We start from the raw sequence: 63,513 nt of genomic DNA on the forward strand, positions 1-63,513 counted from the left end.
TTGCACAAAACGACATTTTTATTAGCACTTTTTAATGCGATATTAAAGAAGTCTAGACCAAATTGTTTTAAGACTTCTTGAAAGTAGTGGTATTAGTGAGAATTCCTAGAGGTTTAAAAGTTTGAGGGTCACTCATAAACTCAGTGGTATTATTTCTCGGGTGGGGAAATAATATACTAAAATATGTCATGGAGGCATAGGATGATGGGTGTGAAACTTGAGAAATTGAATATTTTATCACTAATGAAATCCCTCTCCTTGGTTTAGAAGAGTAAAAAAAAAGGCAATATGAATATTTTTTATGTGAAAGTTCCTATACATGCACACTAAGGACTTCGATAATAAAAATATTGTTTCATCATATAAATACGATTCCAAATTTTTTAAGGAAAATATTTTTTTAAAAATCGCGATCGTATGAGTTATATGATGAGAACAATTATCTCGCAGTTTATTGACTTGCTGAGAATGGTGTTATAAACGAATTATGGCACAAAGCAGTTGTTACATCACACTTGAGTTGTGTAATATCGAGTTCATTCGCTTTTGTGAAAGGCTGAGTGACTATTTTGTGCAAACGTGAATTCTATTAAAAATCGAGAGGATCTAAGCTTAATCATTTTTTGGTTGAGTCAAGAAAATTATTCGTATTTTCGATGAGGGTGGGGAATTGTGAATTTTTGTAACAATGGAAAGAACGTTTTCATTGCATTTCATTCCATATTAACTTAACCTTAATATTTTCAAAACTTTTTTTTTATAAAAGATTGCCGAAAATAGTGGGAGTAATTCAACAACTAGTGGGAGTATACCTTTGAGTTAAGGTGTATCATTAGTGATAGTGACTCCTAAAAGTTATAGAATATAAGAATCCTAATAAATAGTGTGATAGTTTTATATCAATATTCTCTTATCGTTTAGAGACTAGAAGAGAATATTTATAATATGGCTCCTCTAAATGTATTGAATTCACATAGTAAGAACCTCATCATAGAATTTTAGATTCGTTTCACTTATATGATCCAATCTGAGATTGTTGATCTAATTAACAAAGGAAAAGTGGAGTTGATAGAGGTATAGATCCATCTTTTGGTACTAATTGAGTTGAATTTAGATAGCTATTCAACGCATATTTATTGAAATTTTTCATAAAAGTGTTAAATAGCTGATTCTCATAGGAAAATTAGATGGTTAGCTTTTGTGATATTTAGGCATGAAGTACCTTGAGCGCATGATTGTTGATAGTATTATTTTGATACAAAAAGCGAATGAATGTTGCTGGTGCTGTTTACATGCGGCTTAAACAAACCATCTATTCAAAGATACCCAATGTACCTAATCGTTATTTTTTATTAAACGACTTATTGAATAAAATGAGGTTATTTGAACGCTGTTGATAATAGCATAAAAGTGTCATCTTAAGAAATATTGCAAACTGGTTGTCTTAGATAATTAATTGTCGTCTTGTGAGACTGTGTATAAGAAAAACAGTGTCTAGAAGCTTTTGTTCAAAATTCATAGACAATTAATAAGATTGACAATACAAAAGAATCTAATTTTGCCTATATTATTTGGTGTTTCCATTATGGTTTGCACATGGGAATTAGAGGTTAAGATTTTGTTAAAGGGTAAATATGGCTTACTTGATTAAGTGAGTTTGTGATGCGATTGTCGTTAAAAGTAATTTCTAGACTATTATGATTGTATTTGAGGGCAAAGGCCCTAATCTCTTTACCCTTAATGAAAAATAAATTATGATTATCTCACATGTTTTTGTTGAGTACAAGATTTATATGAAACCTTGAAGTTGCAAATTAAATTTGCTGAATGAAATTTGTGATCACCTTGTAGATTCCTAAAAAATCGCAGTTGGACTTGCTGACTAGAATCTAAGGTTTATATTGTGAGTTTGAGCTAAATGAGATTCGCGATGAATCGTCGCTGACTTCATGGTTATGTAATTGACTTTTATATGTAAATGCAAAATCTCTTGGTAGGAGCATAATTTGGAAAGTTATTACACATTAGAATGCGCATGGAGAGAAATGGTCATTAAACACCACTTGAGAGTTGTGGTTTAATAATTTGTTGTTGACCATGTGATTTCTTTGTACCTCATGATATTGCTCATCGTGCACATAATACTGATAGGTTCTATGATCACGTGGCATGATTGGAAGTATTCTTTGGTAAGCACACACATTCACCATAAATTTAGGAGTTATGGTGAAAAATGTATATTGATAGGCTTAAATCGACTCACTCACACGAGCGATCACCTTTGGCGCTACAAAGAGGTAGTGAGCAAAGATGAGATAATGTGTTACTCGGTACTTGTCTGGATAGGGATAAGTTATAAAACACAAAAGATATGTCACCTTAGTGAGAGCTAAGATGACATCTAAGGACAGTGCATGGTTACCCACAATTCATGTAGCATGTGGTTTAGCTAGATGCGAGACCCTCTTTGACGCTTTTGATAGCAAGCAAATGGAGTGACTCGAGTTAGGCGTTGAGATAGCGATTAAACTAATATCTGTACGATGAATTAAGTTTAGATATATGCTTTTTTTTTGAAAAGAGAACTCCATCGTAACATGTATTTCATACTATATGTGCTTTTGCGACCAACAGTAAAGGTGAGTGAATGGTTCACTGCTTCCTCACCATGTGAGTCCTGTAGGTTATAATTGATGACCTTAATTTATTTATACCCTTAGGAGACCTTTGACTATGTCACGAGGTTGATGTTTTAGTATTTACTATTTTGACATGTTATCTATGACCATGAATGATGTGGTCTAAAGAGACATTGTTGGGAAAGCGACTGGGCTGAAACTAAATTACATGAGCGCGAAGGGAAGACTATTTGATAGCACATCGATAATGGTGTATACTCATTGCCGACAAGTTATGTTGCTTATTGGGAGTTGCAATATAGCTGTGAGTACATCATGTTTTATGGAGAGTGAGCATTACTCTGAGTCATTTGGACTCAATAGGGATTAGAGATGCTTAGTTTGATGTGACCAAATGAGTCGGGGCATAACGAGACACTTTTAGGGATGTGCTATGCTGGTTTTCTCTCGGAGAGATTTGGTATAGTGCTCCCATTTTTCTTTTACAACTGTGCTCGATGGTCGCACGACCTATTTGCCAGTATGAATAAAATTGAGAACATATTGAGGGTTGTAGATCTGGAGTCTTGCCCATTATGTGTGAATGGAAGATGTAAGAAATGAGCACTCATTCACCTTCTCTTGGGGGTTATGAAGTGGCTTTTTACTCATTTCATGAGGATTGATGGCTGGCACTTAATGGTTAGCCAGTGGGTTACACTAGAAAGGCTATTTATATAGTCTCTCCCATTCTTTGGATGATATTCTTGGATAAACAAGCTCTCTCTCTCAAATGGTTCTCTCTAGTCACGTCATCTAGGCTGTAGAACGTGTGAGTGTTGCTCTGGTATTACCATGTAGCACACTCCATCATCGATGTGAAGATTGTGGACGAACGACGACACTGAAGAATCCATGGAACATCTGCACTAAATCTGAGATATTTCCTATGAGGTAATATCACTTCTGCTGTTCATCTGATCTAGTATTTCTAACAGTTTGAATATTAAGATGAATTTAAAAGTATTTATAAAAAGTTAAAAATTATTATATGGCTTGTGTGTAAAAAGTTGTTGAGTTAAAAAATATTAATGTAGGTCCTACGTATAAAGAGATTGAATTGAGATGAATTTAATTTGAGAATTGAATGTTTAAATATTAGATTCAACTTAAAATTAAATTGAATTAAATTGATCACAGTTCTTTTAAATAATTCCTTCCCTGAATCACAAGACAACTGATCTCCCCAAAACTGATAAAAAAAAATTGTGTGATCAAGATTGCGAAATTAGTTGCATGCGCGCATTCCTCAGCACAGACCAATACACAAGTAAGTAGCTAGCTAGTTAGATTTAGCTAATTTAAACATTTAAATAGCAAGACTAATGTATTTCGACAAATTCATGTATTTTCGCATAATTTTCAATTTCCATGTACTAATATTTTCAGGAGCGACGAAAATACTGCATGTACGTGTGGCGGTCTTATGAGGAAGAACCTATTAAATATTGACGTGGGCTTGTGTGTTGTCTCAGCTCACCATTAATGAGTTAGATGGAGTGTCCTTTCACCTTAGCTATTAAACATTTAAACCAACTTGGGTTGCCCCCACCACCACCATTGACGAATCTCTATAATCTTTACACAAGTTCAATAGTACCTGCCATTTTTTAATTTCTCTGTTCAAGGCGCTTTTCATTGCAGAGTGTGTATTAGGATTAGGGTTCCTGTGTGTCAGTTACGTACCTCAGGAAACGGACGGTTTGGGTCCAACTCTATCCGATTACGACGCAAGAAAAAACCGAAAGCTGTATATATTTCCTTATTATATACAAGAAAAGCCAAGCCCAATGACGTCTCTCAGAGTTGCCATATTCTTTTGCCACGATTTCTTATAGATTACGATCCGAACCATCAATTTATTCACTGATCTGTATCATAATCATCATGTCATTCTCAGTTTTTGTTTGCATCCAGAAGAACATTTTTCTATCAACTATATATACATATATAATATTCTTTTATAGTCTGGTTAACAGTAAAGCAATAGTTTGTGTCCCGGCCGGGCTTCAGAAGGCATGCAATTGAGTTAAAGTACTGCTGTCAAAATATTTAATGAAATTTGGCAAATTTATTGCATGCTAGCTAGTTCGGGTGGTTCAACAGCTTCAGCCCTCTAACACCAGGTGACTGTCACTAATTCCTGACGCTACTTCCCTGATGGTGGTAGGTGCATGTGCCGGAGTTAAACAATCCCTGATGGGTTTCAATTGCACGGCAGCTAGCTGCCTCTCCCATCGACGGTGTATAGGTACGTGTCAATATTTTCTTTTAATAAAAAAATATTTAATTAAATGAGAGACTGTTGTTCCCACTTAAAACCTGTTTTAGATAAACCCCAAATCCTAAACCTCGACACATAAAGCAAGGATTAATCATTCATTTTCGTGCGATTGGTTTGTCGATGCATAGATAGATGATAAGCTGAAAAGTGAGAATTCAGTGCTCTTTGGCGGCCATGCATGCTAAATTAATTATCATATGGAAACTGAAGCTGATGTCTACCAAAAGGGAATATAATTGAATGGCTTGTGGCTTCGGCGGCTCAAGCCACGTCTGAGATCAAGATGGGGCTCATGCAACTTGATCGGGGAACCCCTTGATCAATACAACTATTTTTTTGGACTGAAATCAAAGTCCAAACAACACTAGGGTTGTCCCAGTCTGAGATGCTTCTAGGGATCTGAACCTTATAAGAGATGTGGGCAGAGAGTCAAACATGGGTGACGAGAGAGAGAGAAGCAAAAGTGGAGGAGTGTGGACCGGAGACGGAGACTTTAAATGGGTCCCACAAGTTCTGAAAGCAGAGAAAGACGACGCCGGAAATGGGTCCCATTCATCCCTCCCTCTCTCTCTCTCTCCTCTGTCACAACCTTTTTGTCCAATCTTTCTTCTTCATTTTTTTACCTTTCTTTCTCTCTCTTTTTAATTTCCAAAGATAAAGAAGGGAAAGAAAAAGAAAACGACACGTACACCGGGGTGTCGGGGGGAAAGAGAGAGGTATGGAAAGCGATGATACGGGTTTCCGAGTCCAAACGAGTGTATGTGCGTGCGACTGTGAGAGAGAGAGAGAGAGAGAGAGAGAGATGCAAAAGCTCATATGGGTGGATCCAGAAAAAACACCCCATTGTTTCGATGTGACATGATACGTGGGGGAGGGTGGATGTGGGGTCTACTTCCCACCAACTACGTGAGCCTCACTGGGACCCCCTCCCCTCCCCTCCCACCTCTTCTACATATATTCCTCTTTCTTATCCATCTTCCTACGCTTTGGATTGGATTCATGTTTGCTTTTTCTAGCAAAAATATATTTCTTGTTTAAATCCACGCAATGATTTAACCCAGCTCCGTCCCATCTCTCTAGTATCTTCCTAGCTTTGCTTCATTGGCTCGTTTCGTTTCAATTTCTGTAGCATGAATTGGAGTGTGAGATCATGGGCCGGTCTCCCTAGCTAGAGCCTAGGGCATCGTTTGATGGTGAAATGTTGTCACTTTGATCGATCGAGCTCAAATGGAATCATTTTTTTTTTAACATCAAGGGTAATGTTGTTTATCCTATCGTGTTGCAATTTTTATCTCTGAAATAATATCGGTTGGTGTTTTTTCAAACCTCCTGTCCAACAATTGGTCTTATATCTAACACGTACGCAACAACAGTATTTACAGCAGTGATATCAAGGATAAAGATATAAAGATTAAACGTTACGTGATTCCAGATGATTTATAAATATAGTAAATAAATAATAAATAATTTGTAAATAATCTCACTAACCAAACATTTAGCGTGGATGGGTATATTGATTTAAAATTTACACCTGTAAGGCCTATGGGAGAAACTGCATGCTCTCAAATCCCTGTCGACTTGATTATTCTCTTTTTCAAGAAGAAGGGGCTCAAAAGAGAGGAAGCCCTTGTCCAGCTAAAGAAGAAAAAGAGGAGGAGAAAGACGACTAGAAAAAAATGAAGAAGAAGAAGATAAAGAATAAAGAAAGAGTCGAGTGTCTTCATCCAGCTTCCCTTTCTTAGCGTTTCCATCCTTTTCTAACTCGACTTCCTTGAGTTTTGTGTCTGTCTAACTTATGTGGTTCTAGCTATCAGGTTTGCTATGTCATGAGTTACCAAACCTCATGGAAACACCCTTTTTTTATTGTATTTTATAGCACCCATTTCTTCTGCATTTTAGATCTTAATTGGCTCGTGAAAAAACAAGACAAAAAACTCCTCTTCTCCTCTCTCTATTCCCACCAACAACTACTGCATTTCCTCCTCATCTTTCTCCATCCTTATCATGAACATTATAATTTCTTAAATTGTATGCACCAAACTGATTAAAAAAAAAAAAAAAGATCAGAGAGAGAGAGAGAATGAATTAATACCCATCATCTTAACTTAAAGTACCAAGCTTTGCAAAAAGATAGATATTATTATGTAGTTTTCAATTGGAAAAGCACTTGATATATAGGTGGTAACATGGGGGCAAGGGGCGCGGTTGAAGTGGATTGAGATGACTCCATCTTATGCATGTCGTGAATGACGCTGACAGAGTTGAAGTCATTGGCATGTACAAGTATACTCTTCCCCTTTACCCTGGGCTCAGTGGATATGGCATACTAATCTTCCCAAGAAGATTTCTATCATGATGTGGAAGGCTACTAATAACTGCCTCAGTGTTGACGAGAATATTAGTATGGTGGGTGTTTCAATGGCCTCTAAATGTAATTGTTGTCAAAAGGGTCATACTGAGGACCTGAACCATGTGCTCTGCACGGGAGATTTCGCTAGACACATTTGGCGTCTAGCGGCCACTCATCTAGGGGTTCATATGGCCCCTTTCTACACTTGGAAGGATCAAACTAATTTTTGGTTTCGTCGTGCGGGTAAGTCTTCACAGGTTAGAATCATCTTTAGCCTTCTGCCCTCTATTATTTCCTGGAAACTTTGGGAGAGGCGCTGTAAAGCCCGGTATGAAGATAAGGCTCACTCAAAAGAGTCGGTTTGGCACGCTATTAAACTTTGGCTCCGGCGCATCATGGACCAGATCATGAAAGTGAGTTCTCTTTCCGCCCAGGACATGGATATTTTGCATAGACTGGAAATTCCAGTCTTGTTCCCTAAGCCCAAGAGGGTCCGGGTGGTAAAATGACACCGGCCCCCTCAGGGCTGGGTAAAACTCAATACCGATGGAAGTAGTTTCGGGAACCCTGGAACCTCTGGCGCTGGGGGTGTTATTCGGGATGAGGAAGGGAGATTACTTCTGGCTTACTCTGTTCCCTTGGGTTTAGGTACCAATAATTTTGCAGAACTCAGCAGCTTATTGGAAGGTGTTCGCAGATGTCACGCGCTTGGATTTTATCGTGTTCAAATAGAGACTGACTCTCAACTGGTGGTCAATTGGATTGTTAAGAATAAGTGCCCCATTTGGTATTTAGAAGACTTTTGGGAAGATTTACAAGGACATCTTAATAGCCTGGAGTATACAGTAACTCACATTTTTCGTGAAGGCAATGTTGTGGCTAACTTTCTAACTAAGTGTGGGGCTGAAGGTTTGAACTCTGATTGGTCTGATATTCACATGTTGCCTAGCCTGTTAAGGGGTCTTCTCCGCATGGACAAATTGGGTATGCCCTACCTGAGGATATCATAAGCCTCTTGCCAGGTTTGTTTTGTGTTTTTTGCTTGTCTAATTTTGATATCTTGGTATTTGCGTCTCTTTGTTCTTGTGTACTTGGTTTTTTGCAGTTTTCCCTCTTTGGCTTTCTCGGAAGTAGGTTATATATATTTCTTTAGGCTTGTACTCTATATAGTTACACTTGTTTTGATGTATGGGTGCTCTTTTTCTAGATTTAGGTTTTTGTACCTCCCAGGTGTCGTGATTGTAACCACGGTTTTCCTCCTCCAAAAGTGAGGGCAATCAATAAAATTGAGGTTCCGTCCTCTTTTAAAAAAAAAAAAAAAATTTCTCTCACAATTGGGTCATGAATATCGTAATATTAAGGGTGCGATGATGTAAATCTTGCCGCTCTTGAAGGTGTTAAATTTAGTTAAAATAATTTTATAATTTAATGTATTATATTAAATTAGATTAATTTATAAATTTATTTTTGTAAAATTATTTTCTGACCAAAATATATATATTTTTTATATATATCCACTTTCATCGTAATTTTGTTATACATACTATAATAAATGCTGGATCGCGCATGATGTTGCGTTTAACTAGCTAGTTCAATGTGATTGTGCTGTGTTGCGTTCTGTCCTTTCACCTGCTTGTGTCACTCATGACTCACGTGGCTTAATCTGAACCATAGGCATTGTATTTTCCCTGGCAACAGTCCTTTTAGTCTATTTTTAGTTAAGATCTTAGAGACTTTAAAAAAAAAAAAAAAAAATTAAGCTCTTAGAGAGAGAGAGGGGGTATTTTTATAAGAAAAATTATATTCCTAAGTCTCATACACTACACACCATCATTTTTATGATTTTTTTAATTTTATTCTCTTATTAAATGTGTGGTATATGAATTATGAGTAAAATAATTCAATTATTTTAAGAATAATAAAACTAAAAAAAACTTTAAAAAATATAAAAAAAAATTATAGTGTGTGGTGTATGAATTTATGAATAGTAATGCTCTTTTTATAAAATATTTTATAAAAATATTCTTTATTTAAAATATAGTTATATAAAATATTGTGTGTAAATGATTTTTTAAAATAAAATCTGAAGTGACCTTTGGGGATTGGTGGGGGTGTAAGCGGAGGACGAAATAAGACCACGCGCTTCTTAATGAGAGTAAATGAGGAAGCGGGTAGCATCTCTCCTGGCCCAAGAAGACTTGCTACCAGTTCCTTTCATCGGGCCCATTTGTCCGTTTTCCTTGGGCGTGGGGCCCATGTAAGGGCTCCACCCATTGAAAGCTCCTACTTTGTAGGCCCCACTGTGTTCTTAAGTTTAGAGCCTTGTCCGGCACTGAACCAAGGCCTGGCCCAACCTCAGGAATCTAATGGCGTCTTTGTCATCCTGATCCAAACCATCGTGTCAATATTATCCGATCAAAATATCTAGTACTTTACTTCAATCCATCTATAAATGTAGGAAAAAAAAAAAAAAAACTATTTATACTTGTAATTTTACACACATAACAAATACACGCTGAGTGTTAACTATTAAAATTTTGAAATTCAAATTAAAAAAGATAAAAGAGATAAAATAGGACGAGTATTCTACTCCAATAAGTCTCGTTTGGATATATAAATACTCTCAACACATCTCATCTCATCTTATCTCATCATTACAATTTTCTCAAATTCTCATACAAAATATAAGAAATAATTTAATTTTTTCAAATCTCAAAATAATAATAATATTAAATCTTACACAGCATTTTGGACTCCATTTTCATTCCTCATCTACCTTCACTTTATTTACTTTCTCTGATATTGATTGAGCCGGTTACTCAGATAACTGTAAATCCAATGATAGATTTTGCATTTAGTTTGGCACTCATCTTATCTCTTGGGGCTTAAAGAAACAGTCCACTATTACTCGGTCTTGTACTAAAATGGAGTACAAGGTAGTTGCTAACACTGCTTGTGAGCTCCTTTGACTACAATTTCTTTTAAAAGAGCTCAACATTTTTCTTAGAGATCCTCCAACCTTGTAGTGTGATAATTTGGGTGCTACTTGCCTTACTGTTAATCTCATTTTACATTTCCGTACTAAACATATTGAGTTGGATTATCATTTCGTTAGAAATCGTGTAGCTGTAAAATCTCTTCAAGTTTCTTTTGTATCTAGCAAGGATCAACTTGTAGATATCTTTACCAAGCCATTATCTTTAGCACGGTTTGCTCAACTACGATCAAGCGTCACACTTTGCCATGTGGTGCTTGAATTAGGTACTGCAAGTCTGCACCACCAGATCAGAAGAACGAGATGAAGGAGCTAGAAGACTCTGGACTGATTTGATGATAACAGAATTCCTCATGATGGTCCTAGGTCTGTTTGTAAATGCTAAATGAAATGCTTATTAAATGTAAATTTATTTATCTTGCAACAGTTTGTATAAATAGGACCAAAGGTTCCCTACATGGCACACGATGGAAAACCGATACTTGTAAATTTCTCTTTTCAATAAAATCCTCACAGAAGCCTTTCTTCGAAGACCTCACCTACATCTCGTTTACTTTCTTCATCAAAGATCGAGGCAAACAAAATCATGTTTTGATTCTTGCATTAATTAATGAATCCTTTTACTTGTTAAATTATATGACCACTGAACTAAGCCAGCTGTTGAATGCAATGAATATGTTTTTCAGATTTTTTAAAAAACAAATTCACAATATTTATATATGTGACAATATTAGTTTATGGACAAGAATAAAAAAAACCTAGGATCGGCTGCTATGGAACATCCAGATGGATTTGTCCGACCGGAATAATTGATTTAACAAATCTCTTAGAAACCTTCGTATGGGGAAAAGGAGATGAACGGTTACTCTGGACATGAGTTTAATATTAAGTGCATTACAAAACACAGGATTTTATGCTTCCTGAATAGATTTGCGCCGCATAATATGCTGTGTACCATGTACAAAATAATATTTTATTACATTTTTATCTTAAAAATATTCTATTATAATATGTATTTTGCTCAGAAAATATGTACGAAATAATAATTTAAGCTTTGGTGTTGTGTATTTTTTTTTCTTGGACGACACTCTAACGTTTTGTGTACTAATATGTAAATCATTCATCACCAAACGTCGTGCCCTCTTTTTTATTTGTTTTTTAATATCCAAGATAAAATATGGAAAATGTCGGAAAATCCATCGACAAGTTAGACACTCTTCACATGCTTAGTTTCCGAAAATGAAAAAATCTTAAGGCCGGTCAAGTATGAAGATTAATTTCACACCGGCCAATCAACAAATGCCATGTAGACATCCCAAAAAGAATTGATACGGACCCGCATACACCGAAACCTCTCCCTCTCCATTCCCCATCTACACTCAAGATTCGAAACCTCTCCATCTCCTTCTCTCTCTCTCCGTCTCCCATCTACACTCAAGATGCAGATAAAAGCCCTAAGAACAACGTGATCCATCGAGGGATACTTCAACTTTGACTCTGTGTGTTATAGAGGCAAAGAAGAATAACAGGAACCCGATTGATTTCCTCTGCAATGTAACAACAAACATATGAATAAACTGTTAGTGTATCTATTCCTGAACAACCTCAAGATACTGCACGATTCGTATCTATTCCTGAACAACCTCAAGATACTGCACGATTCTATCAACTGCAACATGAAGAATATCTCACTCAACAAATAGCTAAAAACACTCAACAACATTGACAATTTCAGTTTTGTATATCTATATTAAAAAATATACGATATCTCTTTTAAAGTGTATATTACATATTCAGCTCCTTGCTTTTCTCCTTGTATTTCTCTCAGTTGTTTACAATGTATGACTATTTATTCAAATCAAATACAACAGACCAGATTACGTTGGCAAAACTTTTTCTTTTACTTATCTTACTTGGTATCAGCTGGGAAATAGCTCACGCTACACTTCCTGATCACACTTCCGCATCATGTCAACCTCATTCTCTTCCACTGATGTCAATAGTATCAATCCACTCAACCGTTCTCATTCTTCCCCACCAGCATCTTTTAAGCTTGATGGCCCCAATTACTTGGGCTGGCAATCTCAATTTCTACCTTTTTCTTAACAGCAATGATCTCTTAGGGTTCGTGGACGGATCTGTACCAGTCCCTCAGAGACTCAATGCTGATAATACTCCTACTCCTTCTTATATAGCCTAGTATAAGAAAGATCAAGCTTTGCTGGCTATTATCTTGTCCTCCATCAGTCCAAATCTTGTGGCTTCTATGTATGGTTTAAACACTTCCAAACAAGTGTGGACTGCTCTTAAAACGAGATTTTCCAGTCAATCTTGTTCTCGCATTGCTCACATGAAGCACCAATTACAAACCATTACTCAGGGGTCTCGTAATTGTTCTACCTATCTGGAGAATGCCAAATCTATTGATGATCAATTGGCTGCCGCAGGAAACCCTATTGATGATCAAGATTTGATATCTTACCTTCTTGGTGGTCTAAACTAGGATTTTAACCCCTTTATTACATCTTATAATTTTGCTTCCAGGGACAAAGACTTCACCATTGAAGACTTCAATGCTGAGCTTTATGTCATGAAGCTCTTCTTGAAAGTCAGCGTAGCACAGTAGTCTCTAATACCATTTTTGCCTTTGCTGCCAACAAGAAGCCTTCATTTGGACCAAAGAAAAGGCCTTCAAATCCTAATGATGCTCAATCATCAGCTTCTTCACCAACTGTTGGTCCTTTCAATGGTCTTGCTCCTGGTTCTTCATCTGTTCAACCAACTTCAACTCAGAACTCCAATGGCAATCGACCTGTGTGTCAAATATGTGAGAGAGTAGGACATACTGCTATAGACTGCTACCAGAGATTTGACTTCTCATATCAAGGTCGTCATCCGCCAACTGAGCTTCCAGCAATGGTAGTTGAGGCTAATGCACAATTTGAACACCAAGTGTGGTATGCAGACAGTGGAGCCAATGCTCATATTACCTCCAATGATCAAAATCTCACTCATACATTGCCCTTCAATGGAAGAGAGACTGTCACTGTAGGAAATGGTACAGGTTTGTTAATTAAAAGTACTGGATCCACTTCTTTGCAAATTGGCCAATCTAAATTTCAACATTCCAATATTTTGCACTGTCCATATGCCTCCACAAATTTACTATCTATCAATAAATTTTGTTTAGACAATAATTAACTGGCTCTGATTTGACTGTGAAGGAGAATCAGACTGATCGAATACTACTCCACGGGCGGGTTGAGAATGGTCTTTATCCTATTGCTGGCATGCCAAGCCTTCCTCACAAATTACATGGTCTTGCAGCAACTATTGGTGAGAAAGCATCTGTCGAGCAATGGCATAGTCGGCTTGGACATCCTTCACAAGCTATTCTTCAGTCCCTTTTATGTGCAAATTCTATTTCCCTTTCGTCAAAAACAGATAAATCAACCTTTTGTTCTGTTTGTCCTTTTGGCAAAAGCAAACAACTGTCTTTTAGTGATTCCACTCGATAGTCCACCAATCCTTTGGCTTTGGTACACTCTGACGTGTGGACTTCACCTGTAGCTTCTGTTAGTGGTTGCCGATATTATGTCTTGTTTGTCAATGATTTTTCAAGATTTTCATGGTTGTATCCCTTACATAATAAATCAGAAGTCTTTGCTAATTTTCTGAAATTTAAAGCTCATTCTGAAAATTTGTTTTCATGCTCCATCAAACAATTTCAGACTGATAATGGAGGTGAATTTTTATCTAAACAATTCAATGAATTCCTTTCAAAATCTGGGATATATCATCGATTAACTTGTCCGCATACCTCACAACAAAATGGTATCACTGAACGAAAATATCATCACATTCAAGAACTTGGCTTAACCTTATTAGCGCAATCACGTCTTAGACCATGTTATTGGGTGGACGCTTTCCTTATGGCAGTGTACCGAATCAATAGATTACAAACAAAAGTACTTCAAAATCGTAGTCCGTTTAAAGTACTAACTGGTAATGTTCCAAATTATTCTGAATTAAGGATTTTTGGTTGCTCATGCTACCCTTTACTTCGACCATATCAGCCACATAAATTAGCCTATAGAAGTAAACGTTGCATTTTTCTTAGCTATTCCAATAACCAAAAAGGGTATCGCTATCTGGACATAGAAACTCAGAATGTTTATATTTCACGACATGTTCTTTTTTATGAAACCACATTTCTAGCAGGGGATAACAATCGATTCTCTCAAGCTCCAAGTAGTACTCCATCTACTGGTAATTTCTACACCTTATCCGATTCAGTTTTATCAAGTAATTTATTGCCTAATGTTCTGTCTACAGAGTCCAATTCTGAACCAGTTTGCATGACTACACCTACAACTTATGATCACATTCAAAATCTAGAAAATCAGCAGCCTGCCCTCTCAAATATTCAGTTTTTTCAGGAGCCTCGTTGTCCAAATGCATTATCATCTCCTATAACTGAACAACTTGCTGCCTTAAGTCCTAATCTGATTCCATCTCCTTTAGACCACACTGACCAACCTGAAACCATAGTCCCTTCCGCACCACCACCTCATTCAGGTATGCTTACACGATCAAAAACAGGACATTCCAAGCCAAAAAAATTTCCTGACTACTAAGTATTGTACACTACACAGCATCCTTTGAAAGAGCCTTCTTCCTATAGTGCAGCAGTTTCCAATCCGAATTAGAGAGCAGCAATGGGCAGAGAATTTGATGCATTAATGGCTAATGGCACTTGGTCTCTTTGTCCTAGACCATCACACAATCACATTGTCAGAAACAAGCGGGTGTTTAAAATAAAGCGGACCCCCAATGGCAAGATTGATTGTTACAAGGCAAGGTTGGTGGCAAAAGGCTTCGATCAACGCTATGGTTTGGACTATCATGAAACTTTCTAGCCAGTTATCAAACCATCAACTATTCATATTGTTCTCTCATTGGCTGTGACATTTAATTGGGATATTAAAAAATTAGATATTTCTAACGCCTTTTTGCATGGTTTATTGGATGAGGAAGTCTTCATGGAGCAACCACGAGGCTATGTTGATGAATCTAAACCAAACTATGTGCGCCGACTGCATAAGTCCTTGTATGAACTAAAACAAGCACCAAGGGCGTGGTTTAGAAGATTATCACAGCACTTACTTGATGTTGGTTTTAAAGAATCCACTGTTGATTACAGTCTCTTCACGTTACAGACTGATAAATTCAAATTATTTGTCTTAATCTATGTGGATGACATCGTAGTCACAGGCTCTAGCACTTCTGTCATTGAGGAGTTTATCTTTGGATTGAAAAGCTCTTTCCACATTAAAGACCTTGGACAGCTTTCTTATTTTCTAGGCATTCAAGCTGCAAGAGATCATACTGGTTTACATCTCAAACAATCAAAATATATTTTTGACTTGCTTGAGAAAACCCGTATGACAGGTGCTCGACCTCTGGCTTCTCCTACAATTTCAGGCACCAAACTTTCTGCATATGAGGGTGAGTTGCTGACAGATGCCACTGAATATCAACAAACAGTAGGTGCCTTGCAGTATTGCACCCTTTCCCAACCAGATATCAGCTATGTCGTCAACCAACTCTGTCAGTTTATGCATAGCCCACGTGAACCACATTGGGTTGCAGTCAAAAGAGTTCTAAGTTACTTGAAAGGTTCTATTGACTATGGTTTGCTCTACACTCCATCTTCTATTGCTTTAAATGCATTTTGTGATTCCGAATGGGCAGGAAACCTGGATGATCGCAAATCTACTAGTGGCTATGGAGTTTTTATTGGCCAAAATCTTGTGTCCTGGAGTGCGAAGAAGCAGAATGTGGTGTCCAAATCCAGTACCAAAGCGGAATATTGGTCTATGGCACTAACTACAGTAGAATTGTACTGGATAAGGATGTTATTTAGAGACCTTGGTGTTTCTATTCCTTCTCCTCCTGTTTTATGGTGTGATAACGTTGGTGCGATTGCTCTTGCTTCAAATCCAATTTTTCATACCCGCACTAAGCATGTTGAGGTTGATTACCATTTTATTAGAGAAAAGGTAGTCAATAAAGACATTTTGGTTCACCACATTTCCACACAAGACTAGCTAGCTGATGTGTTTACAAAGGGACAGACATCTTTGCGTTTTACGTTCTTGAGATCCAAGTTAATGGTGCTCGATCTCCCCATTAATTTGCGGGGGGGTGTTAGTGTATCTATTTCTGAACAACCTCAAGATACTGCACGATTCTCTCAGCTGCAACATGAAGAATATCTCACTCAACAAATAGCTAAAAACACTCAACAGCATTGACAGTTTTAGTTTTGTATATCTATATTCAAAAATATACGATGGCTCTTAAAGTTTATATTCTATATTCAGCTCCTTGCTTTTCTCCTTATATTTCTCTCAATTGTTACATGTATGACTATTTATTCAGATCAAATACAACAAACCAGATTACGTTGGCAAAACTTTTTCTTTTACTTATCTTACTTAAACCATACCATAACAGAAACTTGATCAATTTCCTCTACCACGGTGCAGTGCCGGGAACTTGGACGCATACAAACATCGCCTTGATCAGACTTTCAGCCGCCTCTACCCCTTCTTCTTCTTTTGTTTTTTGATGGTGGTGAAGTTTGATTGTGAGGTTTTGTGTTATGGGGCTCTTGGGATGGTGGACCTTTACCATTTTGGGCAGTTTTGTTGGTGGGTGCCTTTTGCATTTGGTTCATGAAGTTCTACAAGTGGGTTTTGATCACAAGGTGTTGCTTTGAGCTCTCTTTCATCTGCCTTACAGGCTTGTTGGATTCACTAATTTTACAGACTGAAACTAATACACAAAAGCACAATTACTCGTTGAAAAGAGAGAAGCTTCACCAAATGGCACACAAATGCACTGCCTTCTTTTTATTCTTTCATATTTCTCTCACACAAATGGCACACAAATTGCTTTGGTCTTGGCACAAATTGCTTGAGTGCAGATGGGAAAGGGAGAGGGAGAGAAAGAAGGTTGGGAGAGAGATTATGGTGTATGCGGGTCTAGATCAATTCTTTTTGGGATGCCTACGTGGCATTTGTTAATGCTTGGCCAGTTTGAAATTAATCTTCACACCCGACCAGCCTAGATTGCTTCTCTTTGTATATATGTATATATATATTCAGTACATGGCCTTTTTTTTAATTTATTAATTCGATATTGCATTTCAGAATAAGGTGGATGCTTATGTATCTGGCGGCTCCTAATCGATTGTATATGAAAGAAAATAAGAAGAAAAGAAAAAGAGATTTGATAAGGAAACACGCACATCCTAATCCGTTTTCAACCTGTACCAACATCAACAGAAACCGATCATATTAATGCCACAAACAACACAGTTAATCAGGCAGAATTCATAGCCTTCCACTCATACTCCCTCTTTGGGGCATCAAGAACAAAAAGACAATTATAATTAAAAAAGTAGAAACAAAACCATATATATATAAGATGGTCTCTTATGTTCCAGCCGCTGGTTTTCAGAAATTGATTAAATCAATTATATAGGTACAAATTATTACCTATGTTAATTAATTTTAGTGACAAAATACAGGACCCGGTTAATTAATTATTCCACATAACTGTCAACTTAATCAATAAGTCCAATATTCTTTTTAATTAATTGACTTGGCAATTACCAAATCCAATTGCTGAATATACAAACATTTCACTAATTTTTACAAGCAGCTAGCAATGGGATTTCCACTTATGTATTTAGCGTGACAAGTTTAGAAAAAAAAGGAGAAAACAAATTTAATTACTCTTGAGATTATATATAAGAATAGATCTCACAAAATAAAGTTTACAAATTGATGTGACTAGATGTAATACGTTAAAGAATCTTTTTATAATAAAAATAATTTTATAATTTGATGTACCGTATCTAGTCATAATTATGAATTTAATTTTGGAAAATCTTTTTATAAATTAAACATTTCTCTAGTTTTTAAAGTATGAGTACATCTTATTTTAAAAAATTTTAATTATAATTATTATAAAATAGATCTAACATATTATATTAAATTACGTAATATTCTTAATTTTTAACATGTCATACTATTAATGGAAGTTAACATCTCCGATTTTTTGAGGGAAATTAATTAGGCGAAGCCTAATCACAGCCGTTTAGCCGATGGCTGATTAAGTTGATGTTCGACAGCATGAATAGAAACAAGTCATGATTCTTTATTTCTTTAATCTTTATCAATCAAATTTTTTATTTTTTATTTTTTATTTTTTATTTTATTTATTTTTGCAATGTAGCTTGATTGAATTAGTTTTTGTTTGAATAGCTTTTCAATGTCAAGGCTCAAGACCCCACTATGGATATAGGAACCATACCAAATTTAATTTTTCAAAAAGTTGAAAGGGAAAGGCCTCGAATCCCACATATTTTAATTAATTAATAGCAAGCTAGCTAGCCTAGGTACCTACATCAACAAATACTGCCTCCACTGGTTTGGTTTTGGAAGGGCTTAAATAATCCCAAAACAGCTCAATCGCATGAGTAATGCTATCTATAAATTTTAAGATTTCGTTTGGAATATGTACTCATATCAACGAGTAATACTATATATAATTGTAAAATATATAAATATTGTATAGTCGTTTTAAAAAAAAATGATATCTATTATTAAAATTTTTTTTCATATGTGTATCATATTTATTCATTTTTTTCAAAACGACTACACGATACTTGCATATTCATAATTGTAAATATTATTTTTCTATTCATAAAAAATTCAATTCATCTTAACATTCAAACGAGGCATAATTATAACTTAGTATATTTTTTTTATAAAAATCTGCACGGAATCTTATGTATTTAGGACCTTTACGGATCATTTATCAAATCATATAACCACCATTATCTCTTCCATTCATAAATAAATAATTATAGCTTGACCTTCTATTTCTCTCAAACCCCTCTCTCAAACCCCTCTTCTTCTTCATTTGACTTCTGGTTAGTTTCCACTAACCACAAGTTTAATCAATCTGACCTCATATTAAATTTTTAAAAATTTTCTGGGGGCATGGTTTCAAAGTTAACGATCAATTAATGTTAATTATTTTAGTAATCTCTACGTCAAATTAAAAAAAAAAAAGGGCAAAACAAACAATTAGCATATAATATTTCTACATTAATTATTGTTAAAATTCTTTCAAGTCATGTGAATATAAAGAAATAGTAAAATATATCAAAAGACTAAAAAATAATCGAGTGTGAAAAGGAGTTTGCATCTCTTGATCATATAAGTCATACAAATGAGATTTAAACATGATATAATTTCTATATTTAATAATAATAATGTAAACCAGCCATTCTACTTGGGTAACGACTGAAAATATTAAAAAAAAAAACACATCAAATCCATCTCAAATCAAAAGGATTTGTGGAATAAAGAAATCGTGCACATATATAATATGATATTATGATCGTGCTCAAATCAAAAGTATAAAATCTCCAATAAGAAAAAAAAAAGTAAAAAATAAATAAATTATCTCTCTCTCTCTCTCTTTACGAAAGAAGAAATACAGAGTTAGGCTGTGCACCTCTATAAGTAGGATGATGGTGACATTAGTTAAATTAGAACATGATTTTCAGTGTTGCTTCCTTTTTCACTTTTAGTTCATTAAAAACAATAAATATTGTGGGTATTTTAGCATTGGCAAGTGCCAACAAACAGAGGGCAGGGCGCAAAATACGAAAACAATAATAAAGAAGAGAAGATGGTCAGGTCCACCCAACGTAAGCAGCAAGCAGGTTGCTTTACTAGATACGCTAATGTTCGTTAATTTTCCATCTTCCTCTTTATCTTTCCCACTTTTGTAGTTTTGTGCTTGGTTTATTATTGTATTATTTGTTTTTAATGATAATTTAAAGCCCTTTTTTTTTAACATCAATAGTCTCATTTACCGTTAAATTATAAATTCTTAATTTACCGTTAAATTATTCTATACATGTCGCAAACTTAATATAAAATAGTAATTTTACTCATAATTTTCTCTTCTCTTCGTCTATATTAATAAAGTAATAATTCTAGTTTCTCTTATAACTTTTATTTCTTCAACCAATTAAAATGTATTTTTTTATTCTTAATATGTTATATCGCATTTATGCGGGAACTACATTACTGATTTAGTTGATATAAAGAAATAAGAATAGAAAAATAAATAATAAAAAATATTGTTTTTTTCAGAAGTGAGTATAGAATATAATATGATAGGGTAATGCTACATGGTAATGATAGAATTACAACTTTTTTACCACCACTTTATTATTTTTAGTGTGTTTTTTTAAATTTTTTTAAATATTTTTTCAATATCTTTAATCATTAATAAAAGAATTTTAAAAATATAAAATTTCATTACCGTTCATTTTCTTAATTATTAAGTAAAATAAAATTAAAAAATTAAAATTAAAAATTAAAAAAAATAGTAGAAATTTAATAAAAGAGCAATAACATTGAATAACAATAGCATTATCATTATTCAATATTGTATATAGTCATGAAGTGTGCAATTTTTACGTACTATTTTTCTAAAAAAGTATGAACCAATGTTAAAAAAAGATATTTTGAGTTTTACTATTCATTATCCTCACACACCACACATTACATTTATTTTTATACATTTAGTTTTTTTTTTTTTAAATTAATTTTTTATTTTATTCTTCTTAAATTAATTTAATTTTTCTACTTATCATTTATACATCATATATTTAGTAAGAAAAAATAAAAAATTATATATATTGTGTGGTGTGAGAATGACGAATATAATTTTTTTTCCTTATAATTATGGGTAGTGCTACAAGGACCGATAATCAATCGATGAATTCAAACCGATTAGTGCAAATATACTTTTATAGTTTTGTCTTCTTTTTTTTTAATCATTTTTTTTATATATCTTTAAATATTTTCAAAAAAAAAAAAATGATGATATTGGGTAACTATCTCGATTTTATATTTCATATATAAATTTCTATAGAATCTTTGAAAAAAACTTCCTTTCATAAGAAAGAAAAGATTTACTATTTTTGGGATATGATTCTATACCGCTGCTCAATAACTTAAGGGATCGACTCTATTACATAAGTTGATTATTAACTTTTATCTTATATCATGGCATAAGTAAGCAGTTCTTATTGTATCGACCCAAAACCTCACTAATTGATCTTTACTATGCATATTCTATCAATTTAAATCTTTTATTTATCCATCAATAATCAATTAAAAGATTCAGGTATATTTATTTTTTTATATTTCGACTTCATATAATTGTCACTATAAATAAGACCCATAATTTAAACAGTAATAATTAAGATTAAAAATATTAATTCATTAATATTTACTTTCTTAATTATTAAATTAAAAAAAATCAATTCATCACTTTTATAAATTCAATCAACATTTTTCAAGAATTATATACCTTGTCTTCTAGAGACTGAGGCTTCGTTTGGAATCACAACTCCTCTCAACTCATCATTACAATTTTTTCAAATCCCAACATAAAATATAATAAACAATTCAACTTTTTCAAATCCTAAAATAATAATAATAATAATAAATAATATTCTAATAATATTTTATTATCTCAACTCAACTTAACTTAACTCACTTCAACATCCAAACGCAACCTAAAAGAAGATTTTAGGATCGTGCAAAACGAAGGAACACTATAACAATCGAAAAGCTGAGACGTGCACAAGTGTCCAAGGATGAATGGTCCCGAGAGGACATAGCTGTCAAAAGTCATCGGAAGTTGGGTCCCACGAAAAGATCCTTGCTGATGCCTGCATAATGCATACAGCTTCAGGTCAAAAGAAATTGACACTGATCCTTTGCGTAACCTAATATGCACACGACACCAGTGGAAACTATTTTAAAATAAGAAAATTAAATCAATTTGATTTTTTTTTTAAATAAACAACGGTGTCAGTCACTGTCATTTTAATTTTTGTCGTGAAGTGCTGGGGTGACGTCCCATTCAACTTTTCCCTATTACATTTACATCGACCATATTTGATAGGATATATGAATTGCTGTCGCTAGCGAACGTTGTACGCTCCGACACGCACTCTGGAGTGAGAAAATTGACCATTTTTGTTTCTTTGGTCTCGATCTGTACGTAGTCCGGGATTCCGGAGTCTGTGACTCTGTACACCCACACCCCTCCCACGTGGTCCGAGACAGTACAACCAGAATCTACCGGTCCATAAAAAACTTGGGATCAGGGATAAGAGTAAAAATTTGAAAATTCTAGTAATAGGATTTTGACACTGATTATTCGAATCCGGGTTAAATCGGACCCGATTCTATACTCCTATTGCCCTCTTACTACAAATCCAACTTTGATATTGTGTATATGTTATAAAAATTATATAGTTATATACCTAGGATTTATATATAATTATTATAAAATAATTTATTTATACTATTATATAAATAGGCTAATGATAGTCTAGCATATTTAAACATCATAGTATTACTATCATACATAATCAAGTATAGAAATAAGTTAGATATTAATATTTAAATAACTCTAATATAATAAGTTAATAATACATATATTAATTTACTAAAATATAATAACATATAATCAGACACTAAAAAGTCTAATATATAATTAAGTTAAAAATAAGTTAGATGTCAGTATAATAACATGAAATATTAATGTAAATAACATGTAATTAGACACGATAATATGAGTCTTGTATAGAAATAAATTAGACACTAGTATAGAATAACTAATAAGTCTAGTATAATAACTCAATAACATAATACTAATTTATTAAAGTATAATAACATGTAATTAGACACTATAAATAAGTCTAGTGTATAAATAAGTTATAAATAAGTTAGACACTCGTATAATATAATAACATGTAATACTATAGTATAATAACATGCAATTAAATACTAAAAAAATATGTAATACTATAGTATGATAGCATGTAATTAGATACTATAGTATAAGTATAGTACAAAAATAAGTTAGATATTAGTATAAAAGTAAATTAACAGTGAATGATTTAGTTTTAATTTTTATTTTTTTGAAAATTTTGAAATTTGAAAGTCCACAAAAAATTCTTTTTTAAAATAGGTTAAATATGAAGCTAAAAATAAAAAAGCTCAAAGAAAGCCCAGATTCGACGCCGCTCAGCCAGTCAGAGTCTGATCGGAGTCTACATAAGTCAGAGTTAGAGTTCGAATTTGAATTCTGACAAAGTCAAAGTTGGTACTCATCCCTACTTGAGGCTAGTTTACTGCATGGACTCTGTAAGACTCTGTTTGGATGCTAATAATATCTCATATTATTTTTAAATAGTAATAAAATAATTTGTAAATAGTATTGAATTATCTAGAAATAATAGTTAAATAATATGAAAATATTTTAAAATAATTGTATTATCAAGTAGGCCTTAATTCTATAATTTTTTTTTCTCCAATGTCACAGTGAATTCATCAATCTCTCCCCATAATTTATCATGAAATTTGGATTTTAAAAAAATTGAGAAGGTACTTGTGTACGAGGGAAAACTTGTCGCCTCAACGCTCGATGGCCAATTTATCATTTCTCGTTTTCTTTTTCTTCTTTTGTCCTCTCAATAGTGTTTTAAGAAAATGTGTTGAGGGTGTTAATTTTATGATTTATCCCTTCTGGGAAAGGCCATCAGCACTCTTATTAGATTAGTTAAAAATTAAATTTATTGAATATTTAGTTATTAGAGAACAAAATATGCTCACAATAGATTAGCTAAATTTCAAATATTTAGAATTTAGCTACAGTGACTTTTAAAATTTTTTTCAAATTTAAAGGTTACTGTACGTACATCAAATACATATTTTATTAATTATTTCTCTCTCACTTTCTTTTTATCACATATTTTATCATAATTGGTATATTAATTTGAGTTAGTGATATATTAATTGAATAATAATATGATTATTAATTAATATATAATAGGTAGAATAATAAAATATGATAAAATAAAATAAATTAATAATTAAAAAAAATTAAATATTTTTAAAATTATTAGTTATTCATTACTATATAATGAATAAATGTATAATCTAATGTGGAGATTTGGTGAATAACTAAAACCAAATTCATCTTATATTATTTTATTGTTATATAATGAAAAAATAGCCAGTCCAATGTAGAGATTTATGTGAATGGAATAGTCAAAAGTCAAATTTTTCTTACATTCATAAAAAATGTTATTTAATTTTGATTAATCCAATGAGAGTGCTCTAAGAGTCATAAGACTGATCATAACTTTGGTGTGTGGAGAATCATCTCGTTTGTTTTAACAATTTCTTTCAATTCATCTAATCATTATAAATTTTTCAAATTTTTATATAAAATAAAATAAATAATTTAACTTTTTTAAATTCTAAAAAGAAAATAATATTTAAAAAATATTTTATAATAATATTTTATTCAACTTTTAATTTTAATCTCAACTCATCTTATCTCTAATTTGCAAAAACAAACGAGGCGTATGTATGGATGTTTTGAGTTTAAAATTAAGCACAGATGATAAGAACTTACTAATCATGATATAAGAAATTGGTGAAGTTTAATACTTGATCCTCGTGCATGTAAAAAGAAAAAAAAAAGGAATTAAGAGCTGTGCTTAATTATAATATGAGCTCGCAGAAGCCTAACGTCGATGCATGCATGCATAAGTACAAGCATTATTTCATGTATATACATGCACTATTTGGCATACACAACATATAAAAATATGTACTACTTATAACGATGCATGCTGCATGCATGCACTATAGCCAAAAATTAAAATTAAAATTAAAATTAAAAGGAGTTTAAAAGCAATACCAATACCAAAAGCATAAGACCAACGTTGGTAGATCGAGCAAAGTGGAGTACGTGTACCATGCTAGCTACCATGTAATTATAAGCTGCCCGGAAATGGCACTTATTTTTATTAGAAAGTGATACCATTATTAATATTGTTGGGTATAATTAATTATTAAGGGAAAAAGTTGGGCTTAATTAGCAAAAGGAGATCTTAATTTTTTAAATATTTGTAGTACTATATATAGAGTGGGCCAAATTAAGCTGGGAAGTAATTTAAAATAAGACAACGTGAAGCATCTGAAGTTGGATAAAGAGGCAACAATTAGAGATTCCCTGTCTTAATTTATTCAGAAAATTTCAACTTTTTTTGTAATATATATATATATAACCACTAAGCCCTCGAAATATCACTCTTCTTTCAATTCATCATTTCTTTAAGACCCCACCATTAAGATCACGATCCTAATTAAATGCAGGTGGATTATAATTAATTTATATATTACATTATTGGGACTGAATGATATAAATTTCAGTAATCTAGTGGTTAAATTGTAAAAGGAATAAAAATTAGGATGTAAAATATAAGTTTCCTTTATTTATATATATATATATATATATATATATATATATATATAGCTTGATCAAGGGTCGTAATGAATGGCTTCTCATAGCGAATCAATTCTCCTATGAGTCATTTAGATCAGGTGAATTTAAAAAGAGAATTATTTATCGAGTCTTTATAATAATAATAATAATTATTATTATGCTCAAAAGAGATTGCAAAACTAGTTTTTGGTATATAAAGAGGTTAATTAAGATTGAAGATGCTCAAAATTAATGTTTCAAAATATGAAAAATGTTACCGTAAAAAATAAATTATATTGATATGATTTTATATAATACGTTAGATTTATTTTATAATAAAAATAATTTAATAATTTAAAATATTAAGTCAAATTACATAAATTTATATTTCTTTCAAAACATTCATGGTGGACGTATCTCCAAAGAAACAAGAGCTGTCACTCATGGAACTGTACTGTGCTCCCAACATAAATTACGGGATCCCATCATCGTAGAAAATAGAGGGAGAGTGAGGAACACCTACGCGGCACAATCACAAAAGCGAAGGCAGAAATATCAGAGGAAAGGAGGGAATGGTGGGTGTCCGACATCCGTGTGCCGTGTGGGGTTTTCAGTATGTCCAATCGCCCACCCCACTTCGTTTGAATTTGAAGATAATTAAAATGAATTAAAATGAATTATAAATAATAATGAAATAAATTATAAATAATAATAAGATTTAAAAATTAAAGTTATTGAATAATAATAAATAATAATAAAATGAATTAAGATGAATTGAAATAGATTGTAAATACATATTCTATTTATTTAGAGTAATAATATATACAATATATTTTATAATATTATTATAAAATAAGAATATTTTTATAAAAATAAATTTTATTTAAAATATAATTATATAAAATATTATAAAGAATATTTTGTATAAATTATTTTTCTTTTATTTATCCTCGGGAGGCAAACCCGGTTTTCCGCTCCTTCTTCCCAAATTACCGTACACGGAATTCTGATGGCTGAAAAAAATAAAATATTTGCTTTTATCTATCCAGAAGGGACTGAAAAAAAAAAAAAAAAAAAAACTGCGGATCCCAATACACAGCAATCAATCATGTGGCACATCTTTTTAGGTTCCCACTTTAATCATCTTTCGTCTTATTTTCTTTGATTTGGCCAAACAATTCCCCCCGCTTCCTTTTATGGCCAAAAATTAAAATTAAAAAAAAAAAAAATTTGGATGGAGATGGACTAGTAGATCTACTCAATAAATACTCCAAATAATAGTTTAAATATCATAAATACATGCAAATAATTAATAAAAAAATAAATAATTAGCTAAATATTAGGACTGATACCCGCATGGTGCGGGACAGGAGTGCCCTCCCCCGCACCATGTGGAGGTTGGAGATTTTGCCTTCACACCGATGCCGGGGGGCGGGGGAAAAAATTCAATCTACCCCGCCCTCTGTTTAGGTATCATATTGTGTTTAAAAAAAAATTAGTCTAAAAATATTTTTTTAGACCTAAATTATAATAATTTAAATAATAAATTAAAATTATAAATATAAGAAAAACTTAAACTCATTAGAATTAGATTTTGTATTGATTTGGCCTCCTAGACCAACCTTTATATATGATGACAAGGCAATACAATAGTAATTTTATCCTAGCTCTTTGCTCAAGGATGACTATTGTATTGCCTTGGTCTCCCGTATAATGGTTGGCTTAAGAGACCAAAGTAATCTAATGACTTAAATATAATTTTAAGTCTTTAATAAATTATATATATCTATATACAATATATTTATTTATATATATAAATAAATAAAAGTTTTATATGCGGAGCAGGGGCGGGGCCCCGTTGGGGTCATCCCGCCCCTCGCCCCCTCTAGGTCCTCTCTATGCGGGGTGGGGGACCCCGCCCCGGCATGGGCGGAGCGGGGTAGCCCGCCGGCCCATACTGAGGCGGGGCCTTGCTGCCCACCCCTACTAAATATTATATCCGAGATATAAGAAAAGATTTGGATTCAAAGTCCACATCGACTCATCTCATCATTACAACTTTCTCAAATTTATATACAAAATATAATAAATAATTTAACTTTTTCAAATTCTAAAATAATTTTTTCAAATTCCCACACCAAATATAATAAATAATTCAACTTTTATTCTACTATTCACAAATCATCTCAACCTATCTCAATTTATTTTTGAATCTAAAGGTTCCGTTGATATATAAAAATACTTTCATCTTATCATTATATTTTTTTCAAATTTTTATATAAAATATATAAAATAATTTAATTTTTTAAATCATAAAATAATAATTATAATAAATAATAATTTAATAATATTATATTAAATTCATTTAAAATCATATAATTTTGTCTTACCATCCAAACGAGATGTAAGTATGATATAATAATTATGTTGGCATGTCATGTCGTGTTGAAAAAAACGCTGGAATGTTCAATCTTTTAAGTTGCAAGTGCATGAAGTGCAAAATAATTGAATAGAACACTGCTTCCAAGTCATCATTACAAAGTTGACAAGCTCTACGAGGAGCAGAGAAATGGTTCTTCCCTTTCTCTATTCAGACATCATTTTTTCCTTTTTTTTTTTTTTTTGATAAATAATAAGAAGAATCTCATCATGCAAATAGACTGTACGTACTGAATTAGGCTTAAATCACATTCAACACACGTCATGAACACCGTGATCTGGATCAAATTTAATGTAAGTCAGTGTACTAATTAACATCATCTTAAAGTACATTACTCAACGGAAAAAACTGACCAACCGTTGAGGAAAAACAGAACAAGGCAGCAACTTTTATCACCCACGAATCATTAACTCCCACTTGCATATCAACACCAGTCTTCTCTAATTCAATTCTATTAAACTTAAATTTAACAAGATTTGATTTTTAAATAGTTAAATCTTAACACAGATTTAATTAAGCCCGGTTTTCGACTTGTTAACCATTCATTCATTATTATATATACATTTATACTAATAATGTAGAAAAATGCACTATATATCTACATAGTTTATTAGAAAATAGAACACACATAGAGATATACACGTGTATAAGTGTTTATATATATATATATATATATAAATTATAATAGTATCGTCAAAACAATTCTATATATGATATAATATAACGTGCATCTTGTTTGAATAACTAATTGTATATTTTTAATAATGATAAAATACCAGTATTTTTAATTTTAAAATTTATTTTAATATTAGAATTTAAAAAAATATAAACGAGTTGAGTTGAGGTGTCTTGGAGTTGTAATTTTCTTGGATATTAGTGATTATGATAGCTTTTACAGGATACGTGCTATCTTAGAGTCAGATGATCAAATTATTGAAATATCATATTTCTCAATTACATGCTAATATTTGGCCTTTATTTCAGCTTTTAATTAGTCTAAAAGTTCAAGAGTAGGCCCTCAAACTAAATTTAGGCATGAAGATATTCTACTCGAGTCGAGTCAAGTCGAGTTTCGGATGACCGAAGCCTACCATGCTAATAACCATTGTGCAGGTGAGTGTTTTTGAGCCAGCTGCCAACATCAATTGGATGTGGAGCCCTTTGCCTTTGGATAGACAAGAGGCTCTCTCAACTCGTGCATGTTGATGTTCCTATGGCCAGGCATAATAAGTTTGGTCGACCTCCTATATTGTAGGGCCTCAAAAAGAATGGAGAATGTATTAATTTTGGTCTCCAAGGTTCATATATATATATATATATGGAAAATGCTAATACTATCGAAAAAGACTATCAAGGGTGAGGTTTTTTTTTTTTTTTTACTTAATGGTTAAGTAAATGTTTTTAAATGAGTTTGTAAATTTTTTCTTTTTTAAAAAAATATTTAAAGTGATTTAACAAATACTTGAAAAAAAGCACACAAAAATATTCTATTTTGCACTTCTCGATAGAAACTCTATCAGGACTCACAGTAGCCCTAGCAGTCCACTTTATATATTATGCCCTTGACTTTCGCTTGTAAAAGCAGTTCTCAGTAGCTCGTCTGTAGGCGCGCATTGCATCCTTTGGTCTATCTTATTTTCAATTAATAACAATGGTCTATTTGAGAACACAACTCATGTTCTCTAGACTACTTAACTACTAGTTATAATCTATTCATTAATATTTTAATTATTTTTAACAAATTATATGAGATACAAATCATCTGCACGTTGGGATGAGAAATCACATCTCATTTCAACATCCAAATATCACTCAAATATAAATATTTTTCAATTTCAAATATTTAACTTTTTCATTTAATTATTTCCTAATCATTTTAATTTTCTCAAACTTCCTAAAACAATATAAAAAATAATTCGATACTTTTAAATTTTAAAACAAAAATAATATTAAAAAATATATTCTGACAATATTTTAATTTTATAATATTTTTATTCAATTTTTTCTCTCTCACTTACAAAAATCCTATAAAATATCTTAATTTAAATAATTTTACTAAGATTCACAAACTATTTCCCTGTTAACCATTTTGCTACAATCACGCTAGACAAGAAGAAGGAATCTGCCACTCAAGATCAAGCTGGCATTGCTGTAATCAAGGGCTGCGCTAATTGTGATATAGTCAAGATTTGAAGGAGAGAATTGTGCATTTTTCACATTACCTTGAAATTGCAATCTTGTATTTAGTTATTTAGCCGTTACATTACAAAGATGTATATAAAAAGATATGTAAAGCTGAAGTCAATACACAGTTTTGCTTCCAATTCTTCTCTACATTGTATAATAAAAATTTATTAGAGAAGTGTAAAATAGTTGTATCTATATGATTTTTGCTTAATAAGTTGAGTTGTTTCTGCCCATTGCATCGTCTATGACTAGTTTAAGGGTCGTTCGGATACTTAGGATATCTCAATATATCTGTAAATAATAGTGAAATAGTTTGTGTCGGTATGTTTTATTGAATTTTAAAAAATGAGAGAGAAAAAGTCGAGTAAAAATATTATAAAGTTAAAAAATCGTTTGAATATAATTTTTGTCTTGAAATTTGAAAAAATAGAACTGTTTTTTGTGTTTTGTTTAAGAATTTAGAAAAATTGTAATGATTAGATGAAAAAAATTAAAAACTTGAAATTGAAATTGTTTTGTGTTTGAGTGATATTTGAGAAGGAAATATTTGAGAATACTTGAGAATAGTTGTGTTGTCAAACGGACTCTTAAGTAACAAATTACTCATGGTTGTTTTCTAGTTCAATCTGCTATACCTCTTGTAAAGTGTCAAGTAGATTTTTCTTTAAACTTTAACCATTGCTTTCAAATTGAATAATAAAGATTTTATTATATTTGCAATATTTATTTTCAAATTTAATCTAGCAGACCTCTATTCCATTATACAAGTTCTTTTAGAAAACGACCGAAATTGGTTCTCTACTCACTTGAGAGCATAATCATCTACTTCAACATTTGGAGTGAAATGCTCATCACTTACCTTTCAATAAAGGAATCGGTCATATTTCCAAGTTTGTACAAGAAATTCTTAAACAAGATCAATGTTTGAAATTATGTTCCGGTGATCATTCTTACTAAAACGAAATATTTCGATACTATTGCATTATGATGTATCGTTTCGAGATTAGCTATATATATATATATATAAACTGATAATTAATAAAAGAAATACACGTATATGAGTGTGCATCATATATGTATTTGTGTGTGTATCTATATATATATATATATATCGATGAATTGAAATTCTCTAAAATAATATACGTTGAAAACATAAAAAAAAAAAGTAGAGATGTTGGTATCAAAAGATAATACTAAAAAAAAAAAAAATCACAAACTTGAGTTGAAAAAAAGAAAAAAAAAATAAAGAGTTGAGAAATTATTAAAAGCAATGAGATTAAAAAAAAAAAAGGAGAATGAGGGGATATATCTAAAGTTAGAAAAAAAACTTTAAATTATATAAATCCATTTTAGTTTTTAAAATTATATGAATGCCATCTAGATTTATAATTTACAAAAGTACCATCCAAATACAAGAAAATTACAAAATTATCACTAAAACATTCTAGAATGGAATGTGGTCCGAAATTAACTGCAACTGAATGAGAACATATAGAGTATACTAGGTACTACACCCAAATGAAAATTGTGACCATTTAAGCCGTAACGGAATTAAAAATTGAGCCCTTCTATCTAGCAGCCTACACCGCACACTAGATTTGATTTTTTAATTTTTGTATTCTTGTTAAACTAAATGAGTTATTCTCCTTATCATCTCTACACCGCATAGTTGTTATGAGAAAAAAAAAATAGATGTGTGGTCTAGAGATGATGGCAAGATATTTCTCTAGCAAAGTTGACAAAAATTGGCATGCTAAAGGGGGAGAGCAAGATAAATTATCTTCCACAATTATCTTATTATATATATGCAAGTATGATTTTTCTATTAACATTTAAATCAATTTTTACCATTAAACAAACATAGCAAGAATTATAATAATGCCACACAAATATAAATGATAGAAATGAGATGAAATGCATATATATATATATATATTTAGATGAAGATCAAAGCTGCATAATAGAAGAAAAGAAAGAAAAGCGAGATAATAATTAATATTTCTGCATTACAAAGAAATATATGTCCCTAGGATTAATTCAAGAACCATTTGTTCTTTTAAATTTTTTTACAGGCCAGGGAGGAGACCTTTTCTCTTTCTCTCTAACCAATGCCTTTCTTTCACTTTCTGCCAGTAGGAGCACGGAGTTCAATTACAACCTAATCATATTCCCTTCCCGCACCGCTTTTAGAGAAAAGAGAGAAAATCCCTTGGCGTCAACTTTCACCAACCAAACCCCACGTGAAACCCTCTGCTCCTCTCTCTCTCTCTCCGATTCTACTGCTCCAATTTCTTTACCATTTTCTTGCTGCATCCACAGCCTACCGCTTTGATATCTCGTTTGCTTCAACCTAACCCTGCTCGATCTCCTCTCCAACTTTCACTTTGCACAGTGGAGAACGTAACCAAAGCTATAAAAATTATGTAACCCTTCTTCTCCCACCACTTCCACTTTACAGTGTTTACACAACTCTGGACCTCACTTAGGTACCACTTTTTGGCTTTATTTATCACAATAATAATCTGAAACAAGGGTTTACTTTCTTTAGTTCCACTGCTCAGTACAGTACCATTGAAGGGTCGGAGCTTGTTCGTCCGAGAAGATATTACAGGCCTCCTCTCCGCTAAAGAAATTGTGCTCCTCCATTTTCACAAACTGTGGCTGGAACTGTTTCTGGAACTGGAAGCAGGTAAGCGACGGCGGCGGTGAATTGGAGCAACTGAATTTGAGGGAAGACGACGCCGGAGACATCAAGAGCTGCTGGTTCTGAAGGATCCCAGAAGAAGAAGTCGCAGCGTTCGGGCTGTTATCCTCGTTTAAGATGGCGCTCGAGTCACTGTCCGACGAGCCGTCTTTGAAGTCCACCGGGAAGAGCGAGGCCCCGAGTCCATTGGTATGGTTGAAGCATTCGAAGTGCAAGTCTTTTGAGTCAGATGTGGGCAGAGGAGGAGTGTCCGGAGCTGCTTTGCTCTGTTCGATCGGTTTGATATCGGATTCGGCCACGACTATCTCTTCCTTCACTGACAGAGTGCTCACTGCACTCTCGTCATGGAGCTTTGTTTTCAGTTCCCTGATCTGCAGCACAAACGAACAATTACTTAGAACCTAGAAAACTGCGAACATTCGAATATCATATCATATATATAATTCACGGGCAACATAATGAACGTTTTGCATTTACTCATGAGAGCTAGAAAGTGTAGAAATTATTGCACCTCTTTGAGTAGGACTTCATTGTCATGTTGGAGGGCATCGTAGTTGAGCTTGAGAGTTTCGTAATTGGCTTTGAGAACGCCGTAATCTCTCTCCAATTGCTTGGTTTTCCAACGGGCTCGTCGGTTTTGGAACCAAACAGCTACTTGTCTAGGTTGCAGACCAAGTTCTTGGGCCAGCTTCACTTTTCTCTCCGGTTCGAGCTTGTTTTCTACCTCAAAGTTCTTCTCCAAGGCCTTGACTTGGTCGACGCTTAATCGGCGCTTCTTCTCGGCTATGTGGCCGGATTCTTCGATACAACCTTCTTCGTCTAAGCCGTCCAACATTGATTGGAATTCCCTGCTGTAGACATGGTTGTTTCTTGGACTGTGTTCATCTACATCAATGGAAAATAAACAGAGAATTAGGAGAAGCATCTTTAGAAAGGGAAAACGGAGATGAAAGCCAGAAAGTTCCCAATACAGGAAAGACAACATGGCGAATTTGAAACGTAGAAGTGTCTGAAATTTTTCTAGGTGAATTGATGATTTTTAAAACAACAAAAAAAAGATCAGAGACAGGAAAACACAACACACACATGGTTTATGTCCGAAACATAGAAATACAACACTGTAAACGAATTGTTCTTGATAGCTAGAATACCTGTAGTTGGGCAGATGGATATCAAAGCACCCAAGGAATCTGAGCTGCCAAGTCTCTTCATGACTACTGAAAAGAAAAAGGAACTCTCTTAACAGATCAGGGTCCTTGTTCTTCTTCTTTAGTCGTTTGTTTTACGTTTTGGGTTGGATATTTTTATAGCTCAAGGTGGGGTGCTTATAGCTTGTGTAATAGTTCAGTTAAGAGAAGGCCAATGAATAAGAATCCCCATGTTTAGGACCAAACCAAAATGTACAAAGCTGTATACAACTGTACAGCCACTTCTCTCGCTCGGTTCCCCTGTCTTTCTCCAATTTCAATACTTTCCCCTCTGAACCCATCATCAAGAAAAGAAAGCCAATCCAAACCCAAAAAAACACCAACAACACAATCAAGACTTTCGATCACTGCAAACACAACGAAACCCACTAGTATAAGTAAAAGAACAAACTCCCTCACTCCACAACTTCTCTCTCTACAACATCACTCAATCGATTTAAAGAAGCTAGATTTGCAGACTATGGTTTGTAGTCATTGGAAAACCGAAATAAGATGAGAGAGGGAGGAGAGTGAGAGGGGAAGGGGGAAGGGAGGGTAGGGGAGGGAGATTAGCAAAGGTCAGTGAACCAGTTCACGACCCTGCTGGCCTCACTTTCTCTCTCTTTAAATAAACCAAGTTGGGTCAGATGTGGGGTTAAAAGCTTAACTGGGGTTAGGTCACTCAGTTGGCATTTCACATTTGGCAAAATGAAATGAACCCAAAATTCAATCCAAATGCAACTCTTCGACCACTGCCTATCCTATACCCGGTGCTCATCCGGTTTTCGACCGTTCTATTTTCTTCGGGAGTTTATCAGAGGAGAGAGAGAGAGAGAGATGAACGTTGATAAGTGCACAGGAATGGCTGTTTGGCTCGGCTTCTATAACGGCTCAGGCTCAGCTCCAGAAAACTCAGTTGGCGTGAAGTGTATCGTGTGCCTATCTACTACGCCGTGGTCGGTGCAATTAATCGGCGATGAAAATAATTATATTAGTGTAGTTTTCGTGTCCACACAAATGTTAGAAAGTCCGGTAGAAATGCATAATAAAATATATTATAAATCTATTTTACGAGCCTATCCCTTTTTACAATTGAAGTTTAAAGAATTTATATTCCATTACACCACTCTACAAAATTATCTCATTCTCCGCTTGAATTGCTCTTCTGGAATTGACTCATCTACTATTATTGTTTTAAGTTTCATTCAAATAATTTTGTATTGAGAAATTCTATATATTGCATTCTTATATCACTCGTGCTACATTATTGGTGTGACCAACCGCATTTTTTTTCTCTCGATTGGTCATGAGTCTCATTTTTACATTTTAAATCTTGAATGTGTTTTAAAATTAGCATATGATTTTTAAATGAAGCACAGTGTTTAAAAATACTCAAAATATTTTAAATGTTTAAAATTATTTTAAATATGATATTTTTAGTGTTATTGAACCAAGCCTAATTTTTAAAGTAAGTTTTTATATTTTTGGAGTCTCGAAAATAATATAATTTTAAAAAATTATTTTATTTAAATGATTTTATTTCTTTAAGAATATTATTTAATATTTAATATTTTATTTTATGTTAAAAGCACTATTTATTTAGATGTTTTTATTTCTCTTAAAAAATATTTATGAAAGCTCATCATTTTATTTTATGATGAAAGATTATATGTTTAGAATCAAAGTTAGATTTTAAATTAATCCTATGGTATTTCTATTTTAATTTCTATTTTTAGTTAGTTTATTTTCAACGTTTAATTCCCACAGTTAGATCAATTTGGAGACCCCTATATGAAGGGTTAGGATTAAATCCCAAAACCCTAATCCCCCATCATTTTCCCTCTTCCTTCTCCCTTCCTCCCCGAGCCTCAGCCCCGAGATCCTCTCATCTCCCTCTTGGTTTCCTAGATCCGTTGCCGCAAAGGGCGCCATGACTGCCACCACGCCTCGTTGAGGCTACCAGCCCTTCACCATAGCTCCCCCTGCTCCTCCATGCCCAGCCCAAAGCCTCTCTCTCTCTCTCTCTCTCTCTCTCTCTCTCTCTCTCTCTCTCTCTATTTTCCCTATCCCAGCACTGCCGTGACCCCCCAACGACGCCACTGGCCACCACTGTGAGCCACGAGTCGTTGCTGCGACTGCCACCTCCTCTCCCTAGGTCCATTGATGCACACCTGGCCCTCCCCCATGTCTCTCTCCCTTTCCTCTGTTTTTCTCCACCACTGCCTCAGTCGTGCCCTTCCCGAGTCGCCTCCAGCCGCGGCCATAGCCACCACACCATGCCACGACCACCACTTGCCATCTCCTTTCCCGATCTCCTCAGCTACCAAGGACCACCATGGTCCACTGCTCCTCAACCCAGCACCATTGTCCATGGCCAGTCAGCACCTCATCACTACCCTTTTCACAGTCGTACAGCCACAATAACCCACTCGAAGCCATCAAATCCTAGCTCTAGCCCTTCCAACTCAACCCCTGTTTTAGGTCACAACCGTGACCACCGAGGGGCAATCACCACCCAAACCAGTGGCTATTGACGCCACGAGACCTTGTCGGACAACAAGCGATGCAATGAGTCAGCCCCGGCACATGGTATAATTCCTATTCCTTTCCCTCGATAATTATTTTGTTGTGAAGCTTGATTGGCATTGTGGACTGTGTTGTTGGTATGAAGTGTGTGATTTTGTGAACTGTGAACTGTGTTGTTGTTGTGATGTGCTGTGTGACGTGTAATGAAGTGTGGGATGGTTGCGTAGTTGTGGAGTGTTCTGTGGATGGTGATGTGAAGTGATGGGATCACGGTACAGTTTGAAAGTGGTTGAGAATTGTGTAAAGTGTTGGGATAGTTGTGTAGTTTGTGAAGTGACATAATATCAAGTGAAGTGTGATGATTGTATCAGTTAGAATTGGAGGTTAGTGTCGAGTGTATGAAACTAGTTTATAAAACCAGGCATTTTAGTAGATTATAGTTGATCTTAGGTGATAAAAGGGGTAGGGTACATGTGTAATTTGGTTAGACGCATGTGCCAAACAGATTTACTATATGTAATGGATAATCTATCTTAAGCATGATCAGTACACGACGTTTAAGCCTAAAGGTTGGTATAAAGTTGTGTATTATGTTTGGTTTGAATTATAATGAAGTGTTGATTAGATTATGCATGAATGGAGGAAGAGATGTATATATTGACTAGGGTTGAGTTGTATAACTTGGTTGGTTCAAGTTATGCATCGGAATGGATGGTTTAATAGGAAGAGTATGATAAAAGTGATAGTGTGTCTTAACATTTAAAGGATAAGAGCTTGAAGTAGAATGCTATTTATTGGAAAGGTGACCTCGAGCGGGTCCCAAGCTATGAGTTTGAGAATTTAGAAAAGTGATAAATGAAAGCATAGAAGATGGACTTGGATGATAAAGTATGTCTAAGTGAAGGAAGTTCAAGTAAATGGTAGTATTATGCAAGTTTTAAGCTTTAGTTACTTATGCACTTGAAAATGGAATGATGTTAAGGTTATGTATGCATGCAAGTTATCATCTGACACGCACATGAATAGACTGCATGAAATGAATATAGCATGAAATCTAGATAAATATTATGTTCATGCTCTTATAGAGTTTTCTAAATAATATGAAATGAAAATAAATGTTTATCTTTATAATGGTTTACGAAATGAAATGAAATGATGTTTTATGAAAGTATGCTAAGTATTAATGTTTAAAGGTATACGTATGTAAAGGCCTTTTTTGGCAGTCCGTATTTATGCACCCAAAGTAATAGTTGTATGCACGTGAATGAATGTTATATGATGTAACTATTGTCTTTATTTTTCATGAAATGAAATGCTGAGGTTTACGCTTGATGCTTTTAAATGATGTTTAAATGTGTTTAAATGACGCTATGAAAGTGTATTTAAATGAGGCTGTGAAATTATGTTTACTGGTGATGTTTATGCTTATGTTTTTAAATGATGTTTATGAAATGAAATGGAATGATTCATGAAATGAATGAAAAAGAAAGGACTGAAAGGAATGAATGAAAGGAAAGGAAGGGAAATGAATGAATGTTTTAATGTAAGAAAACACGTAACGCCCATGATTGAATAAATGAATGATGGTACCAATGGACTGGGCAGATTTCAATGCCGGGTAAGAAATACTAGTAGTGCACCCAGTGCTTCCCACTCACTAAAAGGGATTCCCAACCTGTGGCCACGGGCGGAATCTGAGTTCAAAAGATCGCTAACTCCAACACATGGGGCGTAATAGTATGTATCGGCCAGACAAAAAGTGAAAAGAGTTAAATTGAATATTGTAGAATCATTTAACTCTTTATGAAGGATGTACAAGGTGTGAGGAATGTTTTACATGAAATGAAAACTTTTTTAAAGAAAAATCCTCCCTACCTTGTAATGTTTTTAAAGGAAATGAATGTTTTATCTAAATTATGTAGAGCAATGATGAATGTAGGAATGAAAACCTATATTAGTATATTTTTACAGTATGAAGTAATACTTATCGAGTATTCGACTCATTTTATTTTTATGTATGTTCATTTCCCTCTTAGGAACAAAACGAGTAATAAGCGACAGGACGGACATGCCCAATGGAAGAGTGGTAGAAGCCTAGGCATGTTTTTATGCAATGTATGAATATAAAAGGATTTTTTAATTTAATTTGATGATTTCCGCTATAACTCTATTTTAATTTATAGAGCATGTTTTGAATTTAAAATATAGAACCTTTCATATCCTGGGAAAGAAAGAAAAAAGTTTTAAAATGATCAATAATTCCAATCTCATTTTCTAAAACTATTTTATGAAGTCCAACCACAAGGAGGTGCGTTACAATTGATATGGTATTATCCATCGAGCTCGAATTTGTCATTTTAAAAAATTAGTGTTGATTTAATAGTTGATCGATAATGTCACTTTAGAATGGGTGTAACCGGTTTGGTTCAGTCTGATTTTGGACATATTTTAGAATTGAACTGGTATATACTGATTTTAAGATTTAAAAAATCGACACCGTGCTGGTTACACCCCTAAACCGGTACTTTCGATTTTTGTGATTCCGGTCAAGTTCGGTCTATTTTTTCGATATATTATATAATAAATATAATATAATATATTATAATACATAATAATATAGTGATAATCTATTATAGTATATTATAATATATAGTGATATAGTATTAACATAACTATTAATACAATAGACTATAGTGATAATATATAGTTATTTATATAGGATTTTAAAATTTAATATTATATTGATTAATAATTTATCATATAATACAAAATTATTTTATATATAATTATATATTATATATAAAAAGTATATATAATATAAAAAATCATATAAAAATATTTATACAATATAAAAAATTAATATATATATGAACCGGTCCGGTCTGGTGTTAGAAAATGAAAACTGGAATCAGACCGATTTTGATCGATTTTGAAAAAAATGAAATTAGTATCGGACCGAACCAAACTCGGTATCGGACCAAACACACCATTCTGGTCCAATTCACCGGTTTTATTTTCACTCGTACACGTTAGCATGATGTGATAAGAGTAGAGCAAGAGATTAATAAATAACATAAATCTTTCATTATAAAAATGACTACCTTCAGCATCTTCTTATATTCTTTTAAGACAAGAAACTTAATAAATCATGTAAACACGTCTTTTACCTATTTTAACTTCGAATCCTTTAAAGTGTCCGTCCACATCACACAAATAAGGTAAATTGATGGCTTTTTACTAATAATACTTGGCCTCTAGAAATAATTTTTAACAAAGATTTTGAATCTTAAACTTAAAAGAAGCATACTCACTAAAATAAAATCCTTACTAATTAAGCGACTACTAGGAGTTTTGATCATCCGCCTATATTAAAAGAGTTTAGTGATGATGAAAGGGTCACTACAAGAGAATGGATTTTTTGGGACAAAAATTTTTGTCCCACAAAATACTAGTTTCGTCCCAAAAGATTTTCAGAGACTAAAACTTTTTGTCTCTAATTCGTCTCAAAAAACCCATTCTGAAAAGTTTTCGGAGACAAATATTTTTTTTCATCCCAAAAAAATACTTTTAGGGACAAAATATGGTCAATCCGTTCGAATGAAAATTATTTTTGGGAACAAACATTTTCCTCACAAAATATTGTTCGAACGGTCGGGTAGCTATTTGGACATTATGAAAATTTAATTCGAACAACGATAATTTATTTAATCATGTTTGAATGAAGCTGGTGTTCGAACCATTTATTTGTGTTTGAACACGTATATTGGTGTTCGAAGAAAAAGAATCTAATCGAACATCCTTGACAAACGTTTAAATTAAAAAAAAAAATTTTTTTGAATGTTTAGTCCGATAATCTTTGTTCAAACAGATTATTGTTCATTTGAATGATGATAAATTGGTTCAAACATAATAGTATGTGTTCGAATGATTAAACATGCAGAGTGTTCGAATCTATTATTAATCTGTTCGAATCGGAGTGACGATTTTCAATTTCATTCGAATGGTTTTTTATTAATCATTCGAATGGCGCGAAAAAGTGTTCAAACGATATTAATTCGTAATTTACTGTTCGAAATGAATATGTTACATTTGAACAGTAATCATGATACTGTAAACTGTAAATTTAAAATAAGAAAATTATATTTAAATATTATAATTAAAACATCACAATTGTTCAAATCCTCATTTTGTCTCGTTCTAAATTTCGATCTGTTTCAAACTGTTTTAATGGTAATTTTGTAACTTTTGTGTTTGGATGACATTTTTTTAAATTTCAAATTTAGATTGCATTCATGTAGTTTTAAAATTTTAAAGGAACTTATAAAATTTTAGCTTTTTTGTAACTTTAAAATTGAACACCTCGCTGTATTTTGGGGTATGCAATTATGTGTTCCTATGGGTATTAAAAAGTTGATCACAGAGAGTGATTGTCTATTGATAGTAAGTGAGCTTCAAGCCTCAACATAATCTTCAATTATGGGGATTGAATATCATTACTAGCTACTTTTGATGAATATTAGATTCAACATGTGAGTAGGTTGGGAAATGAAATTGCTCATGATTTAGCCTGACATGCTTGGAATGTTGAGTCTATTAAGATGCGGTGTGATGGTTTTCTAAACTTTATCTCTCGAGCAATTTGGGCTTGATAGTCGTCTGTAACACTTTTATCATTAAGTTTCTTCTTATAAAAAAAAAAGATATAACGTTTTTTCATTCTCTTTTTTTAATATCATTATTTTTAATAATTTCTCGACTCTTTATTTTTTTCTTAGTTTTTTTTTTGTCTCAACTTAAGTTTGTGGTTTTTTAATATTATCTTTTGACACCAATACCTCTACTTTTTTTTTTTTTTTTAAAAACTTTTCAACGTATATTTAGTTTAGAAAATCTCAACTCTTCCAAAAATATATATATATATATAACACAAATACATATATGATACACATTTACATATACATATATTTCTTTTATTAATCATTAGTTTATATATATATAGCTAGTCTCAAAACAGTACACTGAAACAAACTAGTATCTAAATATTCCTTTTTCAGTACTTAAATCGAAATGATCACCGAATGCAATTTAAAAGATTGGTTAGTCCCCTTTTTCCGACTTTTCTTTGCTAAGTTGTCAAGCAAAAAAGGAACACCGAAAACATGCATAATTGCATTTTAGAGAAGTAAGACCCGGAAAATGATAAATTTATAATTATTTTATAACTCTTACCTAAGATGAATGGTAATCATGTAAAATTAAAATTATTTTTTAACGAAGTGGCATAATTACATTGGTTGCTTTAAAATGAGTTATTAAAATAGTTATAAAAAAATTATGTGTATCATTACCTGTATCACCCACCAGCCTTAATAAGAACATGTTTGGAATCTAGATGTGTCGAACAGTTAGGCTAAACAGATAACTATGACAAACAACCAAAGTGGATCAATTTCAATCTTAGGCACTTTTTATTTTCAATATATGGACTTGTTTTGCTTCAACATAGCAAAACAAGATCCACAACACTAATAGCTAAACAGTGTTGGAGGTTGTTCACAAACCCTTTGTCATGGGCAGCTATGGTGTTAAAAGACAAGTATTTCAGACTCTCTGATTTACTTCATGCAAAGTTAGGCCACAGACCATCTCTGATTTGGAAGAGCTTATGGAACGCTTTGGAACTTCTCAATGCAGGTTTGGTATGGAGAGTTGGCACTAGACATAACATAAAGGTGTGGGGTGATAAATGGATCCCAACTCCTTTAACTCATTGTATTCAATCTCCAATTGCTATTCTTAGCAGGGATGCGAGAGTGAATGAATTTATTGATTCCAGCAGAGGGGTATGGAAGGAAGAGCTGATAAGAGAGGTACTTAATGGGGATGAAGCCAGAGTTGTTTGCAGCCTGCCTATCAGTCAATATGGTATGCCTGACAAGTAGATTTGGGGTCCTACAAAAGATGGGTTATTCAGTATGAAAAGTGCCTATTATCTAAAGGTGGGAAGGAAGAAGAGGGAGAAAGGGGAGAAGTTAGATGGGGCCAGTTTTGATTGAAAGCTGATATGGAATTTAAATGTGCCAGGAATAGTTAAAGTCTTTCTATGGAAAGCCTTGAATGATTGTCTACCAACGAGAAGAAACTTGGTCCAAAAAAGAGTGGTGGAAAACTCTTGCTGCCCTGTTTGTGAATAAGAAGTGGAGTCTGTTACTCATGCCTTATGGAGCTATAGAGGGGCTATGGTTGTTTGGGCTGAACAGAAGAGCCCTTTACAGAAGTTGTCAAGTAATGAGGTGCAGTTCACTGATTTTATGGGATATGCTGCTTAAGAAGTTGCTAAAAGGTGAGTTGGAGCTGGTGACAGTTGTGATGAGAAGGGTATGGCTAAGAAGAAACACTTTTATCTTCGAAAAGAAGTTTGCTAGTCCTGGTAGCAAGCTGCAGCAACGCTAGAGGAGTTTCAGTTGGCACAAGAATCTATTAAGGGGAGGAGCTGTGTGTTCTGCAATGGGAATAAGATGTAGTAAATGGAATGCCCCAAGTGGTGATCAGGTGAAAGTAAATTGGGATGCTGGATTGAATCAGAAGGAAGGCAAAGTGGCAAAGCGGGGACTAGTATTGTTGCGAGGGATGATAAGGGGGAGGTTTTGGTATCTCTCTACTGCTCGATGGGAGGTTGTTGTAGTCCAATTGTTGCGGAGTTTCAAGCTTTGTGGAGAGCTATGAGGCTATGTGCAGATCTAAATATGGAGAAAGTAATTTTTGAGAGAGATCCCTTAATTGTTGTTAAGGCTGTAAATAGTAAAGAGGAAAATTGGGGATGGTTTCGTCAAATGGTTGGAGATATGAAAGGAGTGCTAAAGAACAGGCCAAGTTGGATAGTACAACATACCTTTGGGGAATGTAACCAAGTGCACATAAGCTTGCAAAAATTTCTTCTAGATGGAGTGTTCCATCAGAAGTACAAAACCTTGTTATACAGGGTAGTTTGTATACTGTTAATTCATAAGTAATACAAAGGAGGTTTATTTTCAAAGAAAAAAATCCACAACAAATTATCAGAACAAAGTAGATAAGATGGACCATTTTATATATATATATATATATACACTATCCAACGCAAAGATTGTGGTGTATAAGAACGTGAAAGTGTTTGTCACACGTACACAGTTTCTTGAATTGTCAATTTTACACAAAACTACAATTTGTCAATGGTTCATATACGGTGCAAGGGCCTTTTTCAGCAGTTCCCAACCTGGGAAAGGCAGGCACAAGTGGCCAGTGGGTTTTTAGCTGTTAGTCTCGTCGTCATCCAACGATGGGTTTTGTTGCCTTGTAATGATGGGACCCACAAGTGTCTTTAACAAAAGCAACAGCACGTTGGGTTGGTTCTCAAGTTTCCACATAGCACCACGCAAAGGGCAACTGCTGAGTTGTGTACATGTGGGAACTCTTTAGTCCTCATGGGCAGACTTCAATGACACTTGCTCTGGCAATCAAGGTAATGGGTAAGAGATAGCTAGCATAGAGAGAATTGGCCTTTTTTTAAGGCAAATGTAATTGAAAATGACCCACAACAGAAACAATCTGGACCATTGATTTGGTTAAGTTCACACCCAAATTCCACACCATCCCCCCATAGATTTTGGGCGGTGGGCAAAGCCATGGCTTGAAGTGCCGTCCTGTGAGATGCTGGGTCACTTATCAATTATAATAACAACAGTAATAAGAACAGTAGAGAAGAGCTGCATTTTGTGACAAATGATGAATTGTGGCAAATAATAATTGGGGTCGGTGACTTACAGAAAAGCTTCCAGACAGCAATTGCGGTTTTCTTGTACTCTTTATCAGTATTTGTATTATTATTATGAACATATGATAAGCAAGACTTCAAAAAGGCACAATAACTTAGTTGATTTGGGTAATGATGATAAGTCTTTGAAGACAGCCACCAAAAAAATGCCTACACAATGATTGATTTCTCCAAGAGCATGGGGAGCTATAATGGCCAGAAAGGGGAAATAATCGTTAATAAAACCATCAATTATTCAGAACCCCATCCAAAGGAGCTAATCTAGGCTATATATTATCCCTACAAACCTCTCTTTCTCTCCTTGGAACTGCCTAAAAAGACTTATATTTTGGGCAACTCAGATTTCATCTTGGTGCACCAGTCGGAGGACACAGAAAACTTCTACAAAACTGGGAAACCCACACATATATTTTCATATGATACTGATGTGTTTCAACGTGGAGCACATGATAGATGGGCAAAAAGCAAGCTTGACTTAGAAGACAGACACCCTTTATCACAACTTTTCTTTCAAGTCCAGGAGTCAATTTTCACAACTGGAAAACAAATTTTGAGCATGTCGGGAATCAAAAGCCTTCAAATTCTACGCCTGCAGATACTACGAATTTGAAAATCTTTCCTCTAGGCAACCAACTAGCTGGCTAGATTTGGGCCCACAAGCTTTATGAACGCAACACACTGGTCATCTGAAGGAGCCACTGGCACCTAATCTCCACTCTCCAGAATGGTTTTGCTAATCCTCTAACTAAACCTGTCTTCTAATAATTTCTCCAAAAGCAAAGGGAAGTCGGAGAAGGTAGCAAACTTTCCAAGTTGGGACAAAAGTAAAGGGAAATCAAAAGAAAAAGGGAGAAATTTAGGAATATCAAAGAGACATGCATCATGTATGCAGCAGGTATGCGTTATGTCTAGCAGTGTTTGATATCCTAACCCAACAAAGAGACATGCATTTTTTTTCCTTATATATTGAGAGGGCTATATTATTTCCAGAAGAAGAGAATGAATGGTCAAGCTTGTGTTCAATGTTTCAAAAGTCATAGGAAAAAAAGACAGAAACTGCTTCCCTGAGTTTTCATGCTATAGAGAGTAGAAAAGAGAGATGTCTTTTTGTTTTAGGTTTAGCTCCTGGGGCCTACGAGCGAGTGTGCATATACAGAATCCAGCATGGGTACAAAAGAAAGAAAAGGAAAGAATATGAAATAAAAAGTAGAAAAATGAAGAAAATATATGGTTAGGTGGGTGGGCTTTGTAGAGTGTAGACACCATGGTAGGCAGCTTTTCTTTTCTGATATCTTTTCTAATTTGTGAGTGCTGTCTAAAAGCTAATTTGAAAAGTATGGGACTCAAAGACTTTTGTGTTACACCACTTTTAACCATGTAAAATAATTTCCTTCCTACCCCACACTCCTAAAAAAGAATAAAGAAGGAATAAAATATAGGGGGGATAAGGTTTGGTTGGAGGGCTGTCCGAGTAGCTTGCATCACGAGCTGGTTCTCACAGACAACTCACTAGAAATCGTTCAGAGACATACTCATAACCTTGGATACCAGACAAACTAATGAATTATTGAATTTGGGATGAAAAGGATTGAAAATGATAGTCATACTTCTTAAATGACAACCCATAGCCCCTAGGTTTTGCACTCTTAATAAACAGCATCACTCATTAGCTAAATTCTACTAGATTTACATGATAATCAGACTCACAGATAAAAAGAAGAAGAAAAACACCATGAATTAATAAAAAATAAAAGGGAGATGAACTTCCTCGATATAAAAATGTTGAGGTCTTGGATGTACAATATATATGTATATAAGATTTATTTTCCGAATCTTTCAACCAAAGCATATGTTAGAAATTCTTGTGGGGGCATTTTGGTGTTCTATTAAGACAGGGAAAAAAAACATTCTTAGCTTAAATGAGCTATGGTGCTTTAGCCTTTAGCTCCTAGTTTATCTTCGCCATCTCACGAGGCATTCACAAGAGACTATAACTTGCGTCTAGGTCTAAATATCGAACTTCAGCCGATCTTTCTGCTCCACTTTCTATTCATGGCACCTTTAACCTGCAGAAAGCATCCACCTCCTGCCATTGGCACCATCATTTCCGTTCTCCAAAGATAATAAAGACAAAATAGTTTCAACTTTTATCTACCTCTGAAAAGACATCTATCATTTGCTATTCATTCGCAACACCAGTCCAAAATTGATCGTTTATGGGAAACTAGAATGCGGCAAACCAACAAGCCTTTTGCTCCATCAACCCACATGCAATGAACTAAGATCATCTGCACTATATACTCAAGTCACCAGTTCGTGGAATCATCATAAATATATATATATATATATATATATATATATCATGCCACAACAACACAGCTACATGTTTCTTCTTCCTGGCACAATTTATATCTCAAAATGACAAGGTATATACGGTGTCTGTGCTTGTGTTCTACAAACTATTTTCTTTCAGTTTTACTTTCAGTGCTGTTGCTTTTTGTGTTTACAGTCGGAATTAAATTTCTCAGAAGCATATCTTGGAATGAAGATGGGAAAAAAGGTTAAAACTAAAGGACTACATGCCTGACAGAAACCCTAACCTTAAAGATATAGGAAATTTAAATTACGTTCCTGTGACAAACAGCTACTGCTAACACTTTGGTCTTCAGCATTTGCAACAACCACGAAAATAGTTTGTGAGTACAGAACATGCCAAAGAAAAAGGTGACAACTGACAACCAAAATGACATTGTTTCAAGTACTGAGAAAGCAGTTAAAGTAGCTTGGAACATACTCAGTTGCAAATGAACTTTCCCCTGATTTTATTTTCTCTTATTTTTCAAAAGAAAAAAGGAAAGAGAAAGGTACCTCTAAAACCTTTTTTATAGCATCGATATATCTTGCAATAAAAACAAAAATCCCACTTGCGGAAAACAAGATTCATGAAAGCACACAAAAACCAACCCTCTTGTGAAAAAAATGGCCACGTTTTCTATGTAAATTTTGTCACTAGCAATAACATCATGGCCTTATATTTTAGTCAAAGAAATCCTCATACATACAAGAAGAGCATATTACTAACATCTAATACCTAAATAGATTGCCAGTTTTACCACTGTCCACATTTCTAGTGTTGCATCTTGATTATATCTTCTGGGTCACTAAAAGCATGCCTAGTCGTACTTTAAGTGCAGAGTGCATCTAAGTGGACATGAAGCACTTTGAGTGCCTTAGGCAAAGCATCTTTAATCAGGTCCAGCTTGTAGGAAAAGCAAATGCTTTTTCAGGAAGAACAAGTCACAAAAGAGCATGCTTAGTTACAATGTTATATCAATTGATACTATATGATTTCTTGGGAAAATTGCGCTTGATACCCGTAAATTACCACTCATTTTCCAATATGACCACCAAAAGTTGTTAGTATAGCTCCCAATTTGAGACCTACTGTGCAATTTACTCCCCCAATAAGATTTGATCGTTAAGGTAGATGAAAATAGGTGATGTGGCATGATTTTAAGCATTGGATCTTAAAGGAGAGAGCAAATTACAAAAAAGAGTGGTAGTTTTTTTTTTTTTGGGGTTAGTAATTTGAAGAGTAAAGTGTAATTTTCCCAAATTTTTTTTATAGCCATATCAAGTAGTTCTTAATATGTTACATGCAAGCTTACAACATCCATCTTTTTTAGGTTTTAAACAACAAATATAAGAAAATGCACTTATAGTAGACAAACAAAGACCCTAACTTATTTACTTATTTCCACTTTAAAGTAGAGCATGCCTGCTTTTTAATTTTGAGTATGTTTTTTGAAGCCATGTCTTTGAATGGTTGGATTTGATGTCATGCATCTATAATCCTCTCCCTCTTTTTCTCCCTCTTTTTCTCCCTCTCTCTGCCTTTTATGTGCACCAGCTTTGTTCAAGCGTTGTTGCTATTAGATTCTCATGCTTCCAAAGCATGCCCTTTAAGACTCGCACTTCACTTCTTATTCTGAAACACTGTAGGGCAGCAAGGCACCTTGTACCCTCACTAACAATGATGCTACAAGACTACCACACCATAAGAAGGTTAAAGCTACTTGACTACCAAAAGCCAAGCACATCCTTGATGCCCCAAGTTTGGGCATGGTGGTTAATGAAGGCTTGATATTAATACTGGCCTTGTAAAAATCCCATGGAACCTTTTTTAATCATTATGGACCATTACAAGGATGAAAGCAGGTAAAGCCATAGTAAACAACTTTTAAACTGTGTTTAGAAAAAGGAGTGATAAGTTGGGAATTCTTAGAAACAAGTCATGGCAGGTAGCTTGTGCCTAATGAATCTTTAAATGTCTCATGCCCACTGAGATCTCAAGGTTTATAATATTGAAACTAATGATTAAGTAGGCACATTGGACACAAGTATTTGACCAAGATTATAAATAACTGAATTCTAGAACATGGCATAATGGAGCATGACCAATAGCAAGATTGAAAGGAAAACTATCGAAGTCACACTTTCACTCTCAGTTTGAGCTTAACTGAGCTTGTTTAAACATCAAAATGATACAAACCATTTCATCAGTGCTGAAAAAGATGATTAAATATGATATTAGCACTAATTTAACTATTCCTGGCAAGATGAAATGAGAACCATTAGATCAAATACTAAGCTTGAAACAAAAAGATAAAGGGCCAAGATTAAGGCCTGGTGGCCTAATCATATCATAATACATATAGGTGACAACTTAGAAATTATACACCTGAAATTTGGAAATAGAACTGGCAATACTGGCAAGCCAAAGCACAAAAAAAAGGTGGCTGCCATATTTTGGTTGGCAAATTGTGCAATAAATTTAGTTGGCAAGTTTAGGCCAGAACATTTGTATTTTTCTGACATACCCATATGTCTAAAACATATTTGATATGTTACCATATGTCTAAAACATAATGAAAAAAGGAAAAAAAGAAAAGAAAAAAGAAGTAGCAATAGGAAGAGAGAATTGAGTGAAGTAAAACACAAGGAGTAAAAGTCGAAGCTAGATCAAATTCTTGACTGAAGTCTACGCTCATGGGTAAGCAAATATCCGATTTTATGTATAAGCAAGTTCTATGCAGAAGCCAGGAGTAATGTAAGATTGCATGTAGGTGAAATCGTATAAAATATTTCGCACATGTATGATATTGATGACTGAAAATATTGGCAGGATGCAGAGATCAATTGATCAATATGAATTTCAAGAGTGGATGGTTGACCGCCGCCCCCTTGTCTTGGAGGCTCTCTGGCCGGGGAGGGGCTTGCTATAGTAACCCATTTAAACATGTTTAAGTTAATTGGAAATGAAGAAATTATAAAATGAGCATGCATTCACGATCAGACAATGCTGATGGAAGGGAAACAATGCTATAAGTGGCACAACCTAACAAACATTCCCAGGAGTGAGAAAATTACTTCCCAAGAACATATTTAGTCCCAATTCATGTGCGCGAGACCATATTTTTTTTTTTAAGTGACCATGAGGTTAGTCACACAAGAATATTTATTTTCATTATTCCAAGAGACAGTGGCAAGTTCAAATATAACAGTGATAGTAAGATTTCCCACGACAGAAAAAAAAAAAAATCATTGACTTACTTAATTGGAGCCAACAGTTGCCAAAAGACTTCCACCAGAAAGTTCAAACCTCAGAAAGCCACATATGGATGCAGTGACGGTGCCTAATTTGAAAACATCATTGTGGTCTACATAGCCTGTGGTTAAAACTGAAAAGAGAATAACCAGACATATTAATATTTACGACATGAAAGTTTTTAGAAAGAAGAGGTAACGTATGGCAAGTCTGTGCTAAACCTTTCTTTCCATAGCTGTGACTACTCAATTAGCAAATCATACTCAGAAAAATGCACAGTAAATGAACACTGCCTTATTACATAAGAGTGTGTCCATGCAAGCACGCCATGCATGATCATAGTTCAGTACTTATTGGTTTAAAACTTATTCTAGATTGTATATCCATCTTATATAGTTATCAGGATATCTTAAACCTAAAGCTTTAACTAGCAGATAATATTTTAAAAGCCAAAAAATTTTTAAGGTACATATGGGAGCTTGAGTTCTTTTATGCTGTCTGCTACAATCCAAACCAACAGTCTTAGTTCGGTCTTATGGGACTGGAATGTTCAGGTGATATGCATTGCTTGCTAAAGTTAGAGTCTAAGATCACAATCAAAGTTGTGCGTCCTGAGGCAAGCCATAATCGAGCCTCAAATCTGCCTTAATTCACTTGGTGATTACACTTATAATTTAAATCATTAATCAAGTCTTTCAGCCTCCAATCCTTATCCCAAATCCCTGGTGCTCGATTTGAAGCCTGTTCTCTAATATACTATTCTACTTCCATCCAAATTCATATAGACTTAATAATATCAAATAAGTGCATCATTCAAATCCAAATCTTCAACAAATTCACAATTTAAATTAGTCTAAATTGCATAATCTAGTAACACAGTATGGTCACTAGTGGGTGGTCACATGCTGATCTGTGTGCACAGCCACACAATAACAAATACAAAAGTGAGTGTATAAAACCTCAGTTATGTCCCTCTAATCATAAATTAGAACTCTAACACTGATACTGTTGTTCTACACTTAAAAGTTTCATTCAGTCAAAATCTAATACATCCAAAGCTTTCCCTACGGAAATCACGGTTCCTAGTGAAGCTATAACTTTGGCACTGAAAAGGAAGAAAAATGCCTATTTTCAACACAGCAATCACATTCTCGAAAATTAACCTGGCGTCGCTTCCGAAAATATAACTCAAAGCTATAAATTCTGAAAAAAAAATAATAATAATAATAAACCCTGAGAAAATCGACCTGGAATGAGAAAAAAGGCAAGCTTCTTCAGATTTCAGGGAGGGAGAGGCGAGAGAGCGAGACGTGGGTTTCGTGTGGACCGAAGTCGTTGTTGGACCGGTTTGCCACGTGGGTTTCGTGTGGCTTGTGATAGGAAAACCGGATGAAGATTAGATTTTTTCATCGTTAAATAGGTTTAAAAATTATTTTAGAGTTAATGAATAAATATTAAAATTATTGGAAAAAAGATTTGTACGGATGTAAATTGGTCCGATCCCGTTGAGGGAATGATCGATCGAAACTTGTTTCATATTTTTTCGAATCCGACCAGACCGGACGGAACGGATGGACTGGACCGAACAAATTCTGTGCTAACCCCTGGTAAATTGTTCTATTAGCTATCGGTCCGATTGATCCGGTCTGATTATTTTATTCTTTTTATTATTTTGTAAATAAATTAATTAAAAAATTATTTAAATTAAGTAAATTATTAATATTGATTATGTAGCTAATTCATTAAAAAAATTGTTTAACTATAATTATATATATGATATTAATAGTTACTACTTACAAATTTAGACTTTACTCTTTGATATGTATAATTATTAATAATGTTCTAAATTTTATATATAGTTAATGAATATCAAATAATTTCATTATACATAGATTATTCATTCTTGCTTCCAACTTAGGTATTTAAAAAAATTACTTAATTACTTTAATTAAGTATAAATAGTAGAGTATATATGAATGTATTATGTATCTACATATATTATCATATATAATTTATGATACATTATTAATTGATAAAATATATTGTTTAACATTTTATATTACCAATGATAATATATTATATGAAAATTACATAATTAACTTTTGTAATTACTATTTAAAAATAATATATTATATTTTAAAAAAATATATATTTCAAACGGTTGGTTTCAATCCGATCCAGGCCAAAATTTACAGATCCTGGGACTAGACCGAACCCCTTCGATCCCACAAATTGTGGATCGAAACCAACCACACCAATTTTCGATCTGGTCCAATTCAGACCAAATCATTTAGTCCAATTGATTTTTAGGTCCAGACCGAAGATGTTTTACCCCTAGTACTTCGTATCCACAATTGACTACCATTTTTATTTAGATAAATTCTATTCAACAATCTTACACCACACGCATATTTTTATATTTTATCTTTTTATTTGTTTTCTTAAATAGAACAACTCCTTTATTCTGTGCCATAATTTAGGTAAAGTTTTAAAAAAATTTATTCAGCAATCCTATACCACACGTATGTTTTTAATTTTTATCTTTTTTTTCACTAAATGTGTGGTGAGCTGTAGAGTAGAAGAACTCATTCAGAAAAATTTCAAACTGTGAAGTAGTTTTCCTCCTTAATTTCCATTTAAATATAACAGTTAATGATGTAGTGTCAAAAAAAAAAAAAAGCACAGATAGGTAGGAATTCACGAATTTTTTACGTGAGTTTTGAAGTTTTATGCCCTTCATCGCATTGTTCAACTGTAAAAAGTTTCAATTACTGGCTTACTGCCCAAACTATCATATATATATATAAATATATATATATATATATATTTTAAATGAAATGTTTAGGGTATATTGAGTGAAAAATAGATGATAATTTATCGGTGAAAAGGTGTAATTACCCTATACTTTAATATTTTAAGTTTAATATTTTTTTTAAAAAAAATTTCATCTTTTTTTTTTTTTGTAAGCAAAAATTTTATCTTCTTATTTGTAAGTTCTTATGTTTTTTAGTTTTTGGTTTATTTTATTTCAAGTTTTTATTTAATATGGTTTTAAATTTTTAAAAATACTTTAATATTTTTAATGACATGCTTCTTAATATAATTAACGATTTTCTAATAATATAATGATAGGGGATCAATTCAATGTTTTTAAAATTAATATTAAAAAATTTAGTTAAAAAATAGAGATATTCTACTCAGAGATTTGTTACTTATCATCCCCACACACTATACTTATTTTTTTTTAAAATTTTTTTATTTTATTCTTCTTAAATTAATTGAATTTTTCTACCCATCATTCATGCACCACATTTTTTCTAAGAAAAAAAATTCAAAAATTATTGGTGGTGTATGATGTGAGATTGATGAGTAAAAGAGTAATATTATGTACAGTCGTAGAGTGAGTAAGTATCGTACAATCATTTTGAAAAAAAATATAATTTATTATTAAAAAAATAATTTTTTTTATCATATAAATTCTGTATTTTTTTATTTTTTTAAATCTATTGTACGATATTTATATATTTTATGATATAAATATAATTTTTGATAAAAAAAAATAATAATAAACCGTTCAGAATTTTTTAAAAAATTAAGAAAAATTCTATTTGTAATTCTCAAATAGGGATTGTATGTACATGCCCTTTATTAAATAAGAAAAAGTATCATTTTAAGAAGGATATTTTTATAATTTTAAAAAATTTTAAAAATAAAATTATCTAAACTTACGTAGCATTAGTCAAAAATTAAACCAACTAGAATCAACGGCCACGTCAGCTGAAACTGGATGAATCCACAAAATCCACGTAAGCCCCTCCCCCGACCATCATAAACATACGCGGGCCTCTGCCTCGCCTGGCCTCTTTACGTTCCATCTGTATCTCTGACGCAATCACCCCCCTCAGAACCCTCGCCCAGTCCTTAAAGCTCAGAAGTCCTCAAAGCTCAGAACCCTCGCCCAGTCCTCAAAGCTCAGAACCCTCGCCCAGTCCTCAAAGCTCAGAAGTCCTCAAAGCTCAGAACCCTCGCCCAGTCCTCGAAGTTTATGCAATGGCTTCGTTCAAACATTGCTCTCCGATGGCTCCCTCCTGTTCCCAGTGAGCTTTTTCTTTACAATTCTCATCTCAAAACCCCCTTTAATTTCCCAGATTTCTCTCTTTCAGTGCTAAATTGAAGAAGAAGAAAACACAGCGAAATAATTAAAGAAAATAAGTAAAATATATGCAATTAGATCGTATGTTCTTAACTACACAAAAATTAGCATATAAAGAATTTGTACGGGGTGACATGCGCAATTTACGTTCGTTTATGGCTAAGATTTTCTTCTTCTCATTGTGACTTTTTTATTCTTTAGAGGGCAGAGTGGTGTATATGGCGGTGCAACACCGTTTACTGCGAACTGGTATCCATGTGATCTTATTTTGGCAAATCAAACAAAAAGATTGTCTCTCAGTGTCAAAGGTAATGGAAGAGTGACGAGGGCTGCGTTAATTTCTGAAGGGCCAGACAATTTTGTGAGTAAACAGGTAGGGGAACCAAGTGGGATTCGGACACAGCCTGGTGAAATAGAGTTAGCGTTTGGAACATTAGCGGCAGAAACAATTGCCACAACAACGACAACTACTACTACGGCCAGTGGTTTCTTTTCCAATGATGAATATGATCTGGACCGGCCAACCGCCGGGTTTTCTTCTGTTCCGGAGGCGGTTGAGGACATTAGGAAAGGCAAGGTTAGTCCGATGGAAATGCAATACTTGTGTTTATTATTGGGAATGATAAGATAAGGTGATTAGTGATGCGGTTAATTTCTGCAGATGGTAATTGTCGTTGACGATGAAGACAGAGAAAATGAGGGAGATCTTATAATGGCAGCGTCAAAGGTGACGCCGGAGGCTATGGCATTTTTTGTCAAGCATGGAACTGGGATTGTGTGTGTGAGCATGAAAGGGGCGGACTTGGAGAGGTTGCAACTTCCGTTGATGGTGACGCAGAAGGAGAATGAAGAAAAACTTTGTACAGCATTTACTGTGTCAGTGGTATGTAGTAGACTGTTCATATATATATACAAACACGCGAATTGATTTCCGCATTGCTTAAGATGGCGTAGATTTTTTCAGAAGGCAATGGTTTTGAGGAGATAACAACATTCTCCTATTTCTTTTCTTTTGTCAATATATAGTTTGAGCATGTGAGCCTCTTCATCTTTTTATTTATCTTAATATTGGTGCATAATTTAAGTAAGGTGACCTTTCCAACACTACCAATTAGAACATGTGGGCATGTTATTAATTTTGATGAACGCTTAAGTGGCCGCAATAAAGGTGACCAGATCTTGTTCCTGAACCTTCTGGTCGGTGTTGATTATGTGCAGGTGGATGCATACTTCCTTAAAGCTTAAATTTATGGTGTCCATTGAATTAATTGTAGTGTCTTTATGAGGAAAATGGAAGAATGAGAACAATGTCTAGATGGGATTCTTAAACCAATAGTTTGAACGGCTATTTGGTTTAAGGGAGGCTGAAGTACCAATACGGGCTGGTTTTGCTGATCCTAATCTACAATGGATGTTGATGGCAGTGATATAGTAGTTTATTTAATTCAAGTAATTGTTGGTTTTAATGTGTAAGTTTCTCAATGTTATTAAAGTAACATCACCTACTATATGTCTTTAAATTGATTGTTTCCTGTTCGTAATGTTTATTTTGAAATCTGACTTCAATAGATTGGATTTCGCAGGATGCAAAACGTGGTACAACAACTGGTGTTTCAGCTCGTGATAGGGCAGCCACGGTATTGGCTCTTGCATCAAGACGTTCAAAACCTGAAGATTTCAACCGCCCAGGCCATATTTTCCCTCTCAAGTACAGGGAGGGAGGGGTCTTGAAAAGAGCCGGGCACACAGAAGCTTCTGTTGATCTTGCTGTTTTGGCTGGGTTAGAACCTGTTGCCATTTTATGCGAGATTGTGGATGATGATGGGTCCATGGCTAGATTACCTAAGCTTCGCCAGTTTGCAGAGACAGAGAACTTGAAAATTATTTCTACTGCTGATTTAATAAGGTATCCAGTGAATGTGCATGTTTTCCAAAATGAGTACCAATTGTAGATACCAAATGATCCCTTCCTCATAAAAGCTATTATTTACAATTGGCAGATATAGGAGGAAAAGAAATAAGTTGGTGGAGCGGTCTGCTGCTGCGCCAATACCCACAATGTGGGGGCCATTCCAAGCCTACTGCTATAGGTCATTGCTGGATGGCATCGAGCATATTGCCATGGTTAAAGTAAGCAGATTGTAAGAATCAGAATACATAAGTGCTAAAACTACCTTACCTAAATTATGCAACACAAGCTTCAACTAACATATTATGATAATTGTCAATGGAAGGATATTCCTGCAGTTACAACTGTGTTTTGAGTTATGCATAAATTTTTGCTGTATATCCTACTATCCCAATGCACACTCCTGTGGTTAACTTTCTGAAACGATTGTGCTTTCTATCTTTATTTTCATTGACTATTGTAGTTTGTATTCTGTTTCAAGTTTTGCATCTCATAGGTGTTCTTTTAATACATCTTTATTTTGTCACATATTTTGCTTGGTTGGGCCACCTCAAGCAGTTTAGTTGGACGTAGCCTATGTAACAGTGTACGCCCCTCTATCACATGTCTGGATTAGGTGTAAACATTGCGGAGCCACCACAGCCACAGATTATGAACTGCTTGTTTCACAAAAGACTGAAAGTGGCATTTTGTGACTTAGGGAAGTAAGATTGGAGCTAAAAAGGTTATTTGGTTTGGTGTGATGAGGTTTAAAAAGTTTTGTGCTTCTATTTACGGGTTTTACAAAGCCTTCTCATGTCTGTTTGTTTATGGGTTTGTGCTTGTTTCACATTTCTCATGTCTATATGTTTAAGCTTTCCATCAATACTTCGTTTCTTGTTTGGTTTCAGTAACAGAAATATGTCTTCTGTACAGAAACGAGGATCAAATATGTTTCTGCTCTGGCTAGATGCATGGGTTGGCCATTATTTTTCCATCAACTTATATACTCTACTTAGCCTATGTCCTTTCTTAATTTGTGCTCAAGTTCTACTCTGCCTGGGCAAAATATCAGCTATAATTCTTATTCTTTTTCTTCCTTGTTTTGAATAATTTACTATTATCTTTTCTCCCATCACATGGAAGAAAATCACCAGTTCACAAGTAATGGAAAACTGAATGTTTGCTTACAAATGAAAGGACAAAATTCTTTCTTTGACCTTCATTCAATCCTAGGAGTAATTTATAACTAGGTGCTGATATGAACAGGGCGAGATTGGGGATGGGCAAGATATTCTTGTGAGGGTACATTCTGAGTGTCTCACTGGCGACATATTTGGATCAGCCAGATGTGACTGTGGAAACCAGTTGGCACTTGCAATGAAGCAAATTGAGGAAGCAGGTCGGGGTGTATTAGTCTATCTCCGTGGACATGAAGGTAGAGGAATTGGTCTGGGCCACAAGCTTCGTGCTTACAACCTTCCAGATGATGCACACGACACAGTTGAGGGAAATGAGGAGTTGGGTTTGCCTGTTGATTCTCGGGAATATGGCATTGGTGCACAGGTATTACCTTCTTAACAATTTATTAGATCTCATCCATCCATGACCTCAGTGCCCATTTTCTTGCCTATCTGAATGGATCTATTCAGCACCAAATTAGTGGAGAATTGTGGCCATTCTGTAGCTTACTTTGTTGAAGAATTTCCACCATCTCATTATTATATTAGTCTCTGGATATTGGGATATGAAAATATTGGAGGAGATCATATTTTAACAAAAAGATTAAAAGACCAATTTAGATCTACGTGTACGCATGTCTTCTGTCTTTAGATTATTCAACGTCAGAGTTCACTTTCTCTATAATTAGGATTTCCACGCAGTTAAGTCTGATAAGGATTTACACACATAGGATAGTGGTTTCTCTTTCATACCTCCTTTTATTTGAATGTCTGGACCCAACAATGTTTTTATTATCAATCTGATTTTTCTTTTCTAACTATGTGAACAATGATCTCCCTCAATAAGGTAATTTAGATTGTTCATGAGTTATATAATTTATGCTGATGTTGATGGTTAGACTTCCTTTATGTTCCCTCCTGGCCTTCCTCTCTCTTCCTCTTTTTTTACACAGCACCGATGCATCTTTAATCAATTCCGGTTTATTGCAGATACTTCGAGATGTAGGTGTCAGGACAATGAGGCTAATGACGAACAATCCTGCAAAGTATGTTGGTCTTAAGGGTTACGGTTTGACAATTGCAGGCAGGGTCCCATTGTTGACACCATTAACAACGGAGAACAAGAGAGATTTGGAGACTAAGCATAAGAAAACGGGGCATATCTATGGTTCGGAAAATGGTGGTCTAGTAAAAGGCATTACAGGAGAAAATGGCAATTCAAATTGAGTAATGTTAGATATAGTTTTAGGGTGTACAAGTTTTGCGCACTTCCTTTAAAAATAAGTTGGGTCTATCGTTAAAAAATAATTTTTTTTCAAGTGGGTCTTGCGTTTGGATGTTGAACTGAGTTGAGTTGAGTTGATAAAATATTGTTATAATATTATTTTTTATTATTATTTTTATTTTAGAATTTAAAAAAGTTGAATTGTTTATTATATTTTTTTGTTGAGATTTAAAAAAGTTGTAATTATGAGTTAAGATAAGTTGAGAAGAATTTACTTTTCGAGCGAAGTTTTTTAAAAAAAAAGTGTTAGATTTGCTCAACCTAGCACTGCAAATTCTCAGGTGGAGATATAAGCGAGTCCAGTCTAGTAGCCTCATATTAAGCGGGTAGTTATCTTCCGTATATTCAGGTGGTAGAGAATTCGGTTCTATTTAATGAGTTGCAACTTTGGATCCCAATAGTTTTATTTCTCAATCAAAGTGCTTGTGTTTTCCTAAAAAAATATTATTTTGTGGTATGCATCAGATGCATGTTTCTCTCAGTCTTTCTTGAATGATGGAAAGCGTATTTTCTCGCTCATAAAATTGGAATCATAGACATTGAATGGTAAGAGTTTTAGGCTCCGTTTGGATAGTAAGATGAAAGGAGAGGAGATGAGATGAGATAATTTTAGTTGAAAATTGAATAAAATATTATTAAAATATTATTTTTTAATATTATTATTGTTTTGAGATTTAAAAAAATTGAATTATTTATTATATTTTGTGTGAAATTTTAAAAAAAATTAGAATGATAAGATGAGATAAAAAAATTTTTGTATCTAAACGAAATCTTAATCTTATATCATGATATAAAATTCAAAATTTTGGAAGTTGATAATTTTAGATACTAGATCCATTTAAAAAAATTAATAATGCAGATATTTTCTATGGGCCCAAGATTTAATAAAAAATATATATATTATAATATACAATTTACGAGATATTTTTAGAGTTATTTTATTATCAAGTCGGTGTATAGAGTATATTATTTATATAATTTAAATAATAAAACTTGATTTATAAAATCTAAAATTTAAAATTTATTTTTTAAAATAAATTATGTGATAATCACTGCTTTACATATCAGCTTGGAAAAAAAAAATTATAAAAAGTAAAATCTATGATCATTGATTCATTAGTACTCTTTTTTCTTTTCATAAAACGACGAATTTTGATGGACCTGTTCTAGATGCCAACGTAAAGCTTGGGTGGCGTGGGCCAATGGACCAAATTAAGCTTAGTAGTTAAGTTTCAAGGTGCTCATTTTTCTTTTATTATATGTACTAATATTGTGTTTTATTGATGGATATAATTTATGGCGTAAAAAAGTAGATATGTATTTTTTATTTTATTATTATTTATTATTTACTTTTCAAAATTATTTATTATTATTTAATATTTTATCATTATTTTTTAACTACTATTCACAGAATATCTAAAAATATTTTACTACCCAAATATAATCTAAAATATGGATAACCTTTTTTCATATATGAATTGGGAACCAAATGAAATGCTTTTTCTTGTCTTATTTTTGGGGGTTAAAATGATAGATACTTTTATTATTGTAAGTAACCAATCAGAAGATATCTTCTTCTAAACGATTAATCTTCACATCTCACCTCTTAAAAGGCTATAAGCATGCTGTGTGTTCTTTTTGCAGTACTCCAAGTCCAAGTAAAGAAAAAAGTATATTTACAAGCCATGTGGAGAATATACATTCTACACAATTGACTTGACATGACTTGTTTTGCAAAAAAAAGTTTTAAAATTAAGTATTTTATAAAGAAAATTTTACCATCTAAATGGTATGGAGGATATGACTTATGTAGAGACTTCTAAATAGAAGAATAAATAATATTTTACAAACTATTTGTATATAAGTAGGTATAATTTAAAAGATCTAGCATTAAAAATAAGAGAAAGAATCCATACAAAATAACAAATCTATCCATAAATGAATTGAAAGGTTCATATTAAATATTTTGAGGGATGATTTTATTTGAAGTAACGATATCCATAATATTCTCGCGATTTTGTTTTTAATTGATATATAAAATAAATTCATTTATAATAAGTGAATGTTGTTTTTAAGAGTAATATTATACACTGTACTTTCATATTATTTTTATTAGATTATATAAGATATGACATATTTATCATCATCAATAAAAGATCATTTAATGACGATAAATTTACAACATCTTATGTAATGAAATGAAAGTATAATGATAGTATGATGTATAAAATTTTCTTATTTTTAAAAAAATGAAACTTAGAAATTATGTCTCACCAAGTTTTCATAAGATAAATACTAAAAATAAGTTTATCTGACTTGTATTATTATCTAACACTATGTCATACCATTAAAATTAATAGTAATATAAATAAATTTAATAAAAAATGATATTTTGTGAGTAGATAAAAGAATCAGTATTCAATCAAAACCACTAATTATCGATATATCAAGTAAATGGTATCATGCATCATTATCCATTTGATCCTTTTTTTTTTTTAATCATATTAGGATGTGAAACTAAAATTTTGAAAATTATTTATATTTATCTACTAATTATGTGATAATACTTAAAAACAAATGAAGGAAAAATATTTGAACAATGATTCCGTAGACATACCGTACAAAAGGGAATGGAAAAAAAATGGTAAAAAAAAAAAAAAGAGAAATATATTAGTCAGAAAATAATTACATAAAAATAAAAATATAAAAAATTTAAAGTTATTTTTTTTAAAATTAATTTATCGACACAAGGACGTGACCGTGTATACTTCTTTTTAAAGTGAAAAAGGAAGTCTTCTCCTTCAAAAAAAGAAAAGAAAAAGGAAGTCTTCTGTTCCACTGCCCACAAACTTTCTTCGTTGGCAATATATCGATGCGCAAAACAACCCTTCGGTTTCACGTTTGTCACCTTCCAACTTCTCTCTGACTCTGTCTCTTTCACTCTCACTCCACTACTTTCTAGGGTTCCCCCTCTCTCTCTCTGTCTCTGCCATGAAGAAAACTTACCCTCCCGATTCCACCTTCCGGCGAACCCCGCCGCCTCACGCCACACATGCTTCTCACTCGCCGCTCAATTCCCGGCCCGTGCGGCCCCCGTACCGGCACCGGCTCCCCAATTTCCCCGCGAACAGACGTCTTGACCGTCCTCCGGAGCCAACCGCACCTCCCTGCCGCCCCAACTTCGTCCTCCAGCTACGCTCCAACCGGAGAGGTCCTCAAAACCCGAATATCGAGTCCGTGATCGCACAATGCAAGCCTTCGCCGGATAATTCCAAAGTCTTTCAATCCGATTCCGTCGCAGGATCCTTGTATTTCTCTCAATGGACCGATGTTCTAGAAGCGCTGGTCAATCTCTGGGTCTCACGCTTCGACGGCGCCCACGGTTTCGAGCCGAGGGTTGTAAGTAACGTCTCGGTCCCGTCTGATAGCGCTGAGCTTCGGGACCGGCTCAAAACCCTATTCACGGACCGCGTGCGCTGTCTTATGGACGGGGAAGAAGTGAAGAAATGGCGTCAGAAGCTCCAGCGCACGTTGGACGAGATGAAAAAAGTCACGGCTATGCTGCGTACACCGAAACCATTCTTCAAGCGGGACCACCTCTGTAATAAGCAGGAGGGGCTAGTTGCCGAGAGGGACTTGATTGAGAGGCGGTTGAGGGAGTTCGAGTCTGCAATGTACTGTATACTGTCTCATTTGGAAGGAAAGAGGAATGCACAGGAGGACATTAGCGAAGAGGGCGTGGAACTGTTTATGTTCAGTGAGGTTATCGATTGGAATCAGGTTTACAGCTTGATATCACGGGAGTGTCGGCGGCTTGAGGATGGGTTGCCGATTTATGCTTACAGGAAGGAGATTCTTCAGCACATTCATGTCCAACAGGTTTCTTTGTTTCTCTTATGGTTGTCAGTTAATGGAAATTTGAGGTCATTCTTAAAGTTCTAAGAATATTTGTTGTATTTTGGCATTAACATATCTGGAGGTAATCTTCTTCGTTAGTTAGACTTACTGCTAGGGAAGGAGTTGATCAAGTTCATACTTTTTTACGAGTGTCGAGGAACATTGGTGGGGAATAGTAGTAGAGGTTGATATATTACAGAATGGATCTTTGTGGGATGTTGTGAGAAAGATAATTAGATGATAATGTATTGTGTACTGGGCGCATGGAAGAGTGATGATGGGAGAATTAAATTACCCCTAAAGAGTCTTCCTGCCTCACAGTATGGACTGGTGATAACCCACTTTGTGGACATAACGAATAGCAAACTAGTAAATAGTTATATATTACTTTAAGGCAGTCAAGGCAACCTTGAGAGGAGTCAGGGACTTTTGATGTGTGCTTCTGTGAAATTCACTTCTACTTCATACCGACATTTGAATGTTATTCTCTTGTCAGACATATTTCTCACCATATACTGGGAAGAAATATTTTTCACCATTCAACGGGAAATAGTAGATATGAGGGAAATTTTGAGAGGTGTTCAAGAATTGTGGATGCATTGTTGGTGATAATTCCTTGAATAAGGTGAACACTATGTGCATAACATGGAGAGAAAGCGGTAACTAGAACGGTTGTAAAACGGGACCTTTTTTGAAAAATAAAAATTCATGCACTAGTGCAGTTGTCCTATATTTTCAGGTATTTTCCTGTCATTAAAAATGGATGATGAAGCATGCATTTGAAGGCCGAATCATTTGGATGATTGCTTCTTTATTCAGAATCATTTAATATTTATGACGTGCTGATTACGATTACGATTTTTTCTAGTTGGAAATGTGGATTC

General features: G+C 33.8%; 2 protein-coding genes and 2 long non-coding RNA genes across 4 annotated transcripts; 2 read left to right on the forward strand and 2 right to left on the reverse strand.

The window, feature by feature from the left end:
• The first annotated feature begins 7,100 nt into the window (after positions 1-7,100).
• LOC109011155 lies at positions 7,101-10,800 on the forward strand. The gene is made up of 3 exons (XR_001999310.2): positions 7,101-7,725; positions 7,961-8,334; positions 10,574-10,800. It is a non-coding gene; the product is annotated as an uncharacterized LOC109011155 (long non-coding RNA).
• Positions 10,801-32,348: 21,548 nt separating this feature from the next.
• On the reverse strand, positions 32,349-34,888 carry LOC109011137 (homeobox-leucine zipper protein ATHB-6-like). Its single transcript, XM_018992212.2, has 3 exons — positions 34,243-34,888; positions 33,603-33,976; positions 32,349-33,462 (listed from the first exon to the last, which is right to left on the reverse strand). Exons 1-3 carry the CDS (start codon positions 34,301-34,303, stop codon positions 32,932-32,934), a joined length of 966 nt encoding a protein of 321 aa, XP_018847757.1. The 5' UTR covers positions 34,304-34,888; the 3' UTR covers positions 32,349-32,931.
• A 9,559-nt stretch (positions 34,889-44,447) lies between these two features.
• LOC109011136 lies at positions 44,448-51,584 on the reverse strand. The gene is made up of 4 exons (XR_001999307.2): positions 51,473-51,584; positions 50,231-50,358; positions 46,773-46,905; positions 44,448-46,703 (listed from the first exon to the last, which is right to left on the reverse strand). It is a non-coding gene; the product is annotated as an uncharacterized LOC109011136 (long non-coding RNA).
• A 2,499-nt stretch (positions 51,585-54,083) lies between these two features.
• On the forward strand, positions 54,084-58,867 carry LOC118343990 (bifunctional riboflavin biosynthesis protein RIBA 1, chloroplastic-like). Its single transcript, XM_035683670.1, has 7 exons — positions 54,084-54,322; positions 54,580-54,955; positions 55,040-55,261; positions 55,962-56,284; positions 56,379-56,508; positions 57,536-57,832; positions 58,438-58,867. The coding sequence occupies exons 1-7, from the start codon at positions 54,276-54,278 to the stop codon at positions 58,672-58,674; spliced, it is 1,632 nt and encodes a 543-aa protein (XP_035539563.1). The 5' UTR covers positions 54,084-54,275; the 3' UTR covers positions 58,675-58,867.
• The last annotated feature ends 4,646 nt before the right edge of the window (positions 58,868-63,513 follow it).

The sequence above is a fragment of the Juglans regia genome, chromosome 1 (genome assembly GCF_001411555.2).
Source record: "Juglans regia cultivar Chandler chromosome 1, Walnut 2.0, whole genome shotgun sequence".
In the NCBI taxonomy this organism is placed as follows: domain Eukaryota; kingdom Viridiplantae; phylum Streptophyta; class Magnoliopsida; order Fagales; family Juglandaceae; genus Juglans; species Juglans regia.

Bases quoted from the DNA above. Each gene is read 5' to 3' on its own strand.
- LOC118343990 (XM_035683670.1), top strand. From the start codon at position 54,276: ATGGCTTCGTTCAAACATTGCTCTCCGATGGCTCCCTCCTGTTCCCA. The intron at 54,323-54,579 runs GTGAGCTTTTTC...TTTATTCTTTAG, and splicing joins ATGGCTCCCTCCTGTTCCCA to AGGGCAGAGTGGTGTATATG. The intron at 55,262-55,961 runs GTATGTAGTAGA...TGGATTTCGCAG, and splicing joins CAGCATTTACTGTGTCAGTG to GATGCAAAACGTGGTACAAC.
- LOC109011137 (XM_018992212.2), bottom strand. From the start codon at position 34,303: ATGAAGAGACTTGGCAGCTCAGATTCCTTGGGTGCTTTGATATCCATC. The intron at 33,977-34,242 runs GTATTCTAGCTA...CCATTGATGTAG, and splicing joins ATCCATCTGCCCAACTACAG to ATGAACACAGTCCAAGAAAC. The intron at 33,463-33,602 runs GTGCAATAATTT...TTTGTGCTGCAG, and splicing joins ATGAAGTCCTACTCAAAGAG to ATCAGGGAACTGAAAACAAA.